This window comes from Triplophysa rosa, linkage group LG17 (genome assembly GCF_024868665.1).
Source record: "Triplophysa rosa linkage group LG17, Trosa_1v2, whole genome shotgun sequence".
NCBI classification, from domain to species: Eukaryota; Metazoa; Chordata; class Actinopteri; order Cypriniformes; family Nemacheilidae; genus Triplophysa; species Triplophysa rosa.
In genome coordinates, this window is record NC_079906.1 from 705,515 (window position 1) to 776,974 (window position 71,460).

At 39.8% G+C, this 71,460-nt stretch overlaps 4 protein-coding genes across 13 annotated transcripts; 1 reads left to right on the forward strand and 3 right to left on the reverse strand.

Annotated features, from left to right (window-relative positions):
- Positions 1–2,584: 2,584 nt before the first annotated feature.
- ubiad1 (UbiA prenyltransferase domain containing 1) lies at positions 2,585–6,122 on the reverse strand. The gene is made up of 3 exons (XM_057356801.1): positions 5,945–6,122; positions 4,974–5,572; positions 2,585–4,258 (listed from the first exon to the last, which is right to left on the reverse strand). Exons 2-3 carry the CDS (start codon positions 5,524–5,526, stop codon positions 3,771–3,773), a joined length of 1,041 nt encoding a protein of 346 aa, XP_057212784.1. The 5' UTR covers positions 5,527–5,572; positions 5,945–6,122; the 3' UTR covers positions 2,585–3,770.
- Positions 6,123–9,420: 3,298 nt separating this feature from the next.
- Positions 9,421–30,249, forward strand: mmp23ba (matrix metallopeptidase 23ba). Of its 3 annotated transcripts, none has more exons than XM_057355996.1 (8): positions 9,421–9,898; positions 24,392–24,531; positions 24,837–24,976; positions 27,109–27,276; positions 27,398–27,562; positions 27,855–27,965; positions 28,430–28,556; positions 29,061–30,249. In XM_057355996.1, the coding sequence occupies exons 1-8, from the start codon at positions 9,782–9,784 to the stop codon at positions 29,233–29,235; spliced, it is 1,143 nt and encodes a 380-aa protein (XP_057211979.1). In that variant the 5' UTR covers positions 9,421–9,781; the 3' UTR covers positions 29,236–30,249. The 3 variants fall into 3 exon arrangements, with proteins under 3 accessions (XP_057211979.1, XP_057211981.1, XP_057211980.1); XM_057355997.1 differs by having other exon boundaries at positions 9,783–9,898; positions 24,396–24,531; XM_057355998.1 differs by lacking the exon at positions 24,392–24,531.
- A 274-nt stretch (positions 30,250–30,523) lies between these two features.
- cdk11b (cyclin dependent kinase 11B) lies at positions 30,524–44,818 on the reverse strand. 5 transcript variants are annotated; one of them, XM_057355989.1, is made up of 20 exons: positions 44,738–44,803; positions 43,631–43,680; positions 43,241–43,369; positions 42,089–42,204; positions 41,804–41,931; positions 41,425–41,572; positions 40,949–41,097; positions 40,061–40,198; positions 39,480–39,575; positions 39,263–39,388; positions 37,573–37,641; positions 37,267–37,466; positions 36,965–37,177; positions 36,644–36,749; positions 36,443–36,564; positions 35,988–36,095; positions 32,913–33,029; positions 32,464–32,612; positions 31,192–31,381; positions 30,526–30,930 (listed from the first exon to the last, which is right to left on the reverse strand). In XM_057355989.1, the coding sequence occupies exons 3-20, from the start codon at positions 43,349–43,351 to the stop codon at positions 30,838–30,840; spliced, it is 2,379 nt and encodes a 792-aa protein (XP_057211972.1). In that variant the 5' UTR covers positions 43,352–43,369; positions 43,631–43,680; positions 44,738–44,803; the 3' UTR covers positions 30,526–30,837. The 5 variants fall into 5 exon arrangements, with proteins under 5 accessions (XP_057211973.1, XP_057211972.1, XP_057211969.1 ...); XM_057355986.1 differs by having other exon boundaries at positions 30,529–30,930; positions 41,425–41,575; positions 44,738–44,802; XM_057355988.1 differs by lacking the exon at positions 44,738–44,803 and adding an exon at positions 44,569–44,698 and having other exon boundaries at positions 30,529–30,930; positions 41,425–41,575.
- Positions 44,819–45,380: 562 nt separating this feature from the next.
- Positions 45,381–53,731, reverse strand: si:ch73-236j9.2 (solute carrier family 35 member E2A). 4 transcript variants are annotated; one of them, XM_057355994.1, is made up of 9 exons: positions 53,558–53,731; positions 52,667–53,083; positions 51,700–51,835; positions 51,035–51,162; positions 50,030–50,150; positions 49,891–49,944; positions 49,727–49,799; positions 46,838–46,983; positions 45,381–46,697 (listed from the first exon to the last, which is right to left on the reverse strand). In XM_057355994.1, the coding sequence occupies exons 2-9, from the start codon at positions 52,944–52,946 to the stop codon at positions 46,466–46,468; spliced, it is 1,170 nt and encodes a 389-aa protein (XP_057211977.1). In that variant the 5' UTR covers positions 52,947–53,083; positions 53,558–53,731; the 3' UTR covers positions 45,381–46,465. The 4 variants fall into 4 exon arrangements, with proteins under 4 accessions (XP_057211977.1, XP_057211975.1, XP_057211978.1 ...); XM_057355992.1 differs by having other exon boundaries at positions 53,455–53,731; XM_057355995.1 differs by having other exon boundaries at positions 50,030–50,111; positions 53,397–53,731.
- Positions 53,732–71,460: the final 17,729 nt, after the last annotated feature.

A 71,460-nucleotide genomic window follows, 5' to 3' on the forward strand; every position in this document is an offset into this window, starting at 1 on the left:
ATTATCATAAAAATACCTGATGAGGCTTGAGTAACAGTGATAAAAAGATGTAGGCATTTCCTAGATTCTAGAAGGTGTTATGGTCTTCTTCTGCAGTGCGTATTTGGAGTTTCAGCATGAGAGCGCCCTCTGGCTTTCGGATGCAGCAGCATTTTCCCGTACTTCACTCAAAAGCTGTGCACAAATCACGCGATATTTACCGTCGGTTTATCGCGACAGTCCTACTTTAATATGAATAATGTAGGAGAGAGCGGGGCACAACTTGTTGGTTTTAGGTCAATTACTCAAAAAATATTTCAGCTGGATTAATAACGTTTTACATAAGCAACATTCACTTCTTATTTTACAAAAAACACTTAACATTTATTTCTACAGTTCCCATACAATTATAGCAAGTGTCAGAAGTGTAAACATTACAACTTCATTATAATGGTCAGAGGGTTAGTTGTGACAATGGCTAGCAAATTCAGTTTGAACACAAATAACTCAATATTATTCCATCTATAAACTAGAGGTGGATATTGTCTATATAGACAGATTTCCGCACATCTGTCATCCAGCCACCCCTCATCTAACCATCCTTCTATTATAGAAAATGCTGCACAATTATAACAAAAATCATAATTGTCAATTTCTTCTGATGTTGTCATTTCAGTTATTTAGATCAATGGAATTTATATTGTGTTCATCATATTCACAACTAACCCTGCTATTTAAAAAACATTTTGAAGCAAAAAAATAGCATAGTTAACAGTTGCTAAGACTGGCTGACATGTTTCAATATGGTGCTGTGTATGTACAAAATGCGGATAAGAGAAACATACATAATATGCAGAGCGAGGACCCAGGTCGCGAGGACCAGGATTGATAACTACTGATTTAAACTGTTAAGGCCTGAAAGTGCAAGTGATTTCTTTAGAAAAATAAGTTACTCATTCATGATGTCAGATGCTTTTTCAGGATCCAGTTGAGGTTTAGCATCTTTGTTCTTAAAGGCATTGGAACATTTTCCAGTGTAGCAGTGTGTTGCCAGTATTCTTCTGCCGAACACCGAAATCAGCAGGTCTTTTGTTGCCTTTTTAGCATCTGTCCACTTCACATGACCAAACTGTTCTGCAGTGATGGATGTGTTAGGGCCAATTCTCACCTGAAGCCATAAATGTGAGATTGATGTGAATATTTACAATACTGCATGTTCCTTGATAAGTGCTGTTTGTGAACAGGGAGTTCTGTAAGGAGGGCCATTTGAGATTACCCTTCTGAAATATCAAAAATCTCTAAAGGGTATAATAAAATGTTACTTATTTCATGTTTCCTTTAAATTATGTTTTCATCAGGACAAGCACATGAAATATCAATAAATAATAATGTTGTTTCTGGCATGAAATACATTTCATTTCAAAACTTTCATCAAACAGAATCTCTGCTTGAATGGAGATCACAATCTGTATCATTTTGGTAAAGTAAGTCTACTGTAGTACATTGTGTAAGAGTCTGCACATGTCGTCTATGCAGAGTTTAACAGATCACAAAAAACGTAATAACAAATAAAATAAAGAAATGTGTCCTCAAGTTAAGGAACTGTACAATGTTTTGGTTATCTGCCTCTCAGTTTAATGCATATTTACTGCATTAGGCCTACCGCTTTGAAACGTTTCACAGATTTGATATTTTTTTCTAAATTCTAAAGTTTTAACCGGTCAGTATTAAATGTGTGTAACAAAAGGAAATAATGATTATTAATTGTTTCTGCGTCAAGCCCTACAATTAATAAAAACAGACCCTATAGTATACAGAGCCTTCTTATTTACAGTATTGCAGGATTTAACATTTACTATATTAAAGTATTATTATCCGTTGGCCGGTTATCATAGCATTTACAGTTTTGACCAGCATGTGTCGCCATTGGTATGTGTTTTGTGTATCTATTGCGTCTCTGGATTTGTTGCATGCTTCTGTGGGAGGATAATTAACCGAAATCTTTTTTTCATTGTTCATCAAGAATTTCGGATAGGTGAGAAAAGCTTTATTCGTTTCACAGTTTCTGTTATATAATCTGTTAAAGTAGCAGTTTCCTTTTACGATTCATAGCACATAGTAATAATATCCCATAATATCCTACATTTTAATTCTTTTATTTTTGTGCGGAGCTCGGATTTTTTAAATTGGCTACTTGGCTTAAATCAGATTGCAGATCTGAGCATTTATTATAAATTATAGGAACTGTTAAATGAGAACCATCATACGTTTATGTTAAATATGTGCTGTTCTGTTCTGTATCTTTTCAAAGGCTGAAGAGGTGGATCTGTGCAGAATTTTCGTCATCCCCTAAAAGATCACAAAAACAGCATAGGCTATAGCAGTGACATTTTTTGGCCCATCATTGACTACCATAGTGGGAAAAATTACTTTATCATTTTAAATGATATAGTAAGATATTTTGAAGAATTTAGGAAAGCAAACAATTCTGGGCACCGTCGACTACCTTTTTTTTCTATATTGCTAACATTCTTCCACCTTAGTATCTTTCATTGTGTTAATCAGAACAAAGAAATTTATAAAGGTTTGGAACAACAAAAGGGGGATTTTCATTTTTGGGTGGAGTAGCCTATCCCTTTAAGGGAAAAATTATAACCTGGTTAAGATTTAAGATAAGTCATGATTTAGGGTTAGAACTTTAATTTAATTATTTTTACAGTCTGAAAAGAACACATTTGCATTTAAAAGCTAGAAAAGTATAGTATAATAATAAGTATTTTGTGTATTCTAACTGTTGGTGCTCACTTTTATTGGTTCAGAACTTTCACGAGGAACTCATTGCCCTGTGACATGCCTTAAAAAGTACTAGACAAAAGATTTTCCAATATCTTACTTGAATCCTTTGTAGGCATATCATCCTAAGGCTTGTTTCACCACATGCCACCAGAACAACTTCAATGTTCCCTGCCGTCGATCATGTACTGTTAGTCTACTGGAGTAAGGATATTCCCTTATTTGGTGTTTTGATGATGGTGTTGAAGAGCATGTCAGTCTGAAATCTCCCTGGAGAGTGTGAAGGCCACAGCATAACTCGCATCATTTTTATACTTATTCAAACATTAAGTGAAATTCTCTTGTGACTTATGGACAGGGCACTACCATTATGTAAGAGCTCACTTACACCAAGATAGAAATGTTTCATCACAGCATAAAGGTGATATATACAATAATATACACGTTTATTTTGTGAAAGGCTTTGGCAAAACCTAACACACAGCTAATGGCCCTACAACTAAACCATTATTTGCTGATAACAGATTTGCCTTCATGAAAACACGCATCATAGCTCACCAACTGTATCTTTGTCTCTCAGACTGAAGTGAGTGTTCATGAACAGATAGATTTAGATTTTGTACTTGAAATGTGTCATTGGTTTTATAAAATTACAACCGAAAACATGATCAGAAACAGTTTGTTTACAAAACATGACATCATAAGAAGTGTCCTAAATATATCTGAAACTCTGATTTCACTAGTAAACCATATAGATATAATTGTATTTTTTATACTCATCCGCTTTTACAATACTGATGTCCCTGGACAGCCTACGTACCTTAGCACTGTACTGAGAACACTTGCTCACTGCAAAATATAAATTAACAACAATAAATTAAAGTCTTTCAACCTTAGATTAATGTTACTAGAAATACAAAAAGTATCTAAAGCTTTTATCTAAGGCTGTTTAAAACAAATAGGAAACTATATTAAAAAGAACAGGAACAACAAGGATCTCACAACAACGGCAAGCTACCCTTTGGCGCCAATATAATCCCAAAAACATAAAAGAGTCCCATGAGCAAATTGAGTTTGGCAGTTTTATGAGGAATCTTTGCGTAACACTGTTGGCGAAACTGCCTCTCAAGAGGAAAGGCCATAGGCAGTGTCAACAACGGAAGAGCCATGCTAATCGTATAGCGTGTGGCCAAGATGCAGAACAGCAAATAAGGAACAAAAAGCAGCAGATTGTAGATGACGTAGGACATCGTGGGCCCCACCATAATCGCCAGGGTCACAATACCCGCCTGCTTGTCCGAGTCCATGTCTCGCGTGTTGTTGCTGTGCAGGATGGCTTCGGTGTTGAGCGCCAGCGGCACAGCGTAGACCAGCGGCAGCACTGACAGGTAGCCCACCTGCACCGCATGGGCAAACATAACTGCCAGAGGACCAAAGGTGATGAGGATGACCACATCGCCCAGAGCGACATACTTCAGCCCTATGCCTGAAATTAAAACGCAAAACAAACATGTAAGAAGCAAGAACTGCACAAGATTAAGAAATAATTACTGTACATATGGGCCCGGTTTCACAGACAAAGCTTAGCTTAAGCCAGGACTATGCCTTAGTTAAATTACGATATTTAAGTCACATTTATTTAAATGCCTTGGATAATAACATTACTGATTTGTATCTAGAGACAAAACAATGGCAATGACATATTTGAATTTCTTTTCAATGAAGAGAGCTCAAACTTTCATTTTAGTCTGGGACTAGTCTTAATGCCCGGTTTCACAGACAAGGCTTGAGAACACAAGCCTGGAAGATAAAGTAACTGTCACGTTAACAACTTTCTTAAGCCCTTTAAATGAAGTCCAGTTAAGCTACTAGTTTAGAGGACGCATAGGACATTCTGACAATTGCACAGCTATTTTTGCAAAGTATATTCCAGTAAAAGGAAGCAAACTGGGTAATGTTATTAGGCTTGCTAACGCACATGGGTTTTGTTAAAGCGGCAAATGTTATTGTGATAGTCCTTTAAGCATCCATTAAAATGAAACGTATTGCGAGTCTTTAGGAAACTCAATGGCTGTGACATTCCTAATTTTGCTTAATTAAAAATCACATACAAAATCATCACAAATATATCATGGATATTTATGATGTCCTCTAGCCCTAATGTTCTCAATTCGTTTAAAAAAACTGATCACCATATTCACCTCCAGTATATAAAAAAGAACTTGACAGTCCTCCAAAATAAATGAGAGCTAAATGCTCTAGTTTTAGCGTGGACAGGAAGTACAACAGAGTGGCGCACAGGCATCCTGCAGAGTACAACGCCGCCCCAAACATTACCACATCCTGTGGCTTCAGGATCTGATCCACCAAAGTCCTGTCATCGCTCTTCTTATGGTCGATTCCCTTGGAAAAATCATAGTAGGTGTTCACCAAGTTCCCAGCCCCATGGACCAACAGAACCGCAACGGCACAGACCAGGAGAATGGGGAGGTCCACAGAGCCTTCCAGTTTGTAGGCCAGAGCGCTGCCCAGAGCCACTGGTGTGAGGGAGGCGCTGAAACTCCATGGTCTTAAAGCCAACACGTATGCAGCACATTTGCCCTGCACATCCAAGGCCATCCTGCCCGCACGGGACAGCCTGCTGGTGTGGTTACGCTCGACGGCCGCAACTCCTGGTGATTTCGCCCCATTCAGTCCATTCGATCCTGAAAGTGTGTAGGACTCTTCGCTCATCTGCTTCAAGTTGGATGCCATAGTCACCTCAATCTCAGAGCGCTTCAGAAAAATCAGGACGACGCAGCTGTCAATCACACAGGCAAATATGAGCTATGTTGGTCAGAAGAATCAAATGTTTATAAAATCAAACAACAACTGAATGATTTTGACCATGGTAATATCATGATAATCTTTGATCTAGTACAGGTACTTTACTATGGTACAGTCTCATTTTTGTCCAAGAGACTTTAAAGTATGATTTTGTACAATAACTAAAGTGACATGTACCCACATTATCCATACACGCTCACCTGCTGATCTACTCGTCATTTAAGACATTAATATTAATTGTTTTTGCAGCAAATGCCTTTCTTCACTGATGATGGTCAGGCTGCTAAAGGCTAATGCTAGTTAGAGAGATTATAAGAGATTATGAAAGTGTCTGTCAGGATCATACCTGCGCCACAAACACACACAGAGAATTCAGCAGGTGACAGAGTTACTCCACCAGCAGTTCCCCCATAATTCATATGTCCCTCGAGGGCGCAACAGCAACGGCGTGTCAATTATTTAGACGACATTACCAACATTAGCGTGAGAGTAGTTGACAGCTGCAGCCATTTCCGTCCAACACTTCACAGTGCAACCGCATATACGGCACGGACAGAAACAAGCACAACACTGCAACGTCTTCTTTCCGAGATGAAAATGGCCACATGCAAAAAAAACGTTTTTCTTTTCCGCAATATTTTAATTATGTGGTATTTCGTAACTCGATGACAAACTGATAAATAAATAATAAAGGATAATCAACACAAACAGCAACAATAAGAGGATTTTACTGAGGAATTTTCATAGCCAAAATGTTTCCCATGTTGTCAGGCATGAACAATAAATCAATAAATTAAAACAAAATCCTTTGCCGAGGGATTTCTGTTCTAATTTAGAACCCTTTGCTTATTAAAAAACATTGAATATGTACTTTACTGTTATATATACTGCATCCAAGATGGGGTAGTGTTCAGGAGGAAACCATCTCAAAATGTTATTTTAAGTATTTTTAAGTCATTTTAGGTATGCAGTACTGTTTGGTGACGCAATGGCACACTTCGGTTTTAAAGGTGCTGTGTGTGATATTTAGGAGGATTATTGACCAGTAGCGAACCCTCAGGGCCCTCTGTGATGACCTAAACTATCGTAAAAATGTTTTTAAAAAAAAACGTTAAAATACTATTTTCAATAAAAGTCGGTCGATTTGACTTCCTGGATCGATGTAGACTCTATCCACGTGAGATTTCCAAGTCTCACGACGTCACGAGAGTAATTCAAGATCACGGAGCAGTCGCAGTTCTGCAATGTCATACTCTGTCTGCGCAGCCTGCGCATGCTGCAAGAAGTCGAACGTGTGCTTACACGGGGTTGGGGCGCCTTCTAGTAGCATACCCATACCGCTGGCTGACATTACAGTAAATCAATGGGAGAGATTTATTTTGAGTGACAGTAAAACTGACCAATCATATCATTTTTCTAAATGGGCACACTTTGTTTTTTGCTAACTTTCCGCCATCTAGGGGGTTGTTCACCAACAGTCTCGTAAAGCGGAAGAAGCACACGAAGTTGGTTCGCCAACCGCCCAAAAACTGCAAAAGAAGAAGAAATGCGGAAAACGTCATTCAAAACAACATGTGGATGAACTGTTTTTTTCTATTCTTTTGTGAAGTCAGTATGTACATTAATGATGACTTTGGACAAATATGATTCCAGAGTGGCGTCTGAGCACGGCTGACAGTCGCCCCTGGTTTTTCAAGACACAACGCTTTTGTCCAATGTCCGTTGTGTACGCTTTTAAAAGACGCAACACAGTGCTTCTCGTCCGCTTTATGTGACTCTTTTTGCAACGTGGCTATCTAGAACGAATGTGAGCGGCGAGTCGCTACAAAAGACAATAGATGTCATGGTTCTGCCCCATCTTGTCTTGCTTTTCTTGATTTTGTGGCAGAGCCATGGCAGAACTTGTTTCATGTGGAGAGAAGCATTTTGGCCCACTTGGCCTTCCACATGCTCTCTCCAGGTCTCGTCTTTGTCCCCGCCCTCTTGTATCCCTCATTATTGCTTGTTATTGGTTTCATGACCTACACCTGTCCCCTCTTGATTTGGTTTGTTCTCTGTCTTGTGCTGGTTCACTGTGTGTGTCATTTGTTTGGTGAGTTCTTGTTAGTCTAGTCTAGTCTAGTTTAGGTATGTCAAATGTTAAACTTTAGTCTTGTTTAAGTGTAGTTAGTCTAGTCCTGTCATGTTATTATATTCCCCTGTTTTGTTGTGTTACCCCCACGTGGGTTTTTGTCTCATGTTTTGTAGTTATAATTAAAGTATGTTTGTTAACCCCTTACCCGTTGTCTGCACTTGGGTCCTCTGTGTCCGTGTCTCACCGCCACGTTCATGACAATAGAACCCATAAAGAGCAAGACATCAGTTTACTGGTTTGTTGAATTACTGATTATAAAAGGTTCTATTGTCCTTTGTTGTCCTTTATGTATTCATGTAATATACGTATTTTGGCATAGTGCTAGTACATTGTTGCTGTACTACTCGGTTTTCTCAGATTAAAATGAAAATGTGTTGGTCTATTGGTTTTAATATTCTAATCTTAACCTATTTTGATAGGCTCGTTTATAACTGCTTTATAAGAAAGTATTTTACATAAATCAGATCATTTTGATTGTATCTTTGTATGATTATACACCAACAGGGGTGTAGCTACACGGTGGCCATGGGTACTCCTGAGATGGATGGCCACCTATCTGGCCACCTCTGTTGTGCGAAGCAGTTTTAAGATGTGTGTCGGAGTTTACTGAGTGTTGCGCAGATCATTTATGCACTTAAAGTAACGTGAGAACATTACTCTCGCGTTAATATGATGTCATACGCTGACGTAAACAGTCTGAGCGCTATAGAGGGTATGCAGTGCACGTGTCGTCACTTTCCCACGTGAGCACGCCGGAACGCGCCTGCTTGAGTGGTAAAACACTGGGGAAAATGAATGGTTACAATATCATTAAACGCAATTCCGCGCAACATTTCAGTGTCTAAGAACACCTGATTCCTTTGTAATTCGTAAGGTAGTCGTAAGCATCACCGTCGAGTCCATCTGCTTGTAGTTTCAGCAAATAATTGCGTGTTTTAGTCCCGTTTTTTGTTCCTCCTATTGAATGCAGCCATTTTGCCTTAGTTTTACCACTCAAGGGAGCGTGTCCCGGCGTGTTCACGTGGGAAAGTGACGTCAATGCATACCCTCTATAGATGAACAGCTGCTAACCGCTTCGTGACAGTGTACTGTCTGTGTACCATGGAAGTTCATCGCGAGCAGAAGGATCATGTCAGTAAAACCAGTCTTGTTTAACTGGATTTCATTCATTAATTACATTTTCACGAAAGTTTAAGTTGGGGTACTGCAATGTTTATTTTCCATAAAAAAATGCTAATTTACTGCAAATGATAGCTAGCAAATTATTTTAAGCATTGCAAATAAATTGTTTACTTTACGTTCTTTGTGTATGTTATTGACCAGCAAACTATGTAAAGAATTGGTGTAAATTACAGAAGTTAAAGAATTTCTGTCTGTAAGGATTTTTTGGTCACCCTAATAAAATCACTGGGTCTTACCTGGCCACCTCTAAAAAAAGTTCTGCCTACGCCCCTGTACACCAAACTCATAATTTCTGTTTATGTTCACTGATAGACTTGATAGACATTGCTAAACGTTTAAAAAGAATAATTATGAATATATCATCCATTCTGTGCAGACATTTACACATGCCCCATATTTGAAAGGTTCAGTCAGTGAGAGTTATTGTCTTGAACATGACGGACACAATTGTAGTCACATACCATTTATATTTTCGAAGGCTAAAGTAAAAGAAAAACAAAGTTAAAAACAATGTACTTTTTTGGCAAGCAGTTTGGAAGGAACATTTGCTGTGTAATATTCTAAACAGGAGAATAATGCATTGAGTAGGAAGAATCACATCCAGATGTCTTTTAAAATATGATTAATCTTACAAAAATGACCATGAAAGAGAAAGTGTGGTAAAAGCTACATTGATTGCATTACAATGTGTTCAGTCCTGCAGCAGTGGTCTTCATCTGAGCTCCAGTCTGGCAGACTGAAGCTTGCGCTGAGAGAGTGAAGAAAACGGACTCTCCGTGAAGCACCCAATGGCCAGCCGAATAACCCAAAGGAAATAAATGGTGAAGTTTGATGCTTCTTTGTTCAGGGCAAGTATAAGTTGCAAAGATGGTCGTTGACGGCAGTCTGCGAAAAGAAGAATACGTCGCCGGGCTGCTTGTGCTGGTGGCGGCGTTTGGGCTCTTCATGCATGAAGTCTCTGCTTTTCCTGCCTGGAGATTTGAGGTATGTTAGTTTTTCATCAGCACGATTGTATCAGCGAAGCGAGACCTTTTTGCTTGCATAACTATAAACACGCGTCAAAGCGGTTACGGGGTCTTCGTGCGTTATTCAGAATGAATTAATGGTGTTATAAAACTACAGCTATAAATTAAAGCAGACAGATTACGCGCAATGGAATACGACATAAGCGCGACTCTCATGAGACTGTGACGCGACGCAACCATCGCAAGTTTTTATGATAGCCAGTATGGAAATGATGATATCGTGGTAGTTTGGAGACACTTAAAACAATTATGTCATCGGAAGGATTGCCTCTCGGTGTATAACATTTAACGTGTGTTTGTGTGTCAGTGAGGGAGCAGGTTAGCCTATATTTGGATTGGCTGCCCAGAGAACCAGTCCGAAGCGCTTGACACAGCTAAGCAGCATCATTAATAATGACTGACGTAAACTGAAGCCATTAAGTATTTTTACGAAAACCCAACTTTGTTTCGTTTTGGACACGAGTGATTTCTTGGTCTTTAAAATAGTTCCATACTTGTAAAATAGTGACCTAATCAAACTGTTGTAATGATGAGGATTTTGCTGTGATTTTTAAGTAATGACTATTACAGGTATGTTTTTGCAATGCCTCAAATATTCAAATGGCTCCCGCTCATATTTGAGACGTTTTTAATGCATGTCTCTGAATCCAGCAGGGTTACACAATGTACAGTCAGTAATGGCAACTTATGTGTTACTGTAAAATATACAACATGCCCACAGAGGCAATGGAAGGATATGTAACAGTATAGAACTGTTTCTGGGTTTCAGTTTTATTCAGTCACCACAGATGAAAGTGGGGGGGCTATTGTTTTTTTGACATTTTGTGCTGCAGAACAAGGCGAGACAGAATTAAAGGGATAGTTCACCCCATAATAAAAAGTCTGTCATCATTTACTCCCCTTCGAGTTGTTCTAAATCTGTATACATTTCTTTGTTCTGATGAACACAGAGAAAGATTATTAACAGTAATTGGACCCCACTGACAACCATAGTAGAAAAATTACTTTTTAATTGAGATATTTTGAAGAATTAAAGTTCTGGGGCACTTTTGACTTTGTCGTTTTTCCTACTATAGTAGTCAAATGGTTACAAGCAGGGGTTAAATTGGGCCGGGGCCCAATATTCTTTCTCTGTGTTCAACAAACAAAAAAGTGTTATGTATACAGGTTTGGAACAACTAAAGAGTGAGTAATTCATGACAGAATTTTCATTTTTGGGTGAACCATCCATTTGAAATCCAGACGAAGACTAAATAATACTTAATATGCTTAGTCTGCAAGAATGCAAATCTGTTTTGCATGTTACTGTAACGATGACGCTGAGGCAGAGTTAGAATCCATGTGCGGTAGTTTATTTGATGAGTAACATAAACCGAGTTGAGTAGACAGGCAAAGGGTCAATACCAAGATGACTGTTCGACGTACAACAAACATGAGGTTAATCCAAAGGCAAAGGTGATTAAGCAGGCAGTGAGTCAAATCCAGAAATATCAGTCCAACCATGCAACCAAAACAAAGGGGTAATCCAGGTAATCAGAGAATAGATATCCAGGCAGAATCATACACAAAACAGGCAGAGAATACAGGGATACGCTTGGTAAGGCAGATATACTGGCAATACTTCGCAATGAGGTCCCATGTGGTCTCAGACTAAATAGTCACCAAACAGGAAGTGAATGCAGAGGCAGCAGAGGGGTGGAACGGGGTCAGTACTCTGGTGACAGCTCCCTCTGCTGGCTGGGCATTACAGAATCCCCCTCCCTATGAGCGACTCCTGGAGCTCGACGTGGACGTCCTCGTGGTCGTGGTGCTGGGCAATCGGGTCTGGCTCGATGAAAGTCCTCGATAAGGGAAGGGTCCAGAATATCGCGGGTGTTCACCCATGATCTCTCCTCGGGTCCATAACCCTCCCAGTCCACCAAATATTGGATCTGACCCCCTCTTCGTCTCGAGTCCAGCAACTCTTTCACCTGATAGGCGGGGGCCCCGTCTATATCTAATGGTGGTGGTGGTTCTGGGGCTTCATGGCCGGGGTCAGCATCCAGGTGGACCGGTTTCAAGAGGGAGACATGAAAGGAGGGAGAAATACGGTAGTTAGTAGGAAGCGCCAATTTGTATGTGACCTCATTAATTCTCTCAAGAATTTTAAATGGACCAACATACCTTGGACTAAGCTTCTTGCTGGGTAGTCGAAGTTTGATGTCCCTCGTCGAGAGCCAGACCCGTTGTCCTGGTTGATAGGGAGGATGTGGGTGACGCCGCTTGTTGGCCTGAAGTTCTTGTCTCCTTACGGCTCGCTGCAGACGGACGTGCGCACTGTCCCACACCCTCTCACTACGAAGAATCCAATCGTCCACAGATGGTACTGAAGAGGGTTCGCCAGACCACGGGAATAAGGGAGGTTGAAATCCTAGGACACATTGGAAGGGGGTGATGCCAGTTGAAGAGTGGGTAAGGGAATTCTGAGCGTACTCAGCCCACGGGAGAAACTCTGACCATCTATGTTGCTCTCGACTGCAATAAGTTCTTAGATATCTGCCAATCTCCTGATTCAGACGTTCTACTTGGCCATTGGCTTGAGGGTGATATCCTGAAGTAAGGCTCACATTGATATCGAGCTGTTTGCAAAAAGCTCTCCAGACTTGAGAAGTAAATTGAGTTCCCCGATCGCTGACGATGTCTTCTGGAAGACCATAAACTCTGAATACATTATGGAATAAAGCTTGAGCTGTTTCCATGGCGGTGGGTAATCTTTTTAATGGTACAAGGCGGCAGGACTTTGAGAAGCGATCAATGATTACTAGAATAGTAGTAAAGTTCTCTGATGGGGGAAGATCGGTGACAAAGTCTATGGACAGATGAGACCATGGGCGTTGAGGAATGGGTAAAGGTTGTAGAAGGCCTGAAGGTAGTTCCTTAGGGGTTTTAGACTGGGCACAGACTTCACGTGACTTCACGTAGGTTGTAATCTCTTTTGTCATTGCTGGCCACCAAAAGGAATTTTGGACTAGTTTGATGGTACGGGAAATTCCAGGGTGTCCGGCACTGAGAGATGTGTGGGTCCACTGCATGATACGTTGTCGTAAACATTGAGGCACATAGTGTTTGTTGGGGGGGCATTGGGCAGGGGTAGGTTCATTCTGCTGTTCACGTTGTAACTCCTCCATAATGTCCCAGGATATCGGAGCTAAGATGACAGATGGAGGAAGGATAGGTTCGGATGTATGGTGTTTGTGAATGGAATCATATTGCCTGGACAGAGCATCTGCTTTGCTGTTCTTGCTGCCTGGTCTGTACGTTACGGTGAATTGGAAACGACTGAAGAACAATGACCACCTGGCTTGGCGTGGATTTAAACGTTTAGCACTCTTCACGTATTCTAGGTTCTTGTGATCTGTGATAACTTGGAATGGGTGGGTGGCTCCCTCTAGCCAGTGTCTCCATACTTCCATAGCAACCTTCATCGAGAGTAGTTCCTTGTTTCCTACATCATAATTTTGTTCTGCCATGGTTAATTTTCTTGAGTAGAAGGCGCAGGGATGCAATTTTCCTGGTTGGTCATGTCTTTGGGACAGTACTGCTCCAACTCCACAATCAGAAGTGTCTACTTCGATGATAAATGGTAGATTCGGATCTGGATGTTTCAGAATGGGAGCAGTTGTGAACCTCTCCTTGAGAGTGATGAATGCATTGTTGGCCTCCATAGTCCATCTTAGTTTCGAAGGTTTCCCTTTCAGTAGAGAGGTAAGAGGAGAAGCCACAGTGCTGTAATTGCGAATGAACCGTCTGTAGAAGTTTGCGAAACCTAGGAATCTTTGTAATTCTTTCACTGTTGATGGTTGAGGCCATTCTGTGACAGCGCAGATTTTGTCGTTATTCATCTTAACTCCTTGGTGACTTATTTGGTAGCCCAGGAACGAGGTTTGACTAACATGAAACTCACATTTTTCTGCCTTTACGTAAAGTTGATTTTCTAGGAGACGTGAAAGAACGGTTCTGACATGGTTGAAATGTTCAGCTTCAGTCTTGGAGTATATGAGTATATCATCAATGTAGGCTACTACAAATTGGTTGAGTAGATCTTTGAAAATTTCATTGATGAATGATTGGAATACGGCTGGGGCATTGGCTAGTCCGTAGGGCATGACTTGGTATTCGTAGTGACCTTGGGTAGTGATAAAAGCTGTTTTCCATTCATCACCTTCCTTAATTCTAATCAGATTATATGCACTTCTTAAATCTAGTTTAGTGTAGATAGTGGCTTCTCGTAACTGTTCGAGGGCTGAAGGAACTAAGGGCAGTGGGTAACTAAATTTCACAGTGACGTTGTTGAGTTTTCTGTAATCAATACATGGTCGAAGTCCTCCGTCCTTTTTCTCAACAAAAAAAAATCCTGCAGCAGCGGGTGATGTGGATGTGCGAATGAAACCAGAGTTTAATGCCTCCTCAACATATTCTTCCATGGCTTGACTTTCATTCCTGGACAATGGATAAATCTTACTTTTAGGGGGCATGGCATTGGGAAGCAGATCAATGGCACAATCCCAGGACCGGTGTGGTGGTAATTGTGTGGCTTTGGTTTTACTGAACACTGCAGAGAGGTCTTTGTAACAGTTGGGAATGTTCATGGTGGTGTTTGTCCTTGGGCTTTCTATACTCGTGGATAGACATGGTTTTGGGATTGTGGGAAAACAGTTCTTTAGGCAGAAAGAGGACCAATGTGTGAGTTCACCATGATGCCAAGAGATGTCAGGGTCATGAGCAGAGAGCCAGGGAAAACCTAGGATGATCTCCTGCTTGGGTGAGTCTACAATGTATAGTGTGATAGACTCTTGATGTAGCAGTCCTACTTTGAAAACAAGAGTTTTGGTTTGATGGGTTATCCCTTTCCCAATAGGGGTGTCATCAATGGTTTTAATCTTAATTGGAGGGTCGCATGGTTGAGTAGGAATGTTATATTTAGTGACAATGTCTTTACTAATTAAATTCAAAGCGGCACAAGAGTCAATCATCGCTGTTAAATCGCTGTTATTTACCCTGGGGTTGACTTGAGATTTGTGCGGACATCCCAGACTACGATGGCCTGCCTCTCCACAACAGAAACATAAGCGTTGTCTACGACGTCTCTCTCGCTCTTCCTCTGAGAGTCTTGAGACATTGAGTTGCATGGGTTCCTCATCCGTTCTAATTTCGGAGGTGGTAAGAGTTGGTAACTGACGTGAAATTCCCCTGCTAGGTTGTTGTTTAGGAGTTTGCCTCATGAGGTTATCGATCTTAATAGCAAGGTTAGTAATTTTGTGAAGGATAACTCTTCTCCTTTACAGGCTAGCTCTGCTTGCAGATCAATGGATAGGTTTCGTTGAAACATGGCTTTTAGTGCAATATCATTCCAACCACTCTGAGCAGCTAATGTACGGAACTCTAAAGCATATTCAGCAGCAGTACGATTACCTTGAGAAATGTTCATGAGTTGTGTTGAAATATCCTGTCCCCCTGCTGGGTATTCAAACACTTCACGGATTTGTTGAATGAAATAATTTACCGATGATTTTAGTTGTACATCAGAGTCCCAAACTGCGGAAGCCCAGTCAATTGCTTTGCCAGTTAAGAGCGTAATCAAAAAAGCACATTTTTTCTCCTCGGATTCAAATCTATCTGCTTGATGCTCGAAATATAATTGAAGTTAACGTAAAAAGCCTTTACAATGTTCTGCCGTACCATCAAATTTATCCGGGAGAGCAAAGCTTACCGTTTTGGGGTTAGGTGGTGGAAGGGACCGGAGGTAGTGTGTCATGTGTTCGTTGATTGCTTGAAGCTTGATTAGTTGTTCCTGGTAATTCTGTAGCATTTCACCTTGATATGCAAGTGTTGCTTGTAGACTTGAAACTTCCGCTGGATTCATAGTAGGCGAAGTATTCTGTAACGATGAAGCTGAGGCAGAGTTAGAATCCATGTGCGGTAGTTTATTTGATGAGTAACATAAACCGAGTTGAGTAGACAGGCAAAGGGTCAATACCAAGATGACTGTTCGACGTACAACAAACATGAGGTTAATCCAAAGGCAAAGGTGATTAAGCAGGCAGTGAGTCAAATCCAGAAATATCAGTCCAACCATGCAACCAAAACAAAGGGGTAATCCAGGTAATCAGAGAATAGATATCCAGGCAGAATCATACACAAAACAGGCAGAGAATACAGGGATAAGCTTGGTAAGGAAGATATACTGGCAATACTTCGCAATGAAGTCCCATGTGGTCTCAGACTAAATAGTCACCAAACAGGAAGTGAATGCAGAGGCAGCAGAGGGGTGGAACGGGGTCAGTACTCTGGTGACAGCTCCCTCTGCTGGCTGGGCGTTACAGTTACATGAAAAATATCCAATTTCTGTGTAGCTTAATGAAAACCAGTCTATTAGAATTCACAACTACCTTGAATGGCTGTCAATGCCATGGAGAAACATGCCTGCAGAATGGTCGGATTAGTGTAATTTTGCTTTAAGGGATAGCTCTCCCCAAAATGAAAATTCTTCAAAATGAACACAAAACCTCTGAGATATTTACCAAAAATGTTTTTGTGTTCCACAGCAGAAAGAGTCATAAACAGGTTCTGAATGGCAAGATGATGACACAGTTTTTAGTTTTAAGTGACTACACTATTCTGCATGCCAGCAGAACGGTATAGTCACAACATGGACCATGTGAATCAGCCAAACCTTTAGACCATTTTTCCATAAGCAATATATATCTTTATTCAGTCCCCGGAACAAAAGCCACATCTAAAGCTTTAGAGTGACGATACAACAGGCACTCCATCTCTCATGCGACAGTTTCCTTAAAAACTAGAAACATGGGGGTTTGGAGACCAGTTGGCAGTCCATAAAGGCAAGCATCAATCTTTTTTTCTGTTGTCTTGACTCTTTATACTTCTGCATATGTTGTATATAGTTGTGTTTATTTTAGCAAAGTAACTTAAAAACTGTCCTAAAAAATGATTGTGACAAAGATAATCCAACCCTCTGTCCAAGACAGCTGGATGGACTCCAGAGGATGGATGGATTTGATGCCACAACCCTCGAAAAAAGAAACTCTAAAGTAATCAAATGGGGCCCATGATTAAACACTTGGACAGAAAGGCCCCATGGTCAAACACTGCTGTGATTTTTTTGCAGAGGTGCTAAAATCTTTACAAACTTCACATCCCAAAAGTAGCACATGGTCTCGGGAAAAGTTGTTAGCGAAGGGTCAAAGACACCGAAAGGATAAATTAGGGAATTTGCCAGTTCCAGCTGGCCTGGACCTATTTTTCACTAGATGTAATATCACAAAACGCAAATGCATCTACCAACTACCAGAAGTTGTCCATGTATTTATGTTCCTTTGCCTGTTTTGTTTTTTAAAATGCCCAATTGTGCTCAGTGCATTGTTTCTCTTGCTGGACTCTTGCCTGTTTTGAATACATCTTTGAATAGTCCTATAAATGTTTGCTTTGGGTTGCAGTGGCACAACCTCAAGAAACATACAAATGGAATGGATCGCACTCGAGTCTTTAGCTATTTCACGTTTTAATCAGGGAGGCAAGCTGATCCCCAAAACACAGAGATTTGAGGGTTCCACGTATTTTGGCTGTAAAATATGTTTTTCCATTTTCAACTATTTTCCACAGGAAAAGAATGAAAGTTCTGGAGCTCAGAAAACGTGTCTGCTTGTAAATGCATGTGAAATAAAGACAGGCTTCTGGTCCAGTGCAGTAAAGTCCTCTCTGTCCTGTCAGACCAAAATAGTCTGCATCGTCTCTACCAGTAATAGCTATCTTCATTTTACTGCTGTTATCATTCTTTAAAAGTAGAGTCTGCCAGCTCTTTCACTTTAAAACCACTCAAACACTCCAGAAATACTTGACAGTATTCCAGAAGATTAAGTTGGAATGCTTGTGAAAGGATGTTACAGATGTAGAAGGATGACTACATATGTAGAAATTCTCATTCACTTGCATTCATCTGATAGGATTATATGTTAATGTTATGTGTAAAACAAGTCAAGATTTATGCACCGAAACATTTTCTAACCCAGAAACCAGAACCCTGGCATACTGTGTGTGTGTGTGCGTGTGTGTGTGTGTTTGAGAGTTTAGGGTCAGATTACCAGTGAAGGAAAAAATGAATGCTTTGTAAATCAGAGCATTACAGTAACTTCTGGGGTCAAATTCCGGTCAGATGCCTTCTGATTTTAGAATGTAAATTAGAATGTAAAACTTGTTTCGTATGCTCCAATCACAAGTAGTCAGTACTACAAATAGATGTAAACTTTTGAAAACCTAAACAACGCTGGTCCAGAAGAACGCTGCACAAACGTTTGAACAGAACATTTATAATCAAATCAAAATGTTAAACAAATATCTTTAAGATTTAATTATGTACAGAAGATAAAAAAATAAAGAAAACGAAACCGGAAGTACCTCTGGACCAGTGTTTACATCTTGCAAAGTGGTCAATAGAGGTTAACTGGTGTGCAAAAACAAAAGTTTTTAAACTTGTGTTTTTAAACAGTGTGGTGTCAATGTGCAGTGGCACAGATCATGTGAAATACATCTGAATTTGATCAATATGCAATAACACGGACATAGCGAGTGATGTATGTAGTCAGAAAAATCATACCCATACATCTAATAACACAACAGTTTTACCAAAGTTTGCAACTAGCTACTGTGTACAGAAAACATTTTACAAATGTATGTAGGCTTCGTGTTCTGAAGTTTTGTCCATTAAAGTCAACACCAGACGAAGATTTAATGTAGGATTGGGATTATGAATAAATTCTTTCTCGTTCTGACTCATGATAATATTCAGTACAACAGCACACTTGCAGGTGTGAAATTGTTTCCTTGGTTTTTGAGGAAAATAATCTGCACATCAAATTCACATACATCGATTACATGGAATTCTTTTACCTCAGAGTGATGAAATTTAGGACCACTGACTCATCTTGTCTGTTATGTCTAGCTATCTCTAATCCAAAAGAGTACTTTAATATATAAACGGGAACCAAAACAGGATAATGACAACCACACATAACAATATTCAAAAGCAGACAGAGAACTCAGGATCAGACAGGGCTTAAATAAAGAGGGGGACATAACTAGGATGAACAGAAACTAGGGATGTCCCAAGCCGATTGCAAAGATTGGGATCGGGGGCAGATCAAGGCATTTTTAACCTGATCGGGATCGGCTATATTTTGCCCGATCATTTCCGATCACCTATGCCATCACGCAAGTTTCGTAAATGAGAGCACGAGCTGTGTCTGCAGTGTGGAAATGTGCAGTGGAACAGCCGCTTGTAATGTCAGCAGCGCGAGCATTCCGCTAGGCGTTAGCAATGTAGCTGCATTCAATAACAACAATTTAATACCAAATCCTCAAAAAAGTGGACTATCCTGCTATTTGAATTAGTTGAAAAGACTAATTCTGTAATTATGTTTGCTACAATATGTTATGCTATCATTTATAATATGCTGAGCTGTTAAATAAGAATATATTAATAACCTTAACATACCTGGAGCGTGCAGCACTTAGGAAAAACAAGTATCGGATCGGCTGATACTCAAAATCAAACAACTCGGATTGGATCGGGGACACAAAAAGTGTGATCGGGACATCCCTAACAGAAACAGGTGTGGGACTAATGAACTAATAATGAACACAGGCAAGGAACACAGAAGACAAAACCAAAACTGAAGATAACTGTGACATTATGCCTTCTCCCGGAGAGGTGCGTCCACAAGCCGTGGAGACATGGGATACTCCATCCCAGAGGTAGCTGGAGATCCCGAAGCTCAACTGACCCATCAGCACAGGCGTGCAGACAGTGAAAAGATGTGTCTACAGGTGCCAGTGAACCCAGAACTGATGAACTGGCTGGCAGTGATGGAGGAGGTGGGAGAGGGAGCCTGGGTGGGTGGGACCTTCCTGGAGGTTGGAGAGGAGGTGCTGGCTGATGGAGAGCTGGACGGGACCAGCAGAGACTTCGAAGACAAAGGAGAGCTGCGCGGGACCAGTGGAGTTGGAGGAGAGCAGGACGGGACCAGCGTGGAAGGGAGCAGCCAATAAACCTCTTCATTAGCCCAGTCCATTATGTTAGAGTCCAGTAGCAGCTCACCCTCTGCTGCATGAGTGTGGGCGGGGCTTCCCTCTAGCCCCTCAAACGCCACGAGGACTCCCAAGGGCTCAACACGGTGTTGCTGGCTTGTGCACCTGGTCAGACGTATGATGAGGCTCGGGCTCCGGGGCGATGAGGGGCTCAGTCATGGGCTCGCGTCGCAGTGGGCTCTCCGTCTGCGGTGGGCTCTGGCTGACGTGCCGTGCAGCAGTGTGTTGGCTGACTGGTCTCTGGGTTGGGAGTGGGGCTGGAGATGTCCTCAGCTGGGCACATGGAGAAAAAGAGTCAATCTTTCTCCAGCACCCACTCCACAAAAGCGACGAAATTCCCCTTAGGACCGTCCGCTGGCAGGCGTGCCTTAGATTGCTCGCTCAGACTGGTACGGTAGAACACACAAAGCAAGTGATCAGGGTAGTGAGTGAGGCACGACAGATTTAGAAAGTCCTGGGTGTGCCACACCAGCGGACATTCTCCCAGCTCCAGGTTCAGGAGCTGGACGGCTGGGGAAGCCATCCGGGAGAGGGAAAAATAAAAAACAAAACAAAAAGGAAAGGAAAAACGCAGCTATTCTTTCATGGGTCTGCTTTTCTGTAACGGAATGGCTGTAATTAAGCGCAAAAAGAATATAATATATAAACAGGAGCCAAAACAGGAGACTGACAAGCACACGTAACAATATTCAAAAGCAGACAAAAAACTCAGGAAAAGACAGGGCTGAAATACAGAGGGGAACATAATTAGGATGAACAGAAACAGGTGTGGGACTAATTAACTAATAAGGAACACAGGCAAAGAACACAGAAGACAAAACCAAAAATGAAGATAACTGTGACTCCCTTAGGTTGTTCCAAACCTGTGTATATTTCTTTGTTCTGATGAACACAAAGGAAGATATTTGGAATAATGTCAGGAACCAAACAGATCTCATCCCCCATTTACTGCCATAGTAGGGAAAATAAATACTATGGGAATCAATGGGGGATGAGATCCGTTTGGTTACTGACATTCTTACAAATATCTTCCTTTATGTTTAGCAGAATGAAGAAATTTAGAGAGGTTCGGAACAATCTGAGGGTGAGTAAATGATGACAGAATTTTCACTTTTTGGCTGAACTATCCCTTTAATGCAGAAAGATATCTCTCGAGCAAGATGGCAGCAGGTCAGCAGTTAAAGCTTTATTGCCCAAGACAATAAAACTGAGGGGCAGTTTACACAACAACATTTTCAACTAAAATTGGAAAAAATGTTCTGGGGCCTGAAAACGCTGGCTTTTGAAAATGGGTTTTGAAAATGGTACCATTACTGTGTCTTTGTCATTACTGTAAACTGTAAAAATACATTTCTGTGAAAATGGTGGCATCATTTATTTTGCATGTGTATTCCGTGTTCAGTTTATAGGAATGCATGAGTAAGTGTAGATTTACTGCACCACTACGACCAGCGGAGACACATTATTTACATATGCCGTCTCTAAACACATATACGTACAGTAGACAAAACGCAAAGGAAAACTTTTCTGTTTTTACTACATCATTGTCTTGTAAACATATTGTCGCCTTGGAATTATAAGGTTCTATCTGCGTTCTGAGTAGTTTTGAGATATTGAGCTCATGATATTGTTCCTCATATCATAGCAAAAATGATATGATGAACAAATCTCTTTCATACATGAAAAAGACAGAGACCCTAAATGTAATACAAATTTCAGAAAATGTTGATATTGTACATAATGTACAATATCAACATTTTCTGAAATTTGTAAATGGGGATTTTTGAAACAGGTCAAACACTATAGAACCTTCTGAATAATCACTTTTGGTTTAGAAGTTCTATCTGCAAAACATTCATTAAATAAATACATTTTCTAGCAACACAAACAATTTATTTATCATTTTTGTTCAAACATGAAATGAGTGTATAATAATTTGCAAAAAATTTACATTTAAAAATAAATTACATTTACATGGTTTTTATGACACTTATTTATTTCATATTTTATTTCACTTTTTTCTTGTTCAAGAAAACAAATTGTTGTATCTACATGTTTTATCCACAGAAGGTGGGACAGGTAAAATTACTTTCTAGAGATGAGTATGGCTGAAATAACATGATGTAATTAAGACTTTTAGGTCTTAATATTGTAACATTTAAAGGCATTAATCGCATTATGAGAGTCTATCCCTGTGTCTCAATCAGCTCCCTTGTTCAGTAGTCAGGGCACTGGTCAGGGAGTCGACAATTTTAAGGTCTCAATTGCAAAATCCTTCCAGTGCACTGGAACTTTCATTCCCTAAAAACTCCCACATTGCACCGCAAAATACAGGGTGCATAGATTTACTTAACATTTAAATGTAATATTCCTCCACATTTATGCACGGATATGTAACAGAAAAATGAAAGTGTTTTATGATGTACTTTAACCAGTGTTTGAAAATAAAACCAGGGAGATGTTGGTTTTTCCTGTTGTTGATCATTAATTACCAGCCGTAAAGTATCACAATGCACTTACGCTGTCACGTCACAGGAAAATAAGTGAACAGCATCCAAATGTGAAGTGAGCCAGGGTCCTGAACCCGTGTACATGATATACTATACTGATCCACCCTGGGAGCTAGGGAGCTGATTGCTAGTGTTAATCTCAACAAAACCTAAAACAAAGCAAAAAAATACTGTTGTTTTAGCTGCTCTCCTTGACAAGAGTATCAATAAAAAAAATCAACCTTGAGGTTTCTTTTAAACATTGTTTTGTGTTGCACTGTTTCCCACTGTCACTGAGTAGCCCGGCCACATGACAAAGAAAGCTGATCCTGATTGGTCCTCTTGTGGGCATTCAAAGTGCTGATTGACTTGCGGATAGAACCTTATATGTGATTAGATAGAACATTTTTGTGTTCTTAAAAAAAGTCCCAAAATGGACACATTTAAAAAAACAAACATGGCATAATATAAATAAAGTGTCACAGAATATGTGAATAACTCAGTTTTCACCAAAATGTCAGAAAGAACCTTAGAATTCCAAGGCGACGATAGTTTTGAGCTGTTAACCGATAATCTTATTGTTGGTTAACAACAGACGTTTCACCTGTTAACAATTGTTGTAGTCATTCAGTTGCATTAGATTTTTTTCTTCATTGATTTCACTCACAGAACTTTGTCTAAATCTTGCTAATCACTCATAAGGCATTAAATAGAACACCTCCTCTCCTGCAAAATCTGCTCGCCCAGAAGTGAAAATATATTTGTCAGAGAACTTCCAAATAATATGTGAATAACGTCAGTGCTAATACTGGTTTAGTCCATTTAACTCTTAAGCCAGGTGTACATTGGTGTTTATAATGGCCACCAGAAGATCCAGATCACAGTTGCTGCCTGTTCTTGACATTTTTATAGTGTGAGATTATGTTTACATTTATGCACTTTTTTTATCCAAGGAGCATTGGAGGTATATGTTTTATCAATATGTGTGTGGGAATCAAATTCACGACCTTTTGCGCGACTTATGCAGTGCTCTGCCATTTGAGCTATACAGGAACATTCCAAGATCCACTAGCAATAATGCAACAATGAAAAGCAGCCAATGACATAAATGTCACTTAAACAATAGACAAGATAGAAGTCTTTAAATGTGCAAAGCAGACAAGCAAACCAAAAGCAATGATGACAAAACTAGGCATTGATATCTGAGAAGTTGATTTTCCCTCATGATGTTGAAAACCCGTATTTGACTCTTTCTTCCTTGGGACACAAAAAAAGATATTTTGAGAAATGTGTTTTGTCTAGGTTCTGTGTCTATACAGTGAAGTTCAGTGTGGTTACCAACGTTCTTCAAAATATCTGAAAAATTGCAGTCGGATCATAAGGAAAAACGATAAGATTTTAACAAGATGCCTCAATTTGAAACAAGTCAGGTGAAGACTTTTCTATTCGAAATATGTGTCTAGACTGAAGCTGAAATCTTCTCTCTTACATCACAAGTCTGGGTAAAATATAAAAAGAGAAATCTGGCTTCTTTATTAGTCTGACTTCTTACCAACTTTGAATCAACTTTCCTCTCTTACAAAGTCATTTGAAAGATATTTAAGGGCTTTCTGAAATTGTGACTGCGCTTACTTCACTGCAAACTAATCAATGCAAGATGTGTTCCTGGCTTTACAAGCCCTTTATTACAGCAACCTGCTCTTTAAAGCACCTCACAAGCAGAGTTATTACGCTATCAAGAGCAAACGTGGCACGAGCCCGATGGAAAATCTTCATCACCGATTAATCCCTCAACTAATATGGGATTTTTTTTGTCCAAGGAAGAAGCTCTCATGTCTGGTGTTTTAATCATTGGTATTTGCAAAGACGCCCGCTCCCATGTGCTTCACCTTTCAAGAAACAAACGCTACACGCTTACTCCAGAGAAACTCAAATGGGACAAGTTCAAGCTGACCTACAAGTAAGAGTCTTGTATTATTTAAGGTGCATTTTTACAGTGTCACAGCCCTCTTGTGAAAACCTTCTACGGACTGCACAACATCTGCTTTGTTTATGTTCAGCAAAACATTTGCATTTTTCCCAAGGAGGCCCTTTCCAAGACGTTCTGCTGTTACAAAACCGTTTCACAATAGGAAAATTAGGATGGAATTTGCTTTTCTAATATTTTTTTTTGTTGTATATTTTTGGGTACGTTTACATGAAGTGCCTGGAAAACTCTGCACTCTGTTATTTGACTGTAGTGTTTTTACTGTTGTGTTTGTGCAGACTCTTGTCATTTCCAAGGAATCTTTTGAATGCTAGTGACACTCGGAGAGGCATAGCCAAAGCTTTCTCCATGTGGAGTGATGTCTCGCCCTTCAGTTTCCGTGAAGTCCCTGCTGATCAAGAGGCGGACATCAAAATTGGTAAATGACATCACACTGTATTGTAGCTGTCAAATGTAAAAACACAGAGGAATTTAGAGTTAAGGAATGGGTCTCACTAGCCGACGCTAATGTCAGTCATTGTACTAGGTCATGACCCTATGGATTGATCAGTGATCTTTGACGGCCCTGAAGAGTCCCCATTACGTCATTCTACTCAACATTCACAGACAATTGAAACCTGTCGCGTAATGGTTAAGCCTCCCAGCAAACTACAAGATTGCACCGACTGTACATGGGTGTCCTTTACCATCCCAAAACTCCCAACTCGAGAACCTTTTAGACTGAGATGGTTATGGCCCAGAGGAGAGGTCCTGGGTGACATCCTAAATTTGGCACTAAATCAAATTCTTTTGAAAGAACAGAAAAAATATGTCCAGTACCAAAGACACTGGAAAAGTTTGTGTTCTGTTGGACATTTATGCAGATAGAAGATGATCCATTTACTTTCAAGACAGACAGTCCACACTGGCTTGAGTGAACCACCACTGTGCCAGCTTTTGGAAAGATTCTTTTGTTGGGTGAAACTAGAGATGGCATAACCTAAACATTAAAGGGATACTTCACCCAAAAATGAAAATTCTGTCATCATTTACTCACCTTCAAGTTGTTACAAATCTGTATAAATGTCTTTGGTCTGATGAACACAGAGAAAGATATTTGGAAGAATGCTTATAACACTTCCTACGGTGTTCCACAGGGCTCTATTCTGGGTCCTCTCCTTTTCTCTTTATATATGCTTCCACTCGGTTATATTTTTCAGAAACACAAATTAACATATCATCTCTATGTCGATGACACTCAACTTTATTTTCCTGTCAAAAACGATAATTGTTCTTTCTCTACTCTGTTTGCATGTCTTCAGGACATTAAATGCTGGATGGACATTAATTTTTTACAATTAAATAATGATAAAACTGAAATAATTGTTTTTGGTCCTACGGCGGTGTCCTCCGGCATTGTCAAGCAGCTTGGCTCTCTGTCACCAAATGTGTGTGATCATGTCAGAAACCTTGGCGTTGTCTTTGATTCTGCGTTGTCTTTTGATAAGAAGATTAGTTCTGTTGTGAAAAGCAGTTTCTTTCAATTAAGATCAATAGCTAAAATCAAGAGGATGCTATCCATGAAGGACCTTCAAACTGTAATTCACGCGTTTATAACTTCAAGGTTGGATTACTGTAACTCACTTTGTCTGAGTCTGCCTAAATCATCTTTGAACCGATTGCAATTGGTGCAAAATGCGGCAGCAAGATTATTGATTGGCACTAAAAAACGTGAGCACATTACCCCGGTTCTTGCCTCTCTACACTGGCTCCCGGTTCAGTTTCGTGTTGATTTTAAGATTTTGCTGTTTGTTTTTAAAGCTTTACATGGTTATGCTCCCCAGTATATCTGTAGTCTCCTCATTCCGCATTCCACCTCTAGATCTCTTCAGTCGTCTAGTCAATCTCTTCTCTCAGTCCCTCGTTCATGTCTTAAAACGAAAGGCGACCGGGCTTTTGCGGTGGCAGCTCCTAGGCTCTGGAACAGTCTTCCCCTACACATAAGATCTTCTTCTTCTATTTCCCTGTTTAAATCTGCTTTGAAAACCCATTTCTATTCTGTATGTTTTAATTCTGTTTGAGGGTGTAAAATCTTATTTGTCCCTTTGTTTTGTCTAGACTGATCGGGTATGTCTTTAATTTTGTTTTATATTTGTTGTACAGCACTTTGGTTGCAACTCCTGTTGTTTTTAAATGTGCTTTATAAATAAATAAACTAAACTTAACTAACCAAACAGATTTTGCCCCCCATTGACTCCCATAGTAGGAAAAATGACTTTATCTATTGAACACAAAAGAAGATATTTTGAAGAATGTAGAACAGCAAACAGTTCTGGGGCACTTTTGACTACCATTGTATTTTTCCTACTATGGGAGTCAATGGGGGGCAAAATCAGTCTGGTGTTTCCATCAGAACAAAGACATTTATACAGATTTGGATCAACTCGAAGGTGAGTAAATGATGACAGAATTTTCATTTTTGGGTGAAGTATCCCTTGCAGTTAACATAAGTTCTAGGATTGCCAAAGTGTTTTGTCAGAAGCATCTTTGCCATCAAATCTGTTTCGACAGGTTTCTACTCTGTAATCCACACCGATTGTCTCCATTCGTACCTGCACCACTGCTTCGATGGTATCACCGGTGAACTGGCCCACGCCTTCTTTCCACAGACTGGAGAGATCCACTTTGACGACGATGAGTACTGGATTCTAGGAAACATGCGCTTCAGCTGGAGTAAAGGCATGTCTCCTTTTATTTTCAAGAAGTACATTTTTTAGTTATTTTTCTATAAAATAGCTAAAGTGTACACGAAAGTGCCAGATTAGAGACACACCATCTGATTGTGTGCGTGTTTGTTCAGGAGTGTGGCTGACGGATCTTGTTCACGTGGCAGCTCATGAGATTGGTCACGTACTGGGTTTAATGCATTCCCAGAACCCCAAAGCATTAATGCACCTCAACGCCACACTGACAGGCCGCAAACTCATCACTCAGGATGAAGTCTGGGGCTTACACAGACTCTACGGTATGTCCCTAATGTGCTCATAAAATATTTACGATAAACTCTAAACGTAACAATGACAAAAAAATCTAACACACAAAGAAAATGTTTTACTAGTCTTTTGCATGTAATTACAATGAACAGGGACGAAGGTGTTCAAGCTTTAAAAGGACAAAAACGTATTAACAAGTGTAACTAAAAAGATTGTTTAGTGAACGATGCCTTTAATAAAGTACTTGCAATATGGTTGCAGTAGCTCTCTTTTTTTTAATAGTTATCTGCCTCCTTTAGCATTTTCATATATCTTTCAATTCAGGATGTTTGGATCGATTATTTATCTGTCCTGCCTGGGCAAGAAAGGGTTTTTGCGAGAGCAAGAGGAGGTTAATGCAGAAACACTGCCCTTCCAGCTGTGACTTCTGTTATGGTAAGACCACCCTGATCTTCAAAACGAGCCTTTGTTAAAACTATTTTGAGGTTCAGGTATCAAATAGAACTTAAATTTCACTCCATGCCCCCCCCACGTCCCCCCATTTCCAGCCCTAAAAGCAATCAACACTAGTCCAAAACTAGCATAACACCACCAACACAAAGAATATGACTATATTAACATGGTATCACGAGCATAGCAAAGGATCAGATTTAGAGCTTACTAGATCAAAAGACTTCTGTTTTTGTATGCTTTATGCATCAGATGCCTTTGAGAACTTCCATGTTTAGAATTTTCTAGATTCATTTAACCTAGTGGTTGGGTCTTGAATGTATAATTCATTGCTGGGCCCAAAACAAATTAACACAGGTTAGGCCCTAGAGGATTGTAGCGGGTTCCTCTCGAATAGCCTACTTGCTCTTTTAGACTTACACCAAATAACCCTGATGATTTTTCAACAGAATTCCCATTTCCCACTGTCCCACCAACTGCAGCCCCCCCACGAACTAAACACAAGTTTGTTGTGGAGGGAAGGAATCTCACCTTCCGCTGTGGTAAGAAGATAGCAGCCAAGAAAGGCAAAATCTAGTGAGTACCTGTTTTTACACACACTGGTTGCTAGTCATCTCTATCCAGTGCTTCATTCACATAAAGACACCAAAAGTCCAAAAGTTGAAGGTCACTTAATCATTCTTCGTTTATATTTATTTTCCCACATAGTAAACTCATCAATACTGTGGAATAACACAAATGTTGAATAAAAAATATCCACAATATACGAACTGCTATATATTATATCTATGCTATACCTGTACCCTTTGTTTAGAATTTGCAGAAATGACAAAATGGTATTTTATTATCTAGAATTTCATACTCGACCCAAATGCTTTTTAAATAGATTGCCAAACGTCTTATTTGGTTATCAAAATAAAATATTGTTATATTTCCGTCTACAAAAACATTTAAGCATAAAGCAAATCTTACATGTGATTCTCAACCTTTGAATGGTAGTGTACTGTATATTAAGTGTATTTTCAAAAGGTTTTGAAGAAATATGCAACATTATAACACTGACCATCATCTTATGTGTAGTTGGTATAAGGATGGCGAGCTTCTGGAATCTTCTCACCCGGGCTACACTTCCTTGAAGGATGACCACATTACTATTGTTGCAAACGCTATCAATGAGGGCACATACACCTGCATTGTGAGGAAGAAGAACAAGGTGCTGACCACGTACTCTTGGAGAGTACGAGTGCGTTTCTGAAGGCTGGAAATACTCTCAGATGATATAACCAAAACATTCAAATGAAGACATGCTGGGTAAAAGCAGACCCGAACCGGCCTCCCCTGATCCCTCTGTCCTCATTGGAATAGCACTAGTCTCTGGATAGCCGCAGTGTTGAAGAATCACAACTGTAGTGATCAGGGTTGAAAAAATAACGGCTGAAAATTCTGTCATTTACTCACTCGCGTGCCGCTCCAAAATACTACTCATCCCATCGTTGGGTTAAAAAGTGGACAAACCCAACTCTTGGGTTAAATTAACCCAGAGAATGTTTATATTTGACCCAACAATGGGTTAAACAACCCAGCATAGCTTAATTTATAACCCAATGGTTGGGTTTGTCCATTTTTGACCCAATGCTTGGTTGAAATAACCGACCATTGTGTGGATGACTCTTTCTGCAGAACACAAATGGTGATGTTTGTGATGATCTATTTTTCCATACAATGGAGTTGAACCAAAAAGATTATAAGATTACTTTGACAAACAGACCAAGTTGCAATTCACAGATAAAAAGGAAATCATGTTATCTTGTGTATACAGATCCCAAATGAAACATTGGAGATTTCAATAAAGTCAAATGTCACGACGGTGAGTATATTCATTTTTGGGTGAACTGTCACTTAAGTTCACAACAGAAAAGAGAAACGTTGAACACATCAAAATTCCAATTCATCATAAAAAACCCAGTATTTTTAATGTCAGGGTTTTTACATTTGTGTGTTGTAAATACATTCCTTATTTGCTAATAAAACAATTTATTCTGTGATTTGTTGTAAATTTAATAGAATGTAGTAAGCCATTTTGCTATACAACCTGCCCAAGAAGCTTGAGCCATCACATATTTTACCAAGATCTCCAGGAGATGCAAATATCTCGACTTCTCAAAGCTTCTACCAACGAGCAGCTTTGTGCTCAGCCAAGCTAAATATTATAATAAGGCCCACACAGACAACACATTTCAGGTAGCAGTTTCCTCAGTTTGTAATGCAGTGAAGAAATGGCAGTTAACAGGAACGGCGGAGGTCAAGTTGAGATCTTGAAGACCAAGAAAGTTTAATGAGAACCCAAGATTCCTAGAAAGGAACATTGAATCCCAAGTTGCAGCCAGTGCCATGTCACTGGTAGAGGAAAGACGCAGTTAAATAAAACCAGTGAGTAAACATCACTGTTAAGAAGACTTTTAGACTGGACATACTGGCAATTCTTGAAAATGTACAGTATTCAGAAACATGGTAGTATGTTGTTTAACAAAAAAAGTTTTATTTCATATTTAAGTGTCAAATGGGTTTTGACAGTCTACCTTCTCACCCAACTACAATTACAGACAGCACAGTTCAGAATTAAACATGTTCTCCACTTTCCTGTTGGTTAAAAAGACAAAAGAGCACTGTTGTAAGTCAGGTGAAGATCAGGACCATGAAGGGCTTGAACTGCATGTAGATTATCAGTGCCAGTAAAAACGAGTCTGTCTCGATGAAGCTCGGTGAGCTGTAGTCTTTCATCTCAAATGAGTCTCGGCATCATGTCATTCATTCAAAGACTGCTCGTGGCTCTGAATCAAGGTGCCTGGGTGGCCACTTAGAACTTCAAGCTGAATCCTGGACCGGCTTTGGAGGCGCCCTGGTTAGCAGTGGTCAGATGGAAGCCAGTCTCCTTCAGGTCATCATCACCCTACAGAGAACAACAGATGAATCAAATGTAATGTTGATCACATTTAGAGCAACGTAACCAAAAGCTAATCCTCATTTAGGATTGGTTGAATTATGTGTCGTTGTAATAGAATAAAACACAATACACCCTCTTTGGATCGCCCATGTCAGAGAGATAAAAGATGACTTGGAATAACATCACTGAAAAATTGAGCTTAAGGAAAGTAACCGGGGTAAATTTTGCAGTCATGTGTACTTTAAAACCATTAGAACGCTTTTATACCAGCTGGCTGAAGCCCAGGCCTCCTTCTGGGGGTCGCGGGCTGGTTCCTCTCTTCACTCGCTGCTGCTCGCTCTTGGCCGGCCAGGTGGGAAACATGGAGGGCTCGATGGGGAGCGGCGACTCTCGGAAATACTCGTGCTTGAGTGCTTCATCCGCAGTGATCCTCTTGGCGGGGCAGTAAGTCAGAAATCTGAGGTTGACAGACGTTTTGTCAGACAAACGAATGGAACAGCAGAAACAGATGAACTTAGGAAGTGTGCTTTACTGTAAACGTCTAGCGTCACTGTAGGAACTGTTAATGAGCAGCAGGGAATTGGGTCAGAGATCGAGTTTGTATAAACCTCCGTGTTTCAGCGCTGGCCTGAGATCAAACGGTGTCTGTATTTAAGCAGGTCAAGAAAAAGGTTTCGGCGCTTTCCAAAAAAAAGCGTTCAACAAAGGACTAAAACGAACACAATAAAAATGGAGATATTGAAGGAGAGTAGTTACTTGTCTTGTTACATTTCTTGTACAAGGGTGAAAATCATAAGATCACAGGGTTGTGGTAGAGCTGTAAACTTAAGCAGAGGAAAACAGAAGGCAATCTATTCTTCACATTTACTTTATGGCTTACTGCACTAGCATGTGTATATATACTGTACTGATCCGTTGGTTTTTGGTGGTCAAAACCACAGAGCTCCAACAGGGGAAATCATACATATTTCAAAGCATGTATTTTTACCATTACCCATGACCTTCATTTTTTCTTCTCTCATATGCTTGTGGTATTTACAGCTCAGTTGTGAACAGATCTCATGTTTCACCTCTGTATTTGAGTTCTATATCATCACTGCACAAACAAATGTGTCTTTCAGGTGGGACTTGACCTTCCTGAACTGTGGGCCAAATGAGATAACAGGTGTACAGCAGGCAGTCAGATAGAAAAACTACAATTTCTTTCGATACAGATGTAAACTATAATTCAAACAACTACCATTGTCACTCTTTGATCGAGAATAATGAAATGAACTAACGGTAATGTTTAAAAAGCTACTCACTTCATTTGGATTATTTACCATAGAAATGTGTTTGTGAAAATGAGATGGCACAATACTTAGTTGTGGCTCGATGCCACTTTTTCCTTTACTGATCCAATTCCAGTACCTGAATTGTACGTATTGTCGGATACCGATCCAATACCAGTACTGTGTTTCCTTATCAGTGTAGAATTGTAAGATTCTTTCTGTAAGATGTTAAACACACATACATGGTGTTGGCATGCTGATCTCTTACTTGTTCATGAGGTCAAAGCCCTGGTCGGAGAGCAACGCTCCAAAGCGCTTGCGGAGGTTGTTGTAGGGGTATTCAGTAAATGTCATCTTCTTTACTGCAGGCAACTCACTATAACCTGGCCAGATCTTCTCACTGGGAGAGCCCAAGTCCTGTCACCACACACACAGAACAGGAGGTAGTGATGAAAGTGGATAAGGGAAAACTAAAACAACATACAGTCATGACATGTCGAAAGACATTAATGTAACCGTTCACCAAGATGATTTTTTAAAGAATGTCTTTGTCCATCTAACTGACCCCATTGACTTTCATTGTATGGGGGAAAATGCTTTAAGATGCACAATACATTTTGCAATGTCATAAAACCAAATGTGCTTTCTTACAGTTTTATAACAATGTTTCATTGATTCATGCAGTATTTGAGATGTGTGGCATGCTTTAAAACATACCTTGAAAAGTTTGTTGATTTGATCAATTTCAGATTTGCCAGGAAACAAAGGCTTCTGGGTAAGCAGTTCTCCAAATATACAGCCTACAGACCACATGTCCACAGCTGTAGAGTATTCCTGGAAGGGACATCTATGTTATTATTGAAACAAGCCGTCAAAGTTGTAAAAGAGTTTTAACCTAAGAAAACCAAGTTAAGAAATACTTATTGCAACTAATCAAATTCAATCTGAAACGGCTGTGCGATATAAACCTTTTGACCTATGTCTGTGTGCATGTATAACTATATAAACAGTTTGACAGTAATGACAGTTGGACTGCATCACTTGCGATGCTTGATGGGAAATCGTGGTTGTATCTGCACTTTTCATGCTGTGGTTTACATACTAGCAGTCAAGTCTCTGATTGATCTCTGAAAAATCATTGCTATTAATTCAGTAATTGGCTTCGAGAGCAGCATAGCTAGATCAATCACTCAGAGTTAATGGTTTTTCTGTCTTACAAGGCTTAAGGTCTTTGCACATACAGTCCGAAATTTTCCTATACATTTTTTCGTATTCGTTTCCTAAAAATACATCTGTAGCGACTTTCCCCCCCGCAAAACAATACAGTTTGACGCTGCTGTCGCTCTGCCTCTCTCCTCATCTCTCCTTTCATCCCTTGCTTCTCTCCATTGATAGTCCCTCTCTAGGTAGGCTGTCACTCTCTCTGCCTGCGTTTTATTGCATACCTGTCAACACCAGAGGTCGCGTTATCTGAAACATTCTCCGTCATTGGCAGATTTTTTTTACCAGTGACGGAAAAATCTGAAGGCCGTCCGTCATTTTGACGGATTACAATGAGGGCAATTTGTAATAATTCCCCGTCTATCATTTCCTTTCATCAGAACGAGATGGTAAGCAGCAAGAGGTAGGCTACTACCTCTGCCCTGAATGCAATTGAGAAGGGATGCGTGTTTCCCATTGATTGGCTTTCTTTAATGCCTGGTCCGTTTTGGAAAACGCGTGCGCCGTCAGCGGAGACTCGTGGTGCAGATGCATTCGCGTGCACACATACACACACAGGCGGGCAGTGGTGCGGACTTTACAGAGTTTTTTCCCTCAGAAAAGTGGAAAAATGTCTCTCTCTGTGTCTTCTCTGTTCATTGAGCGACAGAAGCAGCACATTCATGACCAAACCGCAGCTTACTAGTGAGTGAGTACAAAACACCTTTTACAGGTGCCTGTCATTGTTACTGACTGGACATATGAACATAAACATTTGTCTGTAATTATTATTTTATGTCTGACAACGGAAACATTGAATATACAAATGAATATAAACAGAAACGGCTTTATTGAGCATTCAGTTGTATTAAAGAGTAAATATTACAATGTCCTTAAAATGACATTTCATGCAGTGTGTAATGTTGCTGTTTGTGAATGTAAGCTGTATGCCAAGTTGTGTAGCCGAAAGTGAACGAATAAAGTTATTGGCTTTGGAGAAAAAGAGTATACTCTGAATCATGCGAACGAGTCGTCTGTCGTTCTAATTTCAGTTCCGGGTCAGATTTGCGTCACTCCGTGTAATGCCCGCCTACGTTCTATTTGCAACACTGCACGCGGTAGACCAATCACAGCAGACTAGACCATCTGACCAATCAGATCAGAGTAGGCTGACAGAAAGGACGGGATTAGACAGATGAAGTCAGTCAAGAAGTAAGGTAACAATAACTGCCTAATATTAGAAAATGAAAGTGTTTTTACACCGTGTATGTACGTAAACTTGTTACTTGTTGGACCTTAAAAATAACAAAATATTTACTCTTTAAAATACAGTAAGTTCGGAGTAAACGAAAGTACAGCGTGATGACGTCACGTACATGCTAATTAGCACGTAACACCACCTTGCACCATAGTGACGGGTAATAATAGATTACGATTTTTTACGACCCTGTTCGTCAAAATGACGGACAATAAAAAAAGTCTAGTGCAACCTCTGGTCAACACTCCCGTTTTTCACACCCATCTGCCGCCATGTTATTTCTCCCCTGAAACTCCAGTATTTCAGTTTCTCCCGTGAACGCAATCACAAACAAACCGACGGAGACTGCGAACAGCCCCGGGAACCCCGATTTCGGTAACGTTACCCAAATGTTGAGGTATGGTCTTCTTGCGTTTGGCACCGTGGCTAGAAAATCAGTAAATTACTATCCTGTTATCAAACTGTTCCACAATCATCTGCTCATCTGCCAAACTCTCTCTTCAGATTCTATGTCTTTGTAATCTGCACCTTGTTTCTCATACAGTACTTCGTGCCATCCTGGATTTTGGCGCTTGCTTCTACGGTGTCTCTGAATTGTCAAAACACCTCTCAAAATGCTTGCTATGGATGCAAAAAATGCAGAAAATCGAACCCGGTCCGATTTTTTTATGACGGACAAAAATATCGGGGGCAGTGTGTAAATGTGATTGACAACGTGCGGTCATATTTATTTTTTAAAGCCACACTGTTGAACTTTTGCTAATGGCTCCCCCATGTGGTTGATAAGCGCAACTTTCTATTACAAGTGTTGTAAATAATGTATAAGCTTCCCCGTGGGAAACACAATACACATGAATTTATTTACTAAGCTGATGAAACCATCGAATGCAGAAACGTTGTTTGGAAATAATATCGCACTCTTCCGCAGGCAGGGGATGGGCGGGGCTATGTGTACCGACCCAAACACAGAACTGACAGAGTGTGGTTATAGCCGCTATGAGGCTGCTCAGGTAGCAGCGCGAGTAGAATTCGTCCAGTTAAAAGTTGTTCTACAATTGAAACAATTTTAGGGACATTATTGTAATGTCGAAAAAACTACAAAGTGTTGCTTTAAAGTGCGAAAAATCAATGTGCAATGACCTTTAGAGACGTCTGAGAAAAGAACTGCATTTCTACCTTTGGAACCTGACTCTTGCACTTCAAAAACAGCCTGGCATAAATGTTTGACTTTTCACTATAAATGATGGATATTTTTGAGGTGCACTGTGAAACCTGTTCTCTATGAAGACATTTAACACTGGTAAATGTCCTGCTTGAACATGTATGTCACTGACCTTTGCCCCCAGCAGCAGGTCAGGTGAACGGTACCACAGTGTGACAACCACAGGAGTGTAGGGTTTGAGCGGAGAGCCGTACTCCCGGGCTAAACCAAAATCTCCAATCTACAAAAGAAAAAAGCATTTCCCATGTTTACATTAGGAAACAGACAAAACTCTATTTTCCTAGAAATATATTAGTCTCTCATTGAGTGAAAAAATTGCTATAATTTATCATCACACATCGACTAAAATGGTCTTTTCTATTATGAAAACAAAATATATATTTCATTTTAGAAATATTAACTGTAAATAACTCCAACTCTTTTTAATCTATGACATTATTGCTTTTTAACTGCCCTTCTGAATGACCAACAGTAAAAGAAAACATATTCTTACTAGTATATAAGCACATTTCTGTATCATGCGATCATTTGCATCATTTGCAGCAAATTCAACAGCTGGAAGTCTACCTTTAAAATGCCTTTGTGACTCAGTAGCAGGTTGGAGGTCTTCAGGTCACGATGAAGGATCCAGTTGTCATGGAGATGACGAACGCCTCTCAGAAGCTGAATCATCAATGTTTTCACCTCACCTGCAGAAGAAAAAAACATTCAAATCTTCAGAGATGTCACCATTACATCATTCATTTGAACTGGTGTGTGTGTTCATACCGGGTAGAAAGGGTTGCTTCATGGTTTCCATGAGACTTTTCAGATCATGCTCCACATAATTCATCACAATGTAGATTTTATCCATATTACTGCCCACGACAATCTCCTACAACAGCCAGAAAAATCAAGAGTGGCATTTCTTAACTTGATTCAAACTAGGAATAAAGTCATTTGAAATGAAACAAGATCATGTTTAATTATTATTAAACCCTACAAAAATGACCTACTTAAAAATGTCGTTTTAAATCTATTATTATTAATCATTAACAAATCGAGCATATTCATAAAGTAAATCCTTAGAAGAGAACACTGCCGTCTGACCCTGACGGTGACGATGTTTGGATGCTGGGCTTTCAGGATGGTGTTGATCTCTCGGAGTGAGGTAATGGGAAAGCCCTCTTTCTCCTTCTCCATCTTCAGTCGCTTCAGGGCCACGATCTCATCCGTTTTCTTGTCTTTGGCTCTGTAGACGACTCCATAAGTGCCTTCTTCAATACGGTTTAAACACTGGAACTCCTCTACACTCCGACAGCCCTAAAGCACAGCAAAAGCAAGAAACCTGATGAACACTGAACATCATGTTTGTGTGACGGTGTAAAAGTAACGCGTGTATGTCTGCGTACCTGTAAAGCGGGCAGGTATTTGGGCAGCTCTTTCTTCAGCTCGACGGGTGAGATGGGAGGTGATTCAGGAATGTAGTTGTCTTCTGGAGTGGCTGAATGAGAAGGAGACTGAGGCGTGACGTCTCCGGCCTCCTCACCTTCCTCTGCCTCCTCTTCCTCAACGCTTGCCTCTGAATCATGATCAAACCGTGACCCTGGAACTGTCGTCATAAACAGCCGTTGTTACAGAGACAAGATTCAATGTAATGTAAGAGATGTTGTACACTACCAAGTAAATAAAAAAACAGACATCTATCCAACACTCACTAGGTGGAATGTGATTTCCATTCTCTCTGTCATCGTCCTCCTCTGACTGGTCTTCATCGCTTAACTCACCTGAGAAAACAAATGTACATATAAGGTATAATAATGTGAACAAAAATGTACATACAGTTTTCAGGTGGCTGAAATATTCTAAAAAAACTGTCCATACTAAATAGCTTCCAAGGCTTTATACTAACCTCCATGTAAACTCATAAGAACGGCTCAACATTCATTTCATTATTCATGTAGTATTTAAGGCGTGAAAACGCTCATCAATAAAGAACACTTCATTCTGCCTCCACTAAACACTAACTTGACTTTTGACAGCACTGGTGGAAGCATTATCATTTGGCCAATTCGCATCGAAAGCGGGACTTTTATTTAAACGGCATACAGAAGCCCAGCTTCTTACAAGATCTTACAAACAATTATTTTTCAGGTTAGTATCACTGAGTCAGTATTTTAGTAAATTTGATACACACTTGCTTGTTAGACCTATAAATAGAACATTCTGACTACTAACTTACAAACATTGTCAGTGCAATTTTTTCTATTCTATCACTACTATCTGTAATATGGGTCAATAGCCGGGTTTCCATCCAAAGTTGTGAATTTAGCTTATGCGCAAAATTGGAATAGTTTCTGGTGCGAAACTTCAAAATACACATAAAACCGGGGTGATGGAAACCCAGCTAATGACATGACATGCATTTTTTTCTGTCCGGGGGCATGATTCTCTTTTAAAATAACTTGTATAGTTTAAATTCATTTTCAGGATTTTTTAATCATAAATATTTATTTATGCTTTGGTATCTCAAACTGGTAAAGTGGCAGGCGGCGCAACTGTCCAAACAAATGAACAGATTAAGACAACTATTAAAAGTTCATAACATGACATGTGGCATTATTTTTTTTCTTTTCGAAACCTTTGCTGTAAACAAATTTCACAAATGTAAGTACTTTTTAAGATTTGAAATAACTAAAAAACTTTTGACCAACAATTTGGATGTTCTTAAAATCCCAGTGAACTGGAAGTTGTGATCGTTTTTACTTCCGTATTCGAACACATTTCAGAGTGAAAAGGAATTTCAAAAGAGAAAATTAGTGGCCGTGGCTTGCGTTTTTTACTGCATATTGATTGGATGTGTAAAAACAGCTGTTGCATTTTGAAATGAAACTGGCAGCAGACTGACAGTTGAAGGGGATTAACGGATGCTCCGGCCAAACCGTCTAGTTTACGTCATTTGAGATGGATAGTCATTTCAGGGCGGAAGATTTTAACTGAAGATTATGAGGGTACATGAATTTTAAAAAGAAAATGACCCACATTGATAAGCTATTTACTATAAACGCTGCAATATTTCATGAAAGAATATGAATTGTCATTTTTAATTTCACTGGGACTTTAAATGTCAGTGTGGTACAACCGCAAACATTAACATCGAGACGTTTTTCAACAAACTAAACTAAACACATTGTTTCGAACTGAAAAATGGGCATTACATCCATTAAAAAAAAAAAAAAAATCAGTTTTGTCACTGACCCATATATTACCTGTAACGCAGTCTTGCAACAATGCAAAACTGTGAAAAGTGCTATATAAATAAAAATCGAAAGAGGCACAAGCTCTCATTCTTCATCTCCCTTCTCATCTTTTTTAATATTGCTTGTGCAGGTGTGTGTATAGACCAACCTCCGCTCTGTTCGGACCCCTCAGTGTCTGATGCTGATTCACCGTCCTCGTCTCCATCACTCGGACTGCTGGACTCTTCCTCATCATTCTCATCACCGTCACCATCATCATCCTCAGATCCAGATCCTGAGCAAACGCATACATGCACACACATGATCAACACACATTAACCCCACCTGGTATGAACAGACAGACAAAGACAGAAAGTGTGACGTACCCAGTGTGGATTCTGGTGTAGTGGTCTTCCTCTCGCTGTCACTAACATCCTGAAGATCAGCCAGAAGATCTTTATCCTCAGTCTTCCCCTCCCGCACTGCAAACAAAGATAACTGCCATTAAACCCATTCAAGACAACACAAACTGGAAGTTACTGGAACGTGAATTCCTTTTTGGTAATCTTCTATGTAACCTTTTATGAAAGAATCATTAAAACAGGGGTCCCCAAACTTGTTCCTGGAGGGCCGGTGTCCTACAGCGTTTAGCTCCAACCTGCCTCAACACACCTGCCTGCAAGTTTCTGCTCTGCCTAGCTGTTTCAGGTGTGTTTGATTAAGGGTGAAGCTAAACGCTGCAGGACACTGGCCTTCCAGGACTGAACCTGGGGACCCCCTGCATTAAGGTGTTTAGTAAACCGTATAAAAGCAACATCACACATGCAAAATTGAATATCGGCATGACCGCACATACATGTGATTGTGTGCCAACAAAAAGTTATCAAAGTATCAATGTGCAGTCAAAAATGCTTTAAAGAAAATCGGTGTGAAGTCTATGTGAATCGTTTGATACGATTTCTAGTACCTGCTCGGCGTTGTTCGCTGCTCTCTGCTTTCGGCTCTCTCTGCAACCGAACAGGGCTCCGACTGCGGCTGCGGTGCCGAGAGCGGCTTTTGTCCGCATACTCTTCAATGGGAACCCCTCTATGATGAGACACGGGCCCTGAACGTACCAAATCATTTAACAGATGTCAAATCAAGCCAATACATACAGCAGCTTATATCTCAGATTTCTGATAATTTTACGCACTAGCATACATTTGATCACTATGTGAAAACAAACCCGTGATGTTTATGTTCAGAGATTAAAACCAAACAAATTTGCACTAAACTGGTTCTCTCTCAGAAGTGCTCAAAGCCTATAGACCGTTTCATCGGATGCATGTGCGCCTGACCCCCAGTTAGCTTCCGGTTTGTGTTTGGCTAATGTCTAATATTTAACTATTTATATTTTATTTATGTTAATATTATTATATTGTATAATAATGGTCTTAAATGTTGAATTTTGTTGTATGTTCACTTTATTAAATAAACAATTTGTTGAATGGGTCCTGTAGTTTGGTCGCATAGCGGTTGAGCTTGGTATCGCAGTCTAAATTCGAAATATTGGAGAGACAAGTTTAGCCAAGTAACGCTTCTTCTCAGTTTCTTTCGATTGTTATCAGAAATAATCTACAGGCACTCTATTGCTTGTAAATGTGTACTGGAAGTTCAGTGGGGGTCACAAAAGTGCGCATGCGCAGTAATGTTCATTTATGTTGTTAAGATGAAACCGTCTATAAACAACTGATAAAAATCTGTGCTGACCGAATCTTGGAACTTGCGTGAAGTACGCTAGTCAGATTGGCGCTTGGGATTTTATAAAAGTCATGTTGTCTGAGAATTAAGGTCTTGTACGATGTCTGTTCCATACCTTCTCTGCGGGTGTCTCTTTCTTTGCGACGTTCCTCGGCTCTTCTCTCTCTCTCCTTTAGCTCCCGTTGTTCTCTCTGCTCTTTGTGCTGCTGTTCACGGAGCTTTCGCTCTCGTTCCCGCTGCCGCTCTAGTTGCTCCAGACGATCCCTATAAAATAAAAGGCACGGTAATGCCGGTAACTCGGGGGTTTCCACCCCTGCTCATGGAGATCAAACAAACCATTCAGTCAGGGTCTTCGGGATCACATGAAAACAGTCAAATAATGAAAATATTTTGATTTATATATCCATTTGAAATATATATACTATTTTAGTTTGGTCATTGCGTTTTCATTGTGTAAATAACTCTACGCAGTCCAACTTTGTCGAACATGCCAGAAAATGAGTTAAGATTCGAATGCTGTTTATATGCTTCAGGAAGCTTCTCCAGGAAAGTGTTGTTTTATTCTGACAGATGGCTGTGTGTATGATGTACCTCTCTCTCCGAGAGTGATCTCTGGCCTGATCTCTCCGCTTCTGTCGGTCATAATCTCTTCTTACTTTGGTGTCATCCTGCCACTGTCTCTTCCTTCTCTCACTTTCTCTCTTCTCTTTCTCTTTGTCTTTCACGCGCACGTGTTTCCCTGCTGGAGGGACATACGGTTCATTTAAACAAAATCTGGTTGTTTTTTACACGGATCGTTTTATTGAAAAGATTTATGGAGTTGTAGTATGGAAAAGAATTAAATGTTAGGTAGCTGTGACAATAGTCATAAACATTGGCAATCGTATCGGTCTAAACTATACTAGTACATCCCTTGTAAAGGTCTAAATAGCAGTAATGCCAATCATTACTGATTATCTTTAGATCAGACCTGCTTCTGCAGAATGGCTCCTGCGTCTCCTCTTATCTTTTCTTTTCTCCTCTTTTCTGTTGTATGATTTGTCTTTTCTGGCCATCTGCTGTGGGGGTTTAATGGCCAAAGATTCATCTTCCTCTCCTCTGCACAAAAACATTCAACATTTAAAATACGACTGTGCTAAGACACCTGCAACTTCTCGCATGCAACGTAAATTGTAGTGAATTGACTGTTGTTTGATTAGAAAGTCCTAACTCTATAAATTGATGTTATTGGACATTCAGACACGGTGATAGTAACCTGTCTTCTGTCGAGTCTTCCCTCGCATACGGTGAATTATGTATTGTTATTTCCATCCTGTGGTCTCGTAGCTCCCCTTCCTCCGGAGTATCCCGTTTGGATTCACGATCATCCGTCTATCCAGAGACGATGCAAACAAATAAGTCAAAATAAGTCATTTTATGCATTTGGCTTTAAAAGAAAGGGTGTTCATTCAAAAGGTAAAACCGATTCACATGACTGCAATTCATTATGATACTCATTATGACAGTTGCTATACCATTTATTTACTCCAACTTGTTACTCATGCAGGGTTTTTCCTGCATAGAGAAATTGGAGGCGGTCGCCTCCGTCAAATGTCGTGCCGCCTCAGGCTCTCGCCAAAATTATGTTGCGAGTGTTCACAAGAAATGCTGCGTGCATTTAACAGACTATCATTTGTAACTGCAGTTGCGGCATTACGCCACAGTGGAAGCGCTGTTTTGTTATCAGCACACTGAGGCGCTAAAAAGAGTTCCAGGACAAGAGCCAGACTGTGTTTCACGGCTGTTTGTTTTGCATCCAAGTACGTTTAATTTCTTGAAATTTATTAAATTAACATGACGTACATCATTGTAATGTCTTTAGCTGTGCAGTTGGATCGTTGAATCAGCGTATAATGTACACAGCGAGTTCGCCAGTATGAACGCATATTGCGTTCAGAACGACTCGCACACAAATGACTCATTTGAACAGATTCATTTAAACTAATGAAAATAAGAGATCCTTGAATCATTTAAAGTGAATGCAAGATGTGAATGAGCTTTGCTCATTTAGAAAGACTGGTTAGTTCAGTTGGCTATTGTGGGCTTAAAAGTTAGTTGAAATGATAAAAAAAGCTTTATTTGATTAAAAAAACATTTCTGTTTGGTTGAATAAAACCAAATCAAAGAGTAATGTTTTATGTAACTTAATAATTGTCATTTTTATCTAATTTGAATAGAACTTTTAATATGTCAAACTCAAAGTCACTTTAGTTAAGCCACTTAAAGGTACGGTAGGCCTACGTGTCTGTGTGTGTGTGTGTACAAGATCAGGATGGCACCACCTCCGCCTCATTTTGAGCCAGGAAAAACCCTGCTCATGCAGTCATTGGTCAGATCGAAACGAATGATTGTGAAATGTTTTTCTTACATTGTTATGGCGTTTAGGATCGCTCTTCTCCTCCAGCTCTCGTCTCCGTTTCTTCTCTTGTAAAATCTCGTCTAATGTTTTTACTTTCCAGGTTTCCTTTTCGTCCCCCATCAGCTCCAAATCACCTCCCTACAAAAACCAACACACTGTTATTGCTGAGGGGCTTTTATGTTTAGCTATACACGTCAACATGCACTATCTTTCCTGAGCACAAATGACAGAACAAGCTTTAGGGAAGTTAGATTCTAACATTAAACTCATTATAGAAGGTTTCGGTAACAGAGGTATAGATGTGTAAAACAGACGTGCAGTTCAATAAACTGTGAATCAGACAAAAATGATCATGAGGAAATGTTTTGTGTGTGTAATTCAAAAGAAACATGAGCTTACATCAAAATATAATTCATCACTTATGACTTCAATTTCTTCCCTCCATCCATCTGTCAAACAGAAAACACGGTCCACCACCATTTCAGTCTAGTCCGTCCCATATGTTTTGTCTACTCCACAGTACTCAGAATGGTCCAAGAATATGGTAATAAACACCAGTACCAGTACATACTAGCATTCTGATACCTGACACGTTCAGTAAAAGAATATAAGATAATTCTCACAAAACCACTGAAACATCACGGAAGCAAAGATTACATGCACAAAGCATTATTTTAACATCGAAATCAATTTTAGTATTTTATTGCTTTTTCTGCTGAAATTATAATGACCGTAACATGTTTTTCTTCTGAAAAATAAAGAACTGGATGTTCTACTAATGTTAGTTGTGCTCAAATGATAACAAAAACGTGCTTAAGCATGACTACTTTTCTAGTTTTAGCAAAAGATGGCATAGGATTGATTGAGTTTATAAATGGTCACTAATGAGATTTTTAAGGCCTTTTTTGTAAAAAAAAAAAAATGTCGGTAAAAGGTCAGTAAAGTAAAGGATTTTAATGAATGCTTTTAAACACGTCATACATCGTTTTTAATGAATAAAAAGGTTGGCGCGAGTGTTTTCAAGAAAATCGTATTTGACATCTTGAAACCATGATTCCGTGAGAATCACTCAGGTTTAGGTTTCTAAGCACCCTTAGCATAATTAATATATATTTGCCATGTACTGCCCAAACACACAAACAAACTAACTAATGCAAAAACATAACGAGAACCATGATGATGACACTATAACGTTACTAGAGCGCCAACGCGTACCACGTATGGTTCAAATACAGCAGATCTAAGAGTATCTTGAAAAAGATTACAAAAGTCATGCAGTATTTATTTACATGGCCGTTCACTCTTAAGTATGTTTGTGTTATTTCAAGGAGGCTTACGTTAATCAGCTGACCACCGTTATAGTTACGTTAACTCGATCATCTTTACACCCGTGCGTGTGTTAGCATACTCTAATAAATCATAAATCACATACAAGCACTTGGTAAATCGTTCATTGGTGCTCAGATAACGTGCTATCAATACTGATAACTTAAGCGCTTTACCCACCTGTACTTTATTCGGCGCGTTCACACAACACCGGAAGAATAACTAGTCATTCCGCGAGCTTCCGTCTGATAACATCCGGTTCTAAAGGTTTCTCTGGATGTCACGCGCAAACGTTGAAGATCTCACAGCGCCACCTGCTGCTGGATCTGATATTAACTCTGTCATGATCTTTTTATTTGTAGTCAAAGTAGCTTTGATTTGTAACATTTACAATATTGACAAAGACTGAATGAGAATAGATAATAATGAAGTGAATGATGAACGCATGAAAACTATGTAAAACAAAAAGGCTTTTGTCTTTTTTGGTGATTTATTTCATTACATTTCATGGGTTATGTTTGATTCTCCTTTTATATTTGTGTTTTCTTTCATTTTAATGAAACCCATTGCACTGTCCTTTTGTATAGGAAGCAAACCACAGATGTTTTCCCCCTTTGCCTGACATAACTTTCTTTTTCCTCCTAAAGATGCCATGAAATCAAAATCCAAGTCTTGCTTGCAGCTCTCATGTGGTCCCTACGCTAGTGTTCTTCTAAAGGTTGATGAAAGTAACTTGGCTGACATACACAATCATTAACAGATAAGACAACCGTACTACACATATTTCCTAGGTTATTCAGGCTAAATGCATAAAAAACAAATGTTGAAGTTCATATATTTATTAAAGAATTGCAAAATTCATTTAAATTGACTCATGTTAAAAATGCACATATACAGACCAAATTATACAATTCCCACAAGTAATTATTTAACATGACATATAAAATACAGGTCATCTTATTGTACATGTCATTTATGTGCAACCCACCACAGCTGAACCATAAGTTTACTACCTCAAACACTGCCCAGTTTCAAGTATTCTTTTATCATATCTGACTTGTCTACTTCTTGTCTGTCAGTTACGCAACGTCAACAAAAAAAGTGAGAGAGATTTACAACAAATTACAAAAAAACCTTATTAACTTAAACTGAAGCTCAAAATACATTCCGACTAAAAAGCAAGTCATCAAGTATTTTCACAGTAATCCAACAGTTAAAAGTGTGATGAAATTTATGTCCTTGATCCAACATAAGCCACATAACTCGAGAAACTCTTTTTTTAATAGCATGACCTGTGGTTCCAGTAAATCATGACAAGACAAGTAAAAACACAGGGTGCTAACAGCCATGGCTACAATGACTGCAATCGCAATTCAGAGTTCTGTTACAGAGGACTGTATGTGCACAGACGACATGACAATAGTTTTTTTTTTAAGAAAAGTGGTGGAATGCATTACATTGAACTTTGGAAGCCTAAGAAAACAGGTGCTTGCTATCATTTTATCCAAAGAACTTGCAAGATACTTTACACAATGAAATTCTTTGCCCCAAAATTAAGAAAAATAAATCATGCTTTTTTGGATGAAATGTGATCTGCATATTTCTTGGTGATGTTCCCCCAACAGAAATGTGAAATTAAACTTTGTTTAGTCTCCATTTATTTTCACCATTCTAAGGAAAACTGATGGGTCCCGAAACCGAAAAGAATGAATCATATAAAGGCACAACTTCTTATTTAATGTGATTCCAAAATTTAAGAAAGAGCTAGCGTAAAGAAATCCCAAGCGTTTTATTTCGTTTACACCCTTTTTCTTCCTGCTCTGATGAATGTGCCTGGCTGGGTCAAAATCTGGGAAAGGACTGAAATCCACACAACTCCTTTGGGGTGGAATACAACCATATTACAGTTTATTTGGCAGATGTGGCTTCACAGTCTTGGATAAGGGGTTTCTGATCCGAATCTGATTGGACGAGAGAATGCTGGACAAGAACGTCTCTCTGCATTTGTTTCGCCTTGTTATAAAGCAGAACTCCCCCGAACACCATGACCGTGCCCACCGCAGACACCACAGTGATGGGGTTACTGAAAACAATGATGCTCAGCCAGATGGAGAGAGCGTGCTTTACTGTGCTCGCAACACTAAAAGAGAGGATAAAGTCATCACTACTTTTATTCATTCATATCAAAATACACTATCAATACGCTTACACCAAAGGGGGAATCTCACAAACAATATTTAAAAAAAAAAAGCTATTTTCCCAGACGGGTCATATACAGACCTGAATGTGACGGGAGAGATGCGGCCCATGAGGGCATATGCTGTAACACTCTGTAAGTGGAACAGAGCCCCATCGAACAGCAAAAGCAACACAACGTCCTGGGACACTTTAAAGTTTCTCTCGCTCTTCCCGATCACAGGTATATCCTACAGTACAAAAACATCATCAGTGCGTCCTCTGTTCTTTCTTCATACTGCTAATATTTTAGAATATACAGAACAGTGACATTTAAGGTACTAATGCAGTTTATGTGGTCGTAAACACACAGCAGCTGATGGACTAACAACAGCATGAAAGATAAAATAAATATACTATAGTAATATAAAGTCATTATACATAAACAAATGATAAATTACTTAATGCCAAGGCATTGTTATGGTGTTATAGGTTATGTTAAGGGCATGGCCATGTGCTTGTTAGGGGTGTTGCGGGAGGCTGCTCACTGACTAAATTCAAGGCTCTGGTTGTTCGTTTTACACCCCCTAAATAGTCTGCTAGTTGAAAATCCTTGTCACACCTTTCCTGAACGTGCCACTCAATTTGAGGCATCATTCATGTCCACAGCACAAACGCTGCAAAACGAGTTATGAGCCAAAGCGGAATACTTAGGGTTAGTGATGGATTCAAATCTCTGAGGGAAAGTTTGTGCAAAAGTAATAATGATGCTCGACCGGAGGCTTTTAGTACCTGAGGCCACTGGTATTAAAAGGGTCATATGACACGGCTAAAACGAATATTATCGTTTGTTTTAGATGTAATGCAATGTGTATACACGATTTAAGGTTCAAAAACGCTGTATTTTCCACATACCTTGCATGTTTGTATCTTTGCCCTGCCTCTCTGAAACGCGCAGATTTTTTTACAAAGCTCATCGCTCTGAAAAGCGAGGTGTGCTATGATTGGACAGTTAACCAGTGTGCAGTGATTGGTCGAATACTGCAAGCGTGTGACGGAAATGTAACACCTCTTACCATATTTGGAACATCAGGTTCCAAAGCAATTGTGCTGACAGGTACGCCCATCTTACTTGCATATACATTTGGGCGGTCTTAGTCAAATCATACCACGAACTGACTTAGAGTTGTGGGGGTGTGGTTACACGAGGCGTTTCAGGCAGGTCTGGGTGAGCATTCGCTTTTAGATAGAATGCATCTTTTGTTCCGACACTTCAATTTGTGCAATTTTACGTGTCTAATACATGCATGGGCAACTTATAACACACCAAAGACACAGAAAAACACGTATTCGCGCCATATGACCCCTTTAAAATGTATAGGAGAAATGACTAAAAAGCGCTATATAAATAAAGTTGACTTGACTAGATGCCGCTAAATTTCATACACTGGATCTTTAATAGTGAAAGGGACTCCGGCTTGACTAAGGTAAATAGGCTAAATTGCAAACACTTATAATATTATATTATGTCTGTGATTCCTTGACCTTTTTTTTCAAATTAGCTGATCCTAATTGATTTGCATGTAGTGTTGTTTTTGGCGGCCTGTTTTAATTTTAGTTTTTCTAGTCTTTGTGTCAAGCTGTCATTTTAGTTTTTATTAGTTTTAGTCACGTTCATACTCTTTTTAGTCTAGTCAAGTTTCAGTCGACTAAAAGTCTGAGCATTTTAGTCTTATTTTAGTCAGAATTATCCATGACTATTTTCGTCTAGTTTTAGTCGACGAAAACTGATGACATTTTAGTCTAGTTTTAGTCAATGAAAATTGTATTTTAGTCTCTTTTTAGTAATGCAATTCTATTTAACCCAGTCAATATAGTATAAGTACCTAGTAGTATAGACGAAACCAAAATTTTCTTTTAGCCAAACCCATTTCAAACAAGGTTATCTTATTATATTATTGTTACCTTGTAGACTCAGAATACATTGATTCCAGACATGGAAGACGTCTGATTTGAATTTACGGCCATCGGTAGGGGTGGGAATCTCTAGGCACGACACGATGTGATTCGATTACGATTCAGAGGGCTGCGATGCGATGATAAAACGATTCTCGGTGCATATTTTTCCTATACAAATTTTCTTTTTCTTGCTGTGTGACTATTAAAATCAATATCAATATCCTTTATTAATAAAACAAATGGAAGTGATTTCGCAAGTCAACTGGAAGGTTACATTTGCCAGCATTGCAAAGAACCAACAGGAAAAGAGTGACTGCCCTCAGTGCCCTGTAGTAGCATACAGAATGCAGTAAATTAATGCAGACTTTTTTGCACATAGCACTGGAGCTAGAGAGGTTTAAAGTTATTATAGTTCACTAAAGTATTTTTTGTCTGAGTGTTCAATTTAACGGGACTTTTATTTTGACGGGTCTTTGGGAAGACGCTTGAGTTTTTGTGTTTGCTGGTAGCTTCACTCAAACAGTAAGCGCTGGTAAAATAAACTCTCAGAGCAACTCTGGAGATGAAGTTCATGTGTTCATATCCTCATACAGTGCAGACGCAGATAAATCCTCGACCATCACTCGTGTTGTATGTTAAACTGTGCACATAATTCACTCAGACATGCAGAACAGCCAGATGACATTTAAATAACAGGATTCCGCTCCGCATCTAGGTTAAAGCAACAGACGAAATAACGTTATAACATTTCGTCTCGTCTCGTTTTGGTCAACGAAAATGAAGAGACATTTTAGCATAGTTTTTATTTGTAAACCACATTTAGTCTCGTTTTTATTCGTCAACAATATTGCATTATACAGTTAATTATAGTCATCTTCACATGACCAGCATTTACGTCGCGTCTCGTCTCGTTTTCGTCACGTGATAAAGGTTCGTTGACGACCATATTTAGTCATAATTTTCGTTGACGAAAGCAACACTATTTGCATGTGTGAAGTGTGTGCATGTTAGGTGGTGTGAACTGTTCCAACTGACCATCAGGAAAACCCAAGCTGGTATAAGCATGATGACCGCTGCAGCACTGGTGTAAAACTGAAGCTCTGAAGGACTACACAAGATAAATTACAAGGACAGCGTTGACATACAGTGCCACCGAACTTTACACATCCTGCAAATGTTTACGAATCTCCAGCACTCACCTGAACCTATACTTGTCCCCACTCAACAGTTTCTTAGAAAACACATTCTGTAAACTGAAACATGACATCTGAGCATTCGACTGTTTACTGCGAAAGCATCATTTTCACTCAAGAAAGTTTTCATCATTGAAAGCATTACCAGTCCATAACGTTGGTGGAGAGAGCGGCAGAGAAGCCAAGCATGTTAAAGCTGATCTCAGTGGCCGTGCAGAGAGCCAGACCTGCCATCACAGGAAACAGAGACATATTGACCCAGAAACCTGCCACAGGACACATGGAGCAATTATTATATAAAGCAAGCCAAGCAGTGAACATGTACATCAGGACATACTGTAGTAAATGCACTAGTTTTCGCTTCAAAAGTGGACACCAAGTGGCAGTACCGAAATTATAGACCGCAGATAAAATGTAATAAAATCATGAAGCACACCAGCTGAATAACAAAATTATTAACGCAACAACAGACAAACTAACAACTCGGTTTAGAGCAAATACAACACGAGAAGTGTGATTTAGCAGCTTCAGTAAACAACAAACGACGGACAAAATATCGTAGCAGTTTTTTTTTTAAGTTGTCTGTTTTGGCATTTTTTACACCGTTATTTGGACAGGACAGTACAAAGCTGTATTAGTTTTAGCAGCCGGAATAATATATGATTGAACTTTTTTTGCATATTTGTATCGCAATACTACGCATGAATGTGAAGTCAGTTGCTTTTTAGTATTTTTATTATTATTGTTTTTCACTGCTGTCTGTCAACCATTTTAGAACCGAACTATTTCTACAACATTAACAGCATATTAAGCGTTGAGTTGCATATTACTTCAGAAGAAGATATGAGTGATATTTGCCCTTGGAATATTTGCTTCAGCAATGCTAGGGTGTCAAAAGAGTCCACTCTATAAGTTTTTAGGACACGTCCTACAGCCTAGAAAAGTAATAGCAAGCCATGATGCTTTTATGCATTGAATGTATATATTTTATCAGATGCGTGTTCCGTGTACCCAAGACCTTTGCGCTGCTAATGCAATGCTCTACCAGTTTAGCTACAGCAACGCCTCTCCTCAACAACTCACATGATTCAACCCTGTAGCAAAAACGTTGCATAAACATCAGTGACAAGCAAGTCAGTAGGCACAGTACCTGTGTATTCTCCCAGTATGAGTCTGGACATGATAACAGTAAAGATGGGCGCTGAGCTCTTCACCGTCTCAGCGAATGACACTGCTACATTTTTCAGACTAATCAAACCCAACACAACAGTTGTGAACCTGACACCATACAGAACAGAGGACAAAAAATAACACAAGTAAAACAAGATCCACTGCCCTTTATCCTCATTGATCGTTTGAAAACAAATCTCAAGCAGAATCGGTTGTCCTACTAACTTTAACTCCTAATGGGTTCATATCACGAAAACTGTAAAGAACAGTTGTATTTCGCCAATTGTAAGTAGTTTGGTATAACTAAAAACGGTATAACTGTGAAAAAAAATCATCACTGTAAATTGAGATGAAAAATGTAAAAGAAAACACTAAAAATTACACTAAAATAAAGTACTAAAAATGTGCATTCATTTTCTATACGCACAGTATTGATTTAATTTGACTCGGGGTGAAATATTACAAATGTGATTTCAACACAATTTAACCAATGACCAATATCACATCAACCGCAATGTATCGAGCATTTTCCTAAACTAAATAGGAATACATAGTGGTTAATAACTTATACAGCTATATTGTAATGCAACACAATTTTCTGTACGGGTCACATAATGATGGATTTACTGTACAGTGCAAACAAACCTCATCAGTCCTACAAAGAGCATTATCATGAGAAAGTTGGAGGGGAATTCAGCACGGGATTTGTGGTGGTGCAGGGGACAAGGCACAAACATTTTAACACAGCCAATGACAGTGGTGGAGAGCATCTGGACAGCACCTAAACGACAAAATCACGTCAGGCCCAAAGGATAGTTCAATACAGAACAAGTGCTTATTAAATAGGGCAAAGAGGTTCAATTACGTCTTTGATGCTAAATGGACAAATCTCCCACAAATAAACACGTCTAAAACTAATTTAATCCCAAAATCAAAAGTTATATTAGTTTAGAGATGCTAAATAAGACAGTGTTAATGTAAATACGTAATGTATCATCCCCTGCACATTCTCATTACCATAAACATAAAGACATTTTACCTCTGGGCTTTTCTCAATGGTGATTTAAATATTTAAACTACTTATTTCTTATACATTTTTACAGCATTTTAATCTTCTTTTTGCTTATACTAATTTTCAAAAGTTTGAACAATCCATGTATTAAGAATTAAAATGAGGTCATTTTAAAATAATGATTTGAAACAGTAGACGAAGTTTTTCCAAATACATTTTATGCCTTCTACTCACTGTAAAGCAATGATATAAATGTATATATGCATAATAAAAGTACAACAAATGCATATTTTATGATTCTTTTATTTTAATATTTATTTATATCATATAACGTCTCTTACAATCGATTGTTTTACTTACGGCAATGACATGTTGGGGATGTACAAAATTGTCATCAAATTATAATGCAAGCAATATTAATGGCCCGAAACATAAGCTATTTTTTCTTCACTTGGAGCGGGGCCAAATAAACTGATATGATACAACAACTAATTGTTTGCCAAGGCAATTGTTTTACTACTTGTTTATTGGACTGGATTTGTTTGATCAGCACAGATCACAAGGGATGATTCAGAATGTAACATGCTTTCAGAAACTTACCCAGCATGCTGGGCTCTCCCTCCAGAAGAGAGAGGATGTACTTGTTGAGGAAGAGCGTGCAGAAGCTGAAAAAGTACCAAAGCACCAGATACACCAGAGCTCTGGAGTTCCACACACCCGAGTCAGCTTCAAGTACCGTGGTCTCCGTAATGGTAACTTTTAAGACGGGTTCTCCAGGCATACTTTCACTCCGGGCCAGCATGACCCTCTCCAGGCGTGTCCTGAAGCCGGTGAAAGGGTGCCAAAACATGGACTTCCCTGGGCGCTCATTGCCGGTCATTATGCAGGAAGGGCACCTTCTATGTCCAGCAGGGCAAACTCCAGAGGTAATAAAATAATGAAAGATCTGAACGTTTAATCCATGCTACGACCTCATGGTAATAGGCTTAGAAAAAGTTAACCCAGACCGAAGAACATCTGCAAACACAGAAGAATGAGTTAACAATCCTAAAACATCAGAATAAAATATATCAAGAAAAACAAATGTTATTATAAAAACTTAAACGTTTAATTTCATATGGGTGAAGGTATTGGAATATATCCAGGAAACACACAAAGTCATGTGGTCTCCATAACAATTCATTTACGAATTCGTTTGCTTTTGTTAGTTTGTATTACAATGATATTATCTGACTTGATAAACAACAACAACTTGATCTGATTTGTAAACAACAGATTTAAGATAGAAACATAAACAGTTTGCGATACACACAATACAAAACATACGCACCTGAGAATTCACATACAGTACAAGAGCATGAAATATAAACCACAATACATTAATTTACCCATTGTGTCTATCCAAGACACAAAACACACTTCATTTTCTGCCACGACGATAGACTAAAAGCGCTTTTGCATGCCTTCATAATATTGAATGTCTACACCTACCAACGAGTAATAAATGTACAACGTTCAATAATAATGTTATTTGTATTTGCGTGTTCAGCGTTGTTTCCTGACTTTTGGCTAATCTGGAGCACAGAATGCGGAGATTTGCGCAGACATTTGACGTTAACAACTAACATGAGGCACGACAGAATGCGTTTGGTTTCAATGCATTATGCGCATTTAAAACGCAGCTTTGACTGGCATAACTACATAAACGTTTCATGGCGGAAGTATGCGTATGTATTTTTTATTAAATGTAAACAGAAATAAATAGAACGATACGTGACACTTAGATTTTCAAATTGTTAAACAATAAAACACTTTTAAAATCTAAGAATAAAATATATGAAGTAAAATAAAGACTAATGGGACTTTTATTCAACCATCAAACGAGAAGCGGACCAATTGAAATAGAAGAGAGTAGAATGGCAATGAGCAGAAATATTGAGTGCTGTAAGGGGCGGTTGCTGAGTGTAATCTTTAATCTCCCAGAAACAATTGTTTAAATTATAATTCGTTTTTTTCTAAATCAAAACTATGTAATTTTACTTTATAGACCTTTATCACGCGGAAGTGGTCGTCGAAGCAGTATCGTTTCTTCCCGGAGTCAGACTACTTTGTCTTTTACAGTAGTGATTCTGTAGGGTGTACACATACGAGCCCCGCACATGAAATATATCGTGGTCATGGCCGTACCCACCATTGAGTGCTGCCAATATTGTAGAAAACGCTTAGATAACTGATCTCAGATCTGGTCTGCCTCAGCTTTCTAACAGATGCCTTAAGTGTCAATCAGATTGAGTTGGCCAATCAAATTAAGGGAGGCGAGGATTACTGTCCAATCAAATGAAAGAAGGCGGTAGTTTAAACTGTGACGCAAACTAAAAGACGCCCAGAATATTTTTACGCGTTTAATATCAGTGTGAGATAGAAACATGAACAGACCTTTACTAGTTTATGCTGAAGCGCGTGGCTTTGACCAATATTAATATCTATGCTTTGATTCAGGTCTATTTAGGTTGTGGTAAAAACTAGCTTTATTATTTGTAAACATTTAAAACCTATCACTTTTAAATTAGTTCTCGTTCTTTAATTCTTGTAATTTGATGTCTATGTGGGATAGTTCTGAAAAATGGAAGTTCTGTTATCACTCGATTACCTACTGTATATATGTCATTCCAAACCAAAATGTTCTGTCAAGAAAGATATTGTATTTCCATCTGGTAATATATGTATAAAAATATCAGTTGACCATGTGTTTACTTTCTTCACTGATAGTGTAATCAGTCATAATGTTGATTTTGGACTTCATAGCTGTAAAACAATATTTGTTAGCAAAGTCTAGTTACACCATGTCATGGTCAGTTTAAATACATTTCCTTATATTACATTGACATGTTTATGCAGGCTTTTATTTCATTTTGATTTCAATTTGTTGCTTAGACTGTACTGGCCTTTGCTGTTAAATGTTTTATTGACTTTGCAACGTGGCATGAAAGGTCTTAAAAACATTAATATTTATGAATTATAGTGCTATAGAATGGTTTGTGCATCAGTGCGTTGTTGTGCTTGGTTTTGTAGGCCGCTCCAGGGCAGGGCCACTTTTTACACTCAGTCCACCCCTGTAAACATGAAAAGACAGACATGGTTTTAGCTATTGTTATCTAATTTGCACTCAAAATGCACATATTCAGATCAAGAAATTCATTTTTTTGGTACAGCCCGCCTGTGATTAAGTTTTTTTTCTCTCCCACAGGTAATCAAGAGGGCTCCGTAGTTTTTGGACCTCTGTATTTCTAAAATCCTGCAGACGACGGCCCTGATCGTGGTTACGAATAATGATGTGAGCATGTTTTATTAATTGGTTTCCTCATTCAAGAGAACCTCGATCATGCTTAACTAAGTCCAAGGGCATGCAGTTGGCAGTAACTAAAGTCACATCACAATTAAGAGAATCTGTCAAGACGACTCACCGCCCATGAAAATGAGGAATAAACAACACTTAACTTTTCCTTTTTAATACATGGAAACCTACCTGAAAAAACAAGTTTATACAGGTAAACATGCACACACTTCTACCACACACATACTGGTGGTGCCCCCATACTGAGTTTTTTTTAAATTAAATATTAAACAGCAGATTATATACACAAAAAGGCAAACCCACTATACAATTCATACACTGTACAATGAGTATTTATTTATTTAATTCTATATAAATTTTATAGCACTTTTCATAATTTTGCAATGTTGCAAAGCAGCTGTACACACATTTAGGCTGTGGTTGCTGTAGTAAAGAGAAATAATAAAATAAAGACATAATACATGGTATTATAATGAGGGGCGGATTTAGTGATTTGGGGGCCCTAGGCAATTCCTTCTATTTCCCAATGCACAACTATGCACAATTTGACTTTTGCAACAATTATTTTTCTTTTTCCTCAAAGCACACAACTTAAAGTTAACTTATGTGAAGTTTTAGCTCAAAATACCCAGCGAATCATTTATTATAGAATGTTGAAGTTGCCCGTTTTTGAGTGTGTGTAAAAACGCACCTATTTTGCTTGTATCTCTTTAAATGTTAATGAGTTTTTCGTCCCAGCCACCTCTCCAGAGGAGGGCGGAGTTTCAGGAACTCGTGCTGATGCGTACCGGCCAAAACAAAACATCAAAATGTCAGTAATTGTTAGTGGTGTTCAGCCCTATATGTACGAACCATAGTCTGACACTGATGGAGAGACACACGAAGTGACAACCTTAAGAATTGAAGAGGACGTTTCAGAATGGTTAGTTGTAATTTTGCAGTTATTGTGAAATCAACGTTCTTCAAGTGATCGATAAGCATTAGCATGGTCCGTCATGATAATGTATAAATCGCTGTGCAGGTGCTCGTGTGGGAATTGCAGTAAAATGACTACAGAGCCAGATAATAAATGCTGCATAGAGGTCGAGCAGGTATAGTTTAGCGTTACTACAGTTATACTACGCTTTCAACGTTGTTCTATCATGTACTGTCACACTTACATTACGTATTGTTTACGATAAGCCCGACAGCATGTGAGGGCAGCGTCAATAAATACAGTTAGATGCTGTACTTCTATTGTTAGCAACATTACCAATATAGCGCGATAACAAGCCCATTAAGAGTGGCAATTTTGAAAGACTAATCAGCAACAATATGAGGTGTGATACTTAACGTTACTGCTTCTGCTGGATATGAGGACAGGGCACGAAGTGTTGGTATTGCTCCCGTTTCAGCAGCAACCTCGTTGAAAGTCCAGCGTTGTACTGGCCCTCATTCGTGAAGCAGTCCGGCGTGAAATGATTGGCGGAAACATGAAATACTTTACCGATTCTCAGCGGGACATTGCCTTCATAAATGAAATTTAACCATGCTGTTTTCTATAACTCAGCTTGCGGGAGTCTATGGAGACAGTTATGCTGGTCGGTACATCCTAATACAGAACAACTGTAGTGCCTCCGTGGCTCAGACATTGTGCATCTCCAGTGACGTTCTAACGATGGCGACTGTTGTACTTCCCACATGGGACTGTGTCTAAGCAAATAGGGCAGATCTTCACCACTGCTGGGCGGGCTTTGCCGTTGAGTGATGACATTAACGGCAGAATTCAAATCTTTGCTCTTACTAGCAGGGTTTTTGAATTACACAAATTATTAAAAAAGGAGTGAGCACATTTTTAACTGTTTAGACTGCTTGTTTACAGACACTGTGGACACGTATTAATGTTTTAACACATTATAAAAGTGAATTTTGCAAAATATGTGCCCTTTAAGAGGTGATAAAAAAGAACAAATGAAAATAGAAGGAAACGTTTTTCTTGTTGTTTAAAAGCAGAGACTCTGTTCTTTTATTTGGTATGTTGTTTGTCCATATACTCAGAAAATGTACTTTCTGAGAGCCATCAAATTTTAACTGAAAATAATAAAAAATGGCGCTGGCTGGCAAAAAAAAGTCTGGCCACTGGCTGGTGCGCCACATTCCCCTGCTGTTGGGGGAAGCCCAGGTAGCAGCTCAACAACTGCCCGTTCAGAATCTCATGTCCTACGACGACCTGAAAAGAGCCATTCTGAGAGAGCAGCCCAGAGCAGCATCGCCAGCGCTTTCGCTCGCTGGGTCTGGGCGAGAGTGGTCAGCCCTTCGTCATGGCTTAACAGCTCCGGGACACGTGCCACTGATGGCTGCTGGCCGGGGGATGTGATGCTGAGCGAATCATCGACCGGGTGGTGCTTGAGCAGTTTATTGCATGTCTGCCGAGGAAGACTGCGGAGTGGGTGCAATGCCACTGGCCGATGTCGCCGATGTGGTTTCTTCTCTTTCTTGTCCTGTCGCTTTACCTAGGTCACGTCCCAATGTCCCTCCACAAGTTCCGCCCGAGGACAGAGTGGGTCGCTTGCTGAGTCTCCCGTGGGCCCGAGAGCCCCGCCTGGTTCCACAGCGAGCCCATTTTCTCTGGACAGGTGTCTGGTGATGGAGGTGGGAGCGCTGATCCGGGTACTGGACATCCTGTCGGCTGCCCCCGATCAGGCTGGTGTGTACCAAGTACCTGTGAGTATTAAGGGGGGTACGTATCAGGCTCTGGTGGATTCGGGGTGTAACCAATACATCAAAGCCTGATTCAGCCCGAGGGTATTGATAAAAGCCGATTAAATCGAGTGAGATGCCGGGAGATGCTTTTCCAAACGCCCCACTGTAAACCTATGGCGGACAGACAGGGATGTAAAATTGTCTCACTACCTATTTTTTTGGCCGGTCATCCACGAGAATGTGCGCCGTTAGTGTGCACCTTGTCGTGAATGTCAAGTAGTAAATCCGCCTGCCTCCCCTAAGGCCCCCTTCCTGTAATTCAGAGCCACTTCGAAAGGGTTGGTATGGATCTCGTCGGACCTCTAGAACGATCTGCGAGTGGGCATCGATTTGCATTAGTGCTCGTGGATTATGCAACACACTACCCAGAGGCAGTGGGTGATGCCCTTTTTCGTTTAAAATTTTAAAGTTTTACTTAAATAATATTGCATATAGGAATTTATTATCTGTTATATTTGACCTGTGCTTCTCTCTCCTTTATCCTAAATGTGTGCTCTCACTGAGCGTGTGTGTGTGTGTGCGTACTTGTCTGTGTACGTACGTGTGTGTGTGTGTGTGTGTTGTGTGTGTGTGCGTGCGCATCCGTGTGTGTGTGTGTGTCTCTGTGTCTGTGTGTGTTGGTGCGTGTGCGTGTTGTGTGTGTGGAGTGTTTTGTGTGTGGGTGTGTCTGTCTTCTGTGTTTTCAACCTTTTCTTGTTTTTGCAGGTACAACTTTGATTGTTTTGCTTGTAGTCAATGTGTCTCATGTGCAGCTGCTTTGTAACAATGAAAATTGTAAAAGCGCTATATAAATAAAGTTGAGTTGAGTTGAGTTGAGTTTAAAATCCCGAGTGGGAATCCCGAAGAAAATTGTCACTTATCAAGGGACGGCATTTATGTCACAAATTCTATCTATCTATTCACATCTATCATCTGCAAGCAGACGGTTTGGTTGAACGTTTTAACCGCACGTTAAAAACGATGATTCGGAAATCGCCAAAAATTGGGATAAATGGCTGGAACCTCTCCTGTTTGCTGTGCGGGGGGGTTTCCACCTTTGAGCTTCTGTACGGACGTCAGCCCCGTGGGGTGTTGGACGTCCTGAGAGAAGTTTGGGAGGATGGGCCGTCAGATAGCCATAATGAAATTCAATATGTGCTGGACCTGACAGCGAAACTGCATACATTGGGGGGGCTATCTATGGAGAATTTGTTACAGGCCCAAGACAAACTGCAGTTGTCAAACATCTACTAAAACAGAGCAATCTAGACAAAACCTTACTGTCTAACTACAGACCAATATCAAATCTTACTTTATAGGCAAGATCATTGAAAAGGTTGTCTTCAATCAGCTGACCAAATTATCAGTCTGGTTTCAGTCAGCATCACAGCACAGAGAGTGCTCATAAAGATAATAAATGATATTCGATTGAATTCTGATTCAGGCAAAATATCAGTTCTGGTATTTTGTGGCTTTGACATGGTAGATCACACCATACTTTTACATATACTGGAAAACTGGTAAGGGCTTTCTGGGTTGGTACTTAAATGGTTCGGGTCATACCTTAAAGGGAGAGGTTACTATGTGAACATAGGCAACCATAAATCTGACTGGACACCCATGAGTTGTGGTGTTCCACAGGGCTCGATTCTTGCTCCACTCCTCTTCAATTTGTATATGCTCCCACTTGGCCAAATAATGAAAAAGTACCAAATTTCCTACCACAGCTATGCAGATGACACTCAGATCTACCTAGCCCTCTCACCCAATGACTACAGGCCTATTGACTCTCTTTGCCAGTGCATTGATGAAATGAACAGCTGGATGTTCTAAACCAAAAGTGATAATTAACTTAACGCCGTTAGCATAGCAATAGCTTGTTAGCTTGCTTTCTGTTTACACTGTGGAATATCATCTTGCCTCTGGTTTGTCTTGTGTGCTAACTGTTTCTCTTTTTAAGCGAGTATACTACTATTCACTGAGAAACCTTGGTAAGTTGGAATTGCACTTCAAACCTGGTGAGTTATGGCTTCTATTCCTATTATTGTTACTTGCACCTCATGTCATATGTTTAGCTTAGCCTTCTCTGTCAGCTGCGAGGGTTTTATATGCGATAATTGCAGGGAAATAGTTAGGCTGACACAGAAGATCTTAGAATTAGAGTCTTGCATCCAATCTTTATCTGAGGATAGTAAGAGTGTAAGGACCATAGAAAACACTTTGGATGCGAGCAGCATTAGCGCACACAGCTCGGTTCCGGAGACGACGTAGTCGCAGGACAAAACATCACTCGACCGTTCCGATTACAGTCTCGAACAGGTTGACACTGTAATATTCTCTGGCCCCTTCACTGCTTATCGTGGTGATGAGATTTATAGCAGATTTATCATCACTAAATGGCTGGTTGTCTGAGTGGTGCCTGCATAATGATATAGTTTTTATAAATAACTGGATGAGTTTTGAGGGCAGACCTGACCTGTTGAAACAAGATGGTCTCCATCCCTCCTGGGCTGGGGCCTCCATCCTGTCTAGAAATATGGCAAAAAGTCTTAATAATGCTACTGCTAAACATTGACTCGCTGGGGCCCAGGTCAGGGAGCAGACAGAATGGCTTAACCAACTGTCTGCTTGCCGTCTCACGTCGCAGAATACACAAAATGTACAACATGTAATAATCCGTTCTCCCAAACATCACAAAATAGAGACTGTATCTGTCCCCCGGATTAGCAAACATAAAATAATGCGTAAAACTCTTGAAAGTAATTTAATAAACGTTAAACAAATTAAAAATGAACAAAATACAGATAATCAACTATTACGACTTGGATTGCTAAATATTAGATCTCTCTCTAATAAAGCACTTTTTTTAACGATATGATAACAGATCATAAAATAGACATGCTCTGTTAGACAGAAACATGGCTAAAACCAGATGATTATATTACTTTAAATGAATCTGTCCCCCAAGATTATTATTATAAACAAGAGCCTCGTCTAAAAGGCAGATGGGGAGGTGTCGCAGCACTTTACAATAACTGTTTTAGCATTTCCCAGAAGTCTAACTCTAAATATAATTCTTTTGAAGTCATGGTACTTCATGTTTCAACACCTAATACTAAAGATAAACATTTTTAAAATTTATTTTAGCTATTGTATATAGGCCTCCAGGGCACCACACAGATTTTATTAAAGAATTTGGTGGGTTCTTATCAGAACTAGTACTGGCCGCAGATAGAGTCCTTGTCGTTGGTGACTTTAACATCCATGTAGATAACGATAGAGATGCCTTAGGAATGGCTTTCAAAGACACTCTTAACTCCATGGGCGTTAGTCAACATGTGTCAGGACCCACTCACCTTCGTAATCCTTTTTATCCGTAATCCGTAGATCCTTTTCCTATCTAGCGCCTAAACTTTGGAATAGTCTTCCCTGCACTGTCCGGGAGGCAGACACACTCTGTCAGTTTAAATCTAGACTAAAGACGCATCTTTTTAATCTTGCATACACTACTCTTCCATAATATAAATCTTCTGAGGGTTTAGGCTGCATTAGTTAGATCAACCGGAACCAAAAACACAACTGATGTACTTGTTGTATCAAAGAGTACAGAACAGTACTCTACTCTCAGCCAGTCTTGTCTCATTGTTCCAAGGTTACCACAGCGAGCAGGATGCAGTTCATGGCCTGACCTGATGGTAGAGCTGTACAACATGTAGTAATCCGTTCTCCCAAACATCACAAAATAGAGACTGTGTCTGTCCCCCGGATTAGCAAACATAAAATAATGCGTAAACCTCTTGAAAGTAATTTAATAAACGTTAAACAAACTAAACATGAACAAAATACAGATAATCAACTGTTACGACTCGGATTGCTAAATATTAGATCTCTCTCTAATAAAGCACTTTTTGTTAACGATATGATAACAGATCATAAAATAGACATGCTCTGTTTGACAGAAACATGGCTAAAACCAGATGATTATATTGCTTTAAATGAATCTGTCCCCCAAGATTATTATTATAAACACGAGCCTCGTCTAAAAGGCAGAGGGGGAGGTGTCGCAGCACTTTACAATAACTCTCTTAGCATTTCCCAGAAGTCGAACTCTAAATATAATTCTTTTGAAGTCATGGTTCTTCATGTTTCAACACCTAATACTAAAGATAAAACTCTTTTTAAATTGATTCTAGCTATTGTATATAGGCCTCCAGGGCACCACACAGATTTTATTAAAGAATTTGGTGGGTTCTTATCAGAACTAGTACTGGCCGCAGATAGACTCCTTGTCGTTGGTGACTTTAACATCCACGTAGATAACGTTACAGATGCCTTAGGAATGGCTTTCAAAGACACTCTTAACTCCATGGGCATTAGTCAACATGTGTCAGGACCCACTCACCTTCGTAATCATACTTTAGATTTAATACTGTCTTACGGTATAAATGTGGACGACGTTAAAATCCTTCAGCAGAGTGAAGACATTTCGGATCATTATCTGGTATTATGTTTGCTTCACTGGCCTACGGCTGCAAATAAAACTCATTGTTACAAATATGGTAGAACAATAACTTCAACTACCAAAGATGCGTTTCTCGATAATCTGCCCGAATTGTCTCAAATGGCTAGCATGAGAAATAACGTTGAAGGTCTTGACACTACCATTGAAAATTTTAATTCCACCTTCTCAGTAACGCTAGACACAGTTGCTCCTCTACGTTTAAAGAAGTTTAAAAACGGCAGTCCCACACCGTGGTATAATGAACACACTCAGGCTCTAAAGAAAGCGGCCCGAAAAATGGAGCGCAACTTTAAGAAAACTAAATTAGAGGTATTTTGTACAGCATGGAAGGATGGTATTCGAAATACAGGAAAGCCCTAAAAACTTCTAGATCCGCCTACTTTTCATCACTAATAGAAGAAAACCAGCACAACCCTAGGTTTTTATTTAACACAGTGGCTAAATTAACAAAAAATAAATCGTCAGTGACTTCTGATCCTGTATATCAGCATAGCAGTGATGAATTTATTAACTACTTCACATATAAAATCCAAGATATTAGAGAAAAAATTATAACAATGCAATCAGTAGTGAAACCCGCTGAACAAACTAACTACAGCGCCTCTAAGGAGATAATGCAATTATTTTATACCGTAAATCACGATGAGCTGTCTAAAATCATTAGATCATCGAAATCAACAACATGCATGCTAGACCCTATACCTACAAATCTACTGAAAGAGATGTTCCCAGAAATTATAGATCCTATTCTTGGCATTAACTCATTAACTCATCTCTGACATTAGGACATGTGTCTAAAGCATATAAGGTGGCTGTTATAAGGCCCCTTGTCAAAAAAACCCAACTCGACCCTAGAGAACTAGGGAACTACAGGCCTATATCGAATCTACCTTTCATATGTAAAGTTCTGGAAAAAGTAGTTTCAACTCAATTATGCTCCTTTCGCCAAAGGAATGACATCAATGAAGAATTCCAGTCTGGATTTAGAGCATGTCACAGTACAGAGACTGCTTTGATCAGAGTTACAAATGATCTGCTTTTGGCGTCTGACCGAGGTTGTATCTCGTTATTGGTGCTGCTAGACCGTAGTGCTGCATTCGATACCATTGACCACAGCACACTCCTACATAGACTCGAAAATTACGTCAGCATTAAAGGAATAGCTTTGAAATGGTTTAAATCTTATTTATCCGACCGTTTTCAATTTGTAGCAATAAACAATGAGGTGTCACGCAAATCGCAAGTCCAGTACGGTGTACAACAGGGCTCAGTCTTAGGGCCTCTGCTCTTCGCATTATACATGCTACCTCTAGGAGATATAATAAAGAGACACGGAGTTAGCTTTCACTGTGATGCTGATGATACTCAACTTTATATTTCCTCGAAGCCTCATGAAACACAGCAGTTCCATAGAATAATGGAATGCATAGTCGATATAAAAAACTGGATGAGTAACAACTTTTTATTACTGAACTCGGCCAAAACAGAAGTATTACTTATCGGACTGAAAACTGCTATAAGTAACAACCAAGAATACTGCTTAACTATTGACGGATGTTCCATAAAACCCTCGTCGTCAGCAAAGAATCTTGGCGTTCTATTCGATAGTAATCTGTCATTTGATAGCCACGTCGCCAACACCTGTAAAATTGCGTTTTTCCATTTTAAGAATATATCTAAACTACGTCATATGCTGTCAATGTCAGATGCAGAGAAGTTAATTCATGCATTCATGACATCAAGACTAGATTACTGTAATGCACTGTTAGGTGGTTGCCCTGCAGGCTTATTACAAAAACTCCAACTGGTCCAAAACGCGGCAGCTCGAGTTCTTACACGTACAAAAAAGTATGAACAAATTAGCCCGTTTCTGTCAACCTTGCACTGGTTACCTATAAAGCATCGCGTTAACTTTAAAATCTTGCTTATTACCTATAAAGCCCTACATGGTTTAGCTCCTCAGTACTTGAATGGACTCCTTTTGTATTACAGTCCTTCACATGCATTATGCTCTCAGGCATCCTGTCAGTTGGTAATACCTAGAATTTCAAAATCAAGTGCAGGTGGTAGATCCTTCTCCTATCTAGCGCCTAAACTTTGGAATAGTCTTCCCTGCACTGTCCAGGAGGCAGACACACTCTGTCAGTTTAAATCTAGACTAAAGACGCATCTTTTTAATCTTGCATACTTCCATAATATAAATCTTCTGGGGGTTTAGGCTGCACTAGTTAGATCAACCGGAACCAAAAACACAACTGATGTACTTGTTGCATCAAAGAGTGCAGAACAGTACTCTACTCTCAGCCAGTCTTGTCTCATTGTTCCAAGGTTACCACAGCGAGCAGGATGCAGTTCATGGCCTGACCTGATGGTAGAGCGGAGAATGGGAAGCGGCGACCTGACAAGAGCTGAGATGATAGAGCTGGATAAAGAAGGACGCGATCACCTGACACGTCTTCATGGCCTGACCTGATGGTAGAGCGGAGAATGGGAAGCGGCGACCTGACAAGAGCTGAGATGATAGAGCTGGATAAAGAAGGACGCGGTCACCTGACTTGTCCTCACCACAAAATTTCAAATGCTATTAGATTATTAATGATAATCTTAAACTATAATTTACCTTATTAGTAAGTTTATTTATTTTATTTAGCCTTGTGCAAGCTCTCTGGAGCTTGTGCAGAGGCAGCAGCTCTTGCCAGAGGGGAACTGGAATCCCCTGGTTGGGCCTGGGTTCTCCTGATGTCTTTTTCTCGATTAGAGTTTTGGGTTCCTTGCCACCGTTTGCATACTGTTGTGCATCTGCTTGGCCGGGGGGGCTGCTTTAGAATTTTAAAGTTTTACTTAATAAATATTGCATATAGGAATTTATAGTCTGTTATATTTGACCTGTGCTTCTCTCTCCTTTATCTTAAATGTGTGCTCTCACTGTGTGCGTGTGTGTGTCTTTGTGTGTGCGCTTACTTGTCTGTGTACGTGTGTGTGTGTGTGCGTGCGCATCCGTGTGTGTGTCTGTGTGTATGTGTGTTAGTACGTGTGCATATTGTGTGTGTGAAGTGTTTTGTATGTGGGTATGTCTGTCGTCTTTATTTTCACCTTTTTCTTGTTTTTGCAGGTACAACTTTAATTGGTTTGCTTATAGTCAATATGTCTTATGTAAAGCTGCTTTGTAACAATGAAAATTGTAAAAAGCGCTATATAAATAAAGTTGAGTTGAGTTGAGATGAGATGTGTCAAAACTTCCTTCAGTTAAATAAAAACAAAACTGAAGTCATTGTATTTGGTAACAAGGATGAAACTAACAAGGTAAACACATACCTTGACGTAAGAGGTCTAAAGACACAAAGTAATGTAAAAAATCTTGGTGTCATTTTAGAGTCTGACCTTAGCTTCAGCTGTAATGGACTCCTTACAGAACTTCCCGAAGAGAACATCAGACAGCTGGAGCTCATACAGAACACTGCTACCAGGACTGCTACCAGGACCAAAAAATCAGCATATCACTCCAATCCTCAGGTCCTTACACTGGTTAGTTACTTTTAGAATCAACTTCAAAGTATTATTAATTGTCTATAAATCACTCAATGGTCTAGGACCTAAATACATTTCAGATATGCTTATTGAATATAAACAGATCATTAGGATCAAGTCAGTTAGAGATAACAAGGGTTTACTCAAAACAAGGCGAGTCAGCGTTTAGCCGTTACGCCATCCGTAGCTGGAATCTGCTTCCAGAAGACATCAGATGTTCACCAACAGTAGCTACTTTTAAATCCAGATTAAAAACACACTTGTTTAGCTGTGCATTTACAACCTGAGCACTGTGCTGGTTTACATCAACTGCACTTCTGTTTCTAATTTCTTTTTCTTTTGTTCTTATTCTTTTTATATAAACACTCACATTTTAATCAATTTTATTGCCGTTTTATTGTTTCTTAAAATCTAAAGTATTTGTGATCTTAAATCATTTGCATTTTAAAGATACGTTTAATTCTCTTTGTCAATCATTTTATGTAAAGCACGTTGAATTGCCCTTGTGTATGAAATGTGCTATATAAATAAACTTGCCTTGCCTATAACAGGGGAACCAAAAAGAGCTTGTGTTACTTCCCACGTATAGCTCTAAATTACTCACCAATTGGCAAGGACCCTTTGAGGTCACACGACGAGATGGGGATCTCAATTATGAGGTAGTGCATACGGAAAGGAGTAGGTTATGGCAAATATATCTCCTCAATCTCCTTAAAAAGTGGAGTTAGGCGAAGCCGGTGATGTTGGCGACAATAATAAATGCAGAAGATCTTGGGCCAGAGGTGAACACCAAAGTTCAATCTCTTGACCTAGCCCCGGCAGGAGATCAACTCAGCCACGCAGCTCGCTAATTTAGCTCAATTACAAGCGGACTTTGCAGATGTGGTCTCGCCCCTGCCCAGTCAAACGAATCTTATCCAACATCATATTGAGACCGAACCAGGTGTGGTGGTGCGTAGCCAGCCATATCATCTGCCTGAACACAAAAAAGGTGGTTCAGGCGGAATTAGAAGGAATTATGCAGACATGGGCGTAATAGAAAAATCCCACAGCGATTGGGCGAGCCTGATAGTGTTAGTGCCCAAGACGGACGGCTCAATTCGATTCTGCATAGATTATCGAAAAGTGAATGCGGTGTCCAAATTCGACGCATACCCAATGCCGCGAGTTGATGAATTGCTGGATCGGCTGGGGACGGCTCGGTTTTATTCGACACTCGATTTAACCAAAGGGTATTGGGGTCCCCAAATTAGTAAGACAGCAGCAATTGCAACCTGCCCGAGACAAAGACTAAAAAGGAGGTAAGGCAGATCCTGGGGCAGGCGGGATATTACAGAAGGTTCGTGCCGAATTACTCGGCTCTCACCAACCCACTGACTGACGTCACTAAGGAGGCGCCGGAGGCACTCCAGTGGACAAAGCTGTGCCAACAGGCCTTCACCCAGTTAAAGGTTGCCCTGTGTGGAGGACCGTTATTGCATTGCCCTGACTTTTCTCTTCCTTTTTTTGCTGCAGACTGATGCATCGGACAGGAGGTTGGGAGCGGTTCTGTCTCAGGAGATAGAGGGAGAAGAGGGGCACATGCTGTACATCAGTCGTAAGCTCTCTAAGAGAGAGACGAAGTACAGGACCATATAAAAAGGAATGTTTGCAATTGGGTGGGCTGTTCTTACCCTCCGGTATTATCTCCTGGGATGGGAGTTCACTCTCTGTTCGAACCACGCGCCCCTGCAGTGGCTCCAATGCATGAAGGATACGATGGTATCTGGCATTACAGCCTTTTACATTTCAGGTGGTTCAAGCCTGGGGCACAAATGGCTGTGGCGGACTTTCTCTCCAGGAAAGGGGAGGAGGCGCAGTGCAGGCTGGTTGGCTCTCCGGCCTGAGTCGGGCAGTGGGGGTATGTGGCGAGGGGGGGCGGGGTCCAGCTTAGGGCTGCAACAGGAGAGAGAGAGTTGGGAGAGTAGAGGTGAGAAAGGGGGTCAAGTGCAAATAACACATACCTGTGTCTTGTTGCAGTGAGTGACGTGGGGAGAGTGGAGAAAAGCAGCAGAAAAGACAGTGAGCGATTAGAGAGAAAAACTGGCCTGAGGACTTACATTTTTGCCCCATAGGACACCCAAAGTTTTTTCCTACATTTAAAGGGAACCCAGTGTATAGAGAGATGTATGGCTTAATACGTTGTAATAGCCTTACACTACTAGCATTTGTCGTTAGAAACACATAAAATATTTTCAATTCTTTAAAAAAAACTAAATGTAATACTCATTTTAACCTAAGGAGGCTGCCATGTTATTTTCGATGACGTAAAATGGTTGCACGCACAGGCAGCTAAACTTGACACAGACACATGAATCAGTTCTTCAGTAAATATAAGGTGCTGTAGGATAAAAAAAAAATGCTAAAATAATAAAGAAAGAAAATAAAGACGCTATTTGGTGCGTTTTCATTCATTTTAATATTGTTGGTAAGAAACAATACAAACATACATATTAATAACCAAAATCATTTCGAATTTAATATGTACACAATGTTTTTAGCCATTATAAAAAGCATTTTATCCAGATTTTGACTTTTTGATGTTGATTTATCAACATCAGTACATTTACATTTACATTTAGTCATTTAGCAGACGCTTTTACCCAAAGCGACTTACAGATGAGGGAAACAATGGAAGCAATTGGAACAACATAAGGACAACAAAAAGCATAAGTGCAATAAAAGAAAATTGGTCTTATATAGCCTATCACAGTATACAGAGCTAAGATGTTTTATTTTTTTATTTTTAAAGAGTAGAAAAGAGAGAAGTCAGAACTGATCAGTCAGGTGTTGACGGAAGAGATGTGTTTTCAGAAGTTTCTTAAAGATGGCTACATAATCTGCTGATCTTGTAGCAGCGGGCAGATCATTCCATAAATGTGGAACCGATCCCGAGAAGGTACGTGAGAGAGATTTTTTACCTTTTTTAGATGGCACCACAAGACGTTGTTCGTTTGCAGAGCGTAGGGATCTGGCGGGTATATAAGTCTGCATTTGCTAGTGAAGGTAAGGGGGTGCCAAATCAGTGTGGTCTTGTAGGCCAGGAGCAGAGTCTTGAATTTGATTCGAGCGACTATAGAGAGCCAATGTAACTTAGTGAAGAGAGGAGTGACATGCGCTCTCTTTGGTTCATTGAAGACCACTCTTGCCGCCGTATTCTGGATCATCTGTAGAGGTTTAGTTGTGCAAGCTGGAAGTCCAGCCAGTAGCGCATTGCAGTAGTCCAGTCTGGACAGAACAAGAGCCTGGACTAGGACTTGCGTAGCATGCTCAGATAGGAAAGGTCTAATTTTCCTAATATTGTAGAGGATGAATCTACAGGACCGGGTGGTGCTGGCAACATGATCAGTGAAGTTAAGCTGATCGTCGATAACCACTCCCAGGTTTCTGGCCGTTCTGGAAGATGTAATGGTTGATGAGCCCAGTTGAATAGAGAAGTTGTGATGACTCTTTGTGTCGGCCGGAATTGCAAGCAGTTCTGTTTTAGCAAGGTTCACTGAGCCCTGAGGCACCCCTGTGTTGAGATGTTGGGACTCAGAGACCTCTCCTCTCCAGGATACTCTAAATGTCCTACCTGTGAGGTAAGATCTGAACCATTGTAGCACCACTCCAGAGACACCCATAGCGTTGAGGGTCGACAGGAGTATGTGGTGATTAGCAGTGTCAAAGGCAGCAGACAGATCCAGTAGGATAAGTACAGATGAGTTAGAGGAGGCTCTTGCCAGTCTCAGTGCTTCAATGACTGAGAGCAGTGCAGTCTCAGTGGAATGACCGCTCTTGAAACCAGACTGGTTGCTGTCCAGGAGGTTGTTCTGGGTGAGAAAGGATGAGAGCTGGTTACATACCACCCGTTCAAGAGTTTTAGCAATGAAGGGGAGGAGTGATACCAGTCTGTAGTTCTCTAACAGTGCAGGATTAAGAGTGGGTTTCTTCAGTAGCGGGGTAATGCCCCGCTACTGAAGAAGCGGGGTATTAGCTACTAGTAATACTAGTAGCTAATACTCTTTGAAGACTGTGGGAAATGTACCAGTGGTGAGAGTCAAGTTGATAATGTGGGTCAGAGCGGGAACAACCGATGGAAAGATGGTTTGGTGGAGGAGATGAATGGGGATGGGATCTAGCTGGCAGGTAGTTTGGTGGTTAGAAGACATGACCTTGGAGACATCATCTTGAGATAGGAGAGAGAAAGAGCGGAACGAGTAGCCTAACATATAGAATAAATAACCAAACCGCAAGCATCTTATTATTGTGTTTATCAGTATATTCACATGGTGGATGATGATGTCTTAAATAGTCTTAACTATCTTAAAGACGGTCGTTTAAAGCTATGATTTAATACATGTTTACATTGAACAGACGCTTACTGAACGCATTCTTCTTTCATGGCAGGCAGGCTGGCTTGTGTCAATAGGACATACTGCCACCTACTGTCCCTGTGTATTTATATATCTGATCTTATGTTTGACGTATTATATTTTACTGTTATATATGGAAAACGTGTGTGCTTCGCTGTAGCGAAAGAGAACAGGTTTAGGTTGCAACCATTTGATGTCATGGATTTTGACGCAAAACAAATAGCGAATACAAAACAGTTTATGAATACAGTGACAGTTACACTGTTTTTTAATTTCACTTTTATAAAGTCAATGTAACGTGTAGTGGAGGCAGAGATGCGCACGACAACAGAGTATAATCCCAAAGGTATTTTAATAATTAATCCACAAGGAAATCAGGAGCAAAACACACATTGACATAAACAATACCAGACAAAGAACACAGGAACACAATGAATATATACACTCACCTAAAGGATTATTAGGAACACCTGTTCAATTTCTCATTAATGCAATTATCTAATCAACCAATCACATGGCAGTTGCTTCAATGCATTTAGGGGTGTGGTCCTGGTCAAGACAATCTCCTGAACTCCAAACTGAATGTCAGAATGGGAAAGAAAGGTGATTTAAGCAATTTTGAGCGTGGCATGGTTGTTGGTGCCAGACGGGCCGGTCTGAGTATTTCACAATCTGCTCAGTTACTGGGATTTTCACGCACAACCATTTCTAGGGTTTACAAAGAATGGTGTGAAAAGGGAAAAACATCCAGTATGCGGCAGTCCTGTGGGCGAAAATGCCTTGTTGATGCTAGAGGTCAGAGGAGAATGGGCCGACTGATTCAAGCTGATAGAAGAGCAACTTTGACTGAAATAACCACTCGTTACAACCGAGG

Bases quoted from the DNA above. Each gene is read 5' to 3' on its own strand.
- mmp23ba (XM_057355996.1), top strand. From the start codon at position 9,782: ATGGTCGTTGACGGCAGTCTGCGAAAAGAAGAATACGTCGCCGGGCTG. The intron at 9,899-24,391 runs GTATGTTAGTTT...TTTTTGTCCAAG, and splicing joins TTCCTGCCTGGAGATTTGAG to GAAGAAGCTCTCATGTCTGG. The intron at 24,532-24,836 runs GTAAGAGTCTTG...GTGTTTGTGCAG, and splicing joins AAGTTCAAGCTGACCTACAA to ACTCTTGTCATTTCCAAGGA.
- ubiad1 (XM_057356801.1), bottom strand. From the start codon at position 5,526: ATGGCATCCAACTTGAAGCAGATGAGCGAAGAGTCCTACACACTTTCA. The intron at 4,259-4,973 runs GTGAATATGGTG...TTTTAATTTCAG, and splicing joins TTCTTTTTTATATACTGGAG to GCATAGGGCTGAAGTATGTC.
- cdk11b (XM_057355987.1), bottom strand. From the start codon at position 43,351: ATGGGGGACGAAAAGGAAACCTGGAAAGTAAAAACATTAGACGAGATT. The intron at 39,576-40,060 runs GTACTAGAAATC...CTTTGTTTGCAG, and splicing joins CAGCGAACAACGCCGAGCAG to TGCGGGAGGGGAAGACTGAG. The intron at 31,382-32,463 runs GTAAGAGATCAG...TGTCAACCTCAG, and splicing joins GGCTTTGACCTCATGAACAA to ATTTCTGACTTACTGCCCCG.
- si:ch73-236j9.2 (XM_057355994.1), bottom strand. From the start codon at position 52,946: ATGACCGGCAATGAGCGCCCAGGGAAGTCCATGTTTTGGCACCCTTTC. The intron at 50,151-51,034 runs GTACTGTGCCTA...GTCCTGTGGCAG, and splicing joins CATACTGGGAGAATACACAG to GTTTCTGGGTCAATATGTCT. The intron at 49,945-50,029 runs GTAATGCTTTCA...GTCATGTTTCAG, and splicing joins TCCACCAACGTTATGGACTG to TTTACAGAATGTGTTTTCTA.